Source organism: Alligator mississippiensis, chromosome 5 (assembly GCF_030867095.1).
Source record: "Alligator mississippiensis isolate rAllMis1 chromosome 5, rAllMis1, whole genome shotgun sequence".
NCBI classification, from domain to species: Eukaryota; Metazoa; Chordata; order Crocodylia; family Alligatoridae; genus Alligator; species Alligator mississippiensis.
Genome location: NC_081828.1, coordinates 29,570,160 through 29,625,502, shown reverse-complemented (window position 1 = coordinate 29,625,502; position 55,343 = coordinate 29,570,160). Strand labels below are relative to the sequence as shown.

Genomic DNA, 55,343 nt, shown 5'->3' with positions numbered 1-55,343 from the left:
CAAATGTTTTGTTGCAATGTGAATGGCAAGCTATTTAAATTTTATCTGATAATTTATTTTGTAAATTGGCTGTGACAACTCTTCAGTGAGTGCCTAGAATTTTCCAGTTTGAACTGCTCTGGCTTTAGATTATAATAATAATCTTTTTTTGAAAATACAAATTCTTGATTATACTTAGGCCAAACTGTCTCAGGACAACACTCCTCCATCTGTAATATCTAAAGAGGGAAGATTCTTCCTCACAAAGGTTAATCTGTAAGCTGCCTGGCTGACTGTCACTGGTTATGTATTCAGATGCTCCCAAGCCACCCTTTCCTACTCCAAGTCTCATTATGTTTAGTCAGATGTTCTCTCTGATGGTGCAGAGTTACCTCGATTGTAGATGGTTGGATCTTCCTACAACACCGTGGTGAATAAAAAAGGTAGCAGTACAAGGATTGTGGCCTTACAGAGCACAGCAGGAATGCAGTTGAAGTAAACAGTGCATGGAAATGTAGGATCCAATCACTCAAGAATGTGATTCCTTATCACTGAACTCTTAATGAGCACATTTTAGTAAATGCAAATACTAAGACATACACTCCCTATTTGTATAAAAAATTGCAAGAACCTATTTGAAACAAAACCTTAAATCATTAGTCTTGTGAATAGCCTTTAGTTTCTAAAGCTTCTCTTATGTAAAGCTGCGACAATTTGATAGAGAAACTTAAAGATGTACCATTTTGGTATGATGCCTCTTAACTTAGGAAGGTAATTCCCACCAACAAGGAAAATCAGAGAGCCCTGATGGCATTTCCAGCTGCTCTGCCCTGCTCCAGTCCAGGTTTAAACACCATCAGACAATCCCAAGAAGGGCTGGGCACCAAGGCTCCACCGAATTGCACCTACCTGCTGTTTATTATTCACAGTCATTTCCTATGTGCCTCAAACTGTTTGGACAACTGAAACAATGTAAGAGCTGGTCCTCATCATGTTACCATCATTTGAGGACTGAAAAATATAAGAAATTCTCCTTTCTGCTCTCTGCTCGAGTGGGGAGTGGAGCATTGCAGGGGAGGGGGGGCAATAGCCTGAGAGAGACTGTCCTGCTAGGCAAACCCTGGCTGGAGTCTAGGGCCAGGGAGAGTCCATCCCCATTTTCAACTTGGGTCCACTCTGCCCCTTCCTGGGCTTAAACCTTGCCCTGCAATAAGTTAGAGCAGGCAGGCAGCCAGGCAGCCAGGCAGGGAAGCACAGATGGACCAACCAATGCTAGAAGGCTTAAGTCTCCAAAAACACCCCAACCCACCCAGGCTTAAGTCTCTCTGGCTTCCATCACTTACCCATCCTTGCTGCTTTCTCCCCCTGCCAGGTCAGTGTGCTAGCCCTGGCCTGGGGCCTGGCCACCCCCTCAGCAGGGAGGGGGGAAACGCCTTGGAGCGTCAGTCCCTTCCCTTTGGCAGTGGCTGGCAGGCATGCTCTAGCACCCCCCAGCTTCTGGCCTGAGGCACTGCAGGCATGTGGCTGCATTTCCTGAAGCAAAAATGTATGTGTGTTCACTTGCTTCTCAGTTATACTAACCTGCAAAGACTGAACTGATTTAGCTTTAGGCTTTTTGACTGTCTGTACTTAGCCTAGAGAAACCACTGATCAAGCTGCAGGAGCTGCAATGCAGTGCCTGGCCAGCTGTTCACAGGAACCAAAGCAGAGCCAGAGCTTCCAGAGACAGGCTACACCAGAAAACTCAAATAATTCCCAGCTCAGATTCCTTTGTTTGAAAGTTGGATGCTTGTACAGCACCCCTAAATACAAACACAAGGTTCTGCATTTAAAGTCCCAGCTCAGTCAACTTTCTTATTTAGTATCTTAGACATTTCCAACCCAACTTAACTATACAGCCAAGACTTTCCACACAGAAATGTAGCAATCAACATTTGATCCCCCTTTATTTTTTTCTTTTGAGGACATAGAACAATTATTAGAAAGCAGAACATGCCTCCACCCATCCTGAACTTCCCTCCCTGAGCCTTTCAGTGCATTAGTAAACTCATGACAGACTGCAGGCCCAGACCAGAAGAGGAATGAGAGCCAAAGGCAAGCCTGGGGACTAAACACAGGAAGGCACAGATCCTTCTTTTTGTTTCCTGGCTGCTTCCTATGAAAATTCCCCTTTGTTCTCCTCGTGGCTGCTCTCCTTTCTCTGCCCTCCAAACTCTTACCTTGTCTCATGCTGCTGAAGGCTGGGCCTTATGTCTAAAGGAAGCTAGAAACAGAAGAGCCTTCCATGATGCAGTTTCCTATTAAATTGTAGTACAACTAAGACCGGAAAAACCACTCTATGGGAGGGAGGTGCAGGAAAGCAGTGCATCTTTAGAGAAAGAAAGAACCCATCCACTGGTTTTCTGTCTTTTACAGCATCAAATTCAAGTGTGGCCAGCTGGGTGAGTGGAGCCCCACACCATCTAGACTAGCCCGCTCAGCTTTCAAGACAGCCATGCTATCTTCATAGCATGCACTGAAGTCTTTATCTACATGGTCTCAAGTTAGCACTGCCTCTGCAGTGAGGAACTCAGTGGATTCCAGAAGTGCCTCTGTTAAAGTCTGCAGATGTAAAGAACTATATTGGCAAGATGTTAATTATATTTGCAGCTGAATTAATAAGAAATCCTTCTACATTTATAATAAACAGTCCTTATGTCACCATGCTCCCACACAGCCCCAGGCAGTTAAAGTTCAGCCTGCACAGGGCTTAAAACTAGGCTTAGGCACAGGTGAAACTTGGTTGAAATAAAATCTGTGCTTTAGCCTAGCTCCCTACCTAGTCTAAGCTAAAGCATGGTCATTCTAATACCATTTGGGTATCATTGTTTCTACATCAGGAGTAGCAGGCAAGACTACGATAGAGCTTTGAAAAGCTTGGAAAATTAGAAGCACTGTTCAAAATGTGCTTGTGTAGCCAGCATGGATGATTCTATAATGGGCCCTCCAGGACATACCACCAGAGACAGCAATGAGAAGATAGGAGGGGTGTAGTAAAGGATGGAAAAGGTCAACTCTTCCCTTTCTACAGCACCAAGTGAGTGAGTGCTTGGCCTGATCATCAGAGGGGAAAAAGGTTCCTGAAAGCACCGAAATAGCTCTTTTAGCCCCAGCCTCTAAAACAACACTTATATGGACAAATAATGAGGTCCAAGAGTCAGACCCAGGCTCTTCTTCCAATTGGTTCATCAAATCACTATGGCTAAGTGCAGACAGTCAGAAAGCCTGAGGTTGAATTGATTCAATCTTTGCAGGTAGTCTAAGCTGCAAAGATTGAACCAATAAGCAAATAAACAGACATTCACTTTTGTGCCCTTGTTGCCAAAAGGGCTAATGGCTTACTGGGCTGGAAGTTAGACAGCCCAGCCCAGCCCAGGGCTGCAAAATGCTGGGGAACTGTGATTTACCTTGAACCAGGAAGGGGTCTGGGACAGAAGTTTCATGAACTGGTTTGACCTCAGTCAGTTAAGTCTGATACTACATTCACCTAGGTTTATTTTAAACCATTTAAAAATGTGTCCCAGGGCAGCCAGGGTTACAGGAGGACCCCAGGCCAAAGCAAAAAGAAAGCCCCACTTACCTTTTGCAGGGTCCAAAAAGCAGAAAGAAATGCGCATGGCGAAACCACCAATGCAGTTCATCAGCTGTGCTTATATTCAGCTGGGGCCGGGCGGCGTCGGTTGGAGATGCCACCCAGCAGAGATAAAAAGCTGCCCCGAGGGTGCAGGAGGGTGGCAGATGAGCGGAGGCTTGAGGGGGAAACCCACACCCCAAGGGGCGCAACTGCTGCATCAGGCAGCACAGGAAGCCGGGGGCGGAGCCTGAGGAGGCTCTGACAGTGGAGCCGGCAGCGACGCCAACAGCAGAGCCTGCAGTGAAGCTGGCAGCGACGCTGGTGGAGGAGCCGACAGCAAAGCCGGCAGTGGAGCCTGCAGCGGAGTCGGCAGAGGTACCAGCAGCAACACCGGCAGAGAAGCCAACAGCTGCACTGGCAGAGGGGCCGGTTACAGAACCAGCAGAGGCAGCAACGGGCAAGCCAACGGAGGTGTCAACTGGCGAGCCGGCAGGGAAGTCCCAGAGAGGAGGTAACAGGGGCGTGGCCGACGGGAACCCCATCGAGTATCGCCGCAGGGTGTGTCAGAAGACCCCAAGCAGGGACGGAACAAGCGGCAGACGGGCCCCACTACAGCCCAAGGATAATCGACCGGGACGCCATACCCAAGTGGGGCAAGCAACTGGGGCTGGGCACCTAGGCACAGGGGATATACGTGGCCCATAGGTTAAGGGCACTCTTCATGGCCTCCTGGCCCAATGGCTGCATTGCTTCAGCTGTCACGGTGGTGGGAATTGCACGCTAAGTCACAGGGTGGTTGGGATAGGGCGCTAGGGATACGGGTTAGTGGGATCCAGGTCCGAGGGCCTCGAAGTCTGCACATCGAGTCGTGACCTGAAGACACTGACACGTGGCTGGAGGGCCATGGGGAGAAGCTGGGTGGAGCCAAGGATGCCAAAGGGCCAGAAGACCTGAAACCCAAGGTGGCAAGTGGCCGGGGTGTAGGGGAGGTTGGAGCCCTGTGAGTGCCCACCGGGAGGTGTGACGACCCTGGAGGCTGCCTCAAAGGGGAACCCCTCCACTGAGGTACCTTTCAAAGTCGTGGCAGGAGAGTTAAGGGGATCCCCTGACATCAGCCGAGGTAGTCTTTGGGGTCCGCTCGCAAGCCCAGGACAGGCTCGATCGATAGTCTGGGCTAAGGCCACATGACAGCGCCTAGTAGAGCAGAGGCGGACACAATGTGTAATTTCTGTCCCTAGCCTATATAACGTTCAATGAATTGCTTTACTATTCTGCACCTTGGTTTCCCCACCAGCAAATAAGGGTATTTCCTGCCTCTATAAAGTGCTGCAATGTCTGTAAGTGAAGTCTGTTCCACAACACTTATTATTTTGATTGGAGGCTGGAAATCACCTACAGGTAGTTTGTAAGAACACAGGAAGGAAATAAGAGCCTGTATTGGCCTGATAAAATTCCCAATAAATTCCCCTCCTACTACAATTCTTTCTTGGCATTCTGGGTTTGTTTAAATATCATATCATCCAAACTATCAGTGAGAATTAAGATGACTTTGTGGTCTCTTTGCAACAGCTGAGTTGCCATAAAGGCACCTCAGCAGAGCATGGAAGGAGGGCCAATGTGAGAAGGAAAAGATTTAGGATATTCTTACTTGCCATTTCCTTGCTTTTAAGCCCTTGGGTTTTATAAATTATGTGCATTCAACCTTGTCATTTAGCTGCCTCAGCCAACCTTTGAAGCAAAGGCTTTTGTTAGTGGAATGTTTTGTTTTTTGCTCACAACTAGGTTTTATTTGTTTCTCAGATAAACAAAAGAGAAACAAGAGGGATGGATTGGCCACCAGATCATTAAATCAAAGGAATGAGCAAAAAGGGGAGAGCTAAAGACCGATTCCATGGAGCCCAGCTTCAGTACAGACTTGACAAGCTGTACTTGTTCTCTCTGTAGCAAAGTTAGCTCTGCCTGTATACACATGCCAGCCTGCCTTCAGCTTAAGGCTAGTTCTCACAGCTCTTGGTTCCATTGGCAATATCTAAACCACTAGGCCACAGTCCCCCTAATTACAGCTCTGATTCATCACATCCTGTATTGTTCTGATTATAATTTTTCCTTTTTTTACCCCTCCAGAACACCCATAAACATTGCACTCTACTTATGTGCAGGGTCAACCTATAATCAGGCCCCAACTGTCTGAATGTTTGTTCAAGCAGTGTTTCTGTGGGTGCAAGAATAATACTAAGGCAGAATTCTTTTCCATGCGGTTTTTATTTTAGCAGTTTTAGTGCATTTAAGTCTATGAATCCTTTCCTTGTTTATGTGATTCTTCTATAGGATTTTGTAAGGGCAATGGCAACTAATAGCCTTTGGCTGTTATTATCAACTTAGATTTGGGGAGGAGAGACTTTTCTATGATTGAACCTAAAATATGGGGTTGACTTGCATTCAGGAGTAACTTATAAGCAAAACAATATGGTATTTAGGGCTTATGCACACAAATAGCTAACCATCTGGTAAGCTAGGGAGGAAGACTTGCAGCATGTGAGCTACCCACATTTGTAATCTTCTCCCAGTGTAAAAGTGAGGCAGCTTGCCAAGGAATTAATGTAGGGTAAGTTACTTCACCTTTCCTGCCAACATGCTGCAAGCTTACATACCATCTTATCGTACAGTAACATACTTATATGTCCACATCCTCAGATTAGACTTAAGTTTCACTCTGAAGTTTTGCTGAATGGAACTGAGTTGAATATGCGTCCAAGTGATTTCCTGTCCTGCGGACCAAGGCCAAGATCCCAAAGAAGAACATAGGTATCACCCATGAGACTAAAGTGAGAGTATGGGCACACTGGAACTGAGTAGCCTTCACCAGCATGCCTTGTCCACCCACTACCACTCTGTACACACCAAACCAGGAAGGAGTGGGTGTAGCTGCTCTTGGGAACCATGCACCACTGCTCTTGAGAACTCTCTAGCGGGCACGAGAGCAGCAGCTTAAAGTGCACAGACCCCAACGTCTTTGACGCTGAAGTTCACCATGTGCCAGTGTTCTGGTTCTGAGTTTGCTTGTTGTGGATGTGGGCAGAAGTTACTGAACCTGTGTCTCAAAATTATTCCATCTTTGTATTCACCCGATGCCTTTTAAGTGCAGACCAAGAAGTATGTTAGAAAAGTAAGCGTTAACAGCCCAGTTTCACAGTGCTCTGAACTGAGAAATTTGAAAACTCTGTATGAAAGGAATTGGATCTGGTGGCTTCCATTTCAGAAACCAGGGTTTGGTCCCAGTTCCACCACAAACTTAGCAATGCCTATGAAAGCGTTGGCAGGTCCTAGACCTCTCTCTTCTCCCACTGCCACCCTGGAAGTTTGCCTGAGAGAATGTAAAGGAGGTCCTTCTCCAGAGTGGGTGACTAAGGATTTTCATCTGTTTCAGTAGTTAATTATTTTCCTAGGCCCAAGGCTTGCTTTCATTAGGAAAGCCCCTATTAGGGGATTTCTATGTGCAGCATAGTTCAATGGTGGAAGAAAATGTTTTCTTTTGCCAGATTTCCATTCCCCTGGCTTCACTGCTAAAGAATTGTGCTTACATTTTAAAACAACATATTTTTTAGACTGTTGCCTTTTCCAGCTGTCTCCTGTATGGCCATTACTGAGACAAAGATACATAATTGCATTTGACAAAGACATACAAGAATTGAGGACACCACAAATATTTCAAAAGGCAGCCTTCACATTGGGACTAGAGTTATAATCATAACTTTGCTGCCCTTCCAGAACTGCAGGGGCTGAAACCAAAATAATGGCTTTGCAGGTCCAAAAAACACAAAACTAATGGGCTAATGGAACAGCTCTGCTAACTCTTGGACTAGTGGAACAGCTCTACTAATACTCAGTTGATGGAAAACCTTCAGCTCACATCCTACTTCTGATCCCACTAAAGTCAAGGGCAAAAGTCTATGCTTCAGTCCGAGAAGAAATGTCCACAATATATATTGTGAATAACTGTACTTAATTGCAGACTTTTTTCCTTCAAATATAGCCTGTGCATAAGTTTCCAGTAATACTAAGTTTACCAAAAGTTTGAGGAAAAAAAATTGCACAGCATTTTTTAACTGGATGGAGCCAAAGAAACAGCATTTTAAAACAGGGTAATATTTTTAGTAAACTGTAATTCCAGATACATTTTGATTGATTTTTTTCTTAATTTGCAGAAACATTTTTTCCTTTACTGTCAGAATAAATCTGACACTTTTCTAGGAAAATTGATTTCCCAAGCAAAGTTACACAGAAGCTAAAGTAGAGCATTTTAAGTGGTAGCTGTTCACAACCTTAATTATGCAGAAGCTCATACCGTTCCATAATAACATTCTGAGATCAGAGTACTCTTTAAGGTTAAAAAATCTTATTTACTTAGACTTCAAGAAGACTCCTACTTTACTGAATCTCAGCCTTGTTGTTTTCATTGAATAGCATGGATACTGTTTACACTGTGAGCTCTTGAAAAAAGTAATCAATTTGCCAAAAAGTGCTATTAAAAACCAAATGGGGACTAAGACCAAATTTTCTGTCTGTACATGCACATACACGGTTCTTAAACCTCAATGGGGGGGAATCCTCATTTCCAACAAAAATACATATAATTTCTAAAATACAAAACATCAGTTTGTATATTTGCCAGACTCCTGTTCCATTTCTATCTTCCTGTCGAGTGTCAAGAATTAAAATCAATTGCATTCATAGAACTAGAACTAGAAGGGGATTATTTCTGGAAAGGTAGTTTTCAGATGATTCTCCTTTTGAAGAAGCAATTTCCTAGCTTATTATTCCAATTTCAGTACTTTTGCTTCTGCCCATAACTGTGTAAAGACATTTTAAAGCTTTAATTCATTTTGCAATTCTAAATAGCTCTCCTTAATCGTTCATGTCAGACACCTATTTCACATTTTTTAAAAATGTATAAAACAATTCTGAGCCGTCAGGAAGAAAAACTCTTTAACATTCAGATTATTAACTTGATGCATGTTCCCCATGCTAATATGTTTTCCATCACTCACTGGTGTCAGGAAACTATTTGTAAAAGATTTAATATTCATAAAGTAATTCTGCATTTTCACTCACTGGAAATGTTCTCACCATGTCCACAGCTCAGACATACTATCCATCAAACTGTCTTGTTTGTTTGAGGTGGGGGGAGAATGTCTTCTTGCCAGTTGCCTTTGCTATTGCTCCACTTCATTGAACAGAAGCAAGACTAATAATACAGAAAGGGATACAAATTGAAGCATGTCACCATGACTGACATCCTTGTGGTTTCACCTGATGCAAATATTCATGGCTAAGTGGGATACTTTGCCATGTGCCCGAATTAATCAACTAGGTTACAGCTCCTATGTTAAATTGGATTAAGTATGAATTCAACATAAAATAGGAGGACTCTTAAATCCAGTTTAGGAAGAGATTTCAGCTCTGCACAAATTCCTAGGCAAATAAAATGGACCACAAACTCAAAATCAATTAAGTGCAAAGGGCACTGCAGTTAAGGCTTAGCAAGTGGGGTCTATTCTAGTCGCACTGGACACAAAAGATATTCTGGCTCTGAGTTCCTAAATATACTTCACAATCCATTAAGAACCAAGGATACTAATCCTTCAGCCTTTATCTGGCAAACTCCCAGGATAAAAATTCTAGCCCCACTGAAATCAGCTGTAATTTTTTTCCCTAATGCTTCACTGAGGTAAGATGTCACCGCTGTTGTCTCTAGGGGGAAGTCCAAAGCTATAGGATTGGTCCTTGTTTTATTTGTGACTGCAGGGATTTCAGCTTTAACGTCCCTACTCTTTCAAAGGCTTTTTCAGGCCTCCTCCCTTTAAAAGACTCAAGCTAACTGAGATAAGAAACCAGGATCCAAGTGATCAGTACCAACTTTCTTTTTTATTTGAATATTCCTGTTAAAGTAACTCCCCTGCTCAAAATGTAATGTTATTTTAACTGACTGGTTAGACGGAGCCATTGAAATGTGGATAAAGGCACTGCAGAATTTCAAATGACATCTTGTACTTTTCACTCAGGTACTGTCTCAAGCTTTATTCAAACATGTGTTGAAATACTGAGCTTTGAACAGGGAGGGGATACATGTAGGCTCAAGGTCCAGCATCTGTTTAAATGCATCAGTTACCCCTCCATAAATGCAATAGGAACCCTTGTTGTCACTCAGGAGCATGATTTTGAAGTCCTTTGATGCCCATCCAGGGCTTCCAGGTCTAGCCTGCAAGGATCAATACCACTGCCCCAAAACTTTGATTTCAAATTCCACATTGACGTAAACAGAGGGAAATAAAAATTTCCCCTCCATGCAGATTCCCACTTTGAACATCAGGTGGGAAAGTAGATTTCATCTAGCTCCAAAAAGAGTTTTCAGCTATTCCTCCTCTGATATGATCCTGCTGGCAAAAATGGGAAACTGGAAAAAGCAGTTCCCTATCTGATTAAGTACAGTCAGCTAGGTTACTTTCAGGAATGTACTCTCTATACATAGCCAGGAGTCGCACAATCAGAGCTGGTAGATCCAAAGGTTACTGAGCAATGTAGTCAATCACCCCATCTCAAGCCTTCTCACTGCATGATCCCTATTGCTGGTCAAAGACCAGGGGAATTTTGCACTTGGGTCATACTCCCCCATTTTAAAAAAATCTCTGGACAGGCTACTTTTAACAGTTTGTAAAGCCTTGACTTTCTTTCAGGTGAAAGACGGACTGACCTGATGCACATCTCACAGCTACCCTCCTTTCTCATAAGGATACTAGAGGTGAGACAAAGACACAATTCCCAAACAGCCCAGAAACTGTTAGAGCTCAGCCCGAGGTGATGCTCTGGTATACTACAGTGGACTAAACCAAACCCCTGCCTCAGAGTGCCCCAGCTGCTGCTGAGGTCCTTTGGGCTGGACAGTGGTTTGGGATCTTCCACAATCATCCTGGGCCAGACTGCAGTGAACGTGAAATCTATCAAGGTTTATTTCAGGTTGTTTTGTTACCTTCAATAAGTTACCAGTTTGGTCAGGTATTCAAAAAACAAACACACCAGCCAGTTTCAGCTGCCTGACAAAAGTTTATCAGCCCCCAGCTTCTCCCGTCTAGCACATAAAATAGCCTCAGCCTTGCAAAACGCTCTTTTAAAGTACCACACCTGCGCCTTCCCCCCTGTCCTTTCAGGTCAGTGGGATTAGCTTTTGCCCAAGTAAGGATTTCAATGACTTCAGGGAAGGTTGGTTTCATGCTGTGGATTCAATAAGTTTCCTCATTGACTTTAATGAGACTTTAGTGGGCCCTGCTAGACTGGTTACCTAATTCTGCTTTTCTGAGGCAAGCACATCTTTGCTGCTAGTGTAAAGTACAGGACAGTTCCCTACTTCTGGAAAGAAATTTTTGACTTGCTGATTGTGAAGGATGTGTGTTCCCATCCCTTGCTGCTCTGTTGTATATGCTCTGAAAGGCTTTGGTTGTTCCTTCACGTCTTAAAAATAAAAACAACTTGGATTTTAGCAAGGCCTTTGACACGGTATCTCATCCCATTGGCTCAGTGGTCGCACCCAGAGAGTGGTAGTAGACAGGTTGGTATGGACCTGGAAGGATGTGGGTAGTGGGGACCCTCAGGGTTCGGTCCTTGGACCTGTACTTCAATATCTTCATCAGCAACTTAGCTGTGGGTGTGAAGTGTACTCTGTCCAAGTTTGCAGATGAACTTATATTGTGGGGTAAAGTGTGCACTCCGGAGGGTAGGGAACGATTGCAGGCAGACCTGGACAGGTTAGAAAAGTGGGCAGTACAAAATAGGATGCAATACAACAAGGACAAGTACAGAGTGCTGTACCTAGGGCTCAAATATCCAGCACACCTACTAGCTGGGAAGTGACCCTCTCAGCAGCACAGAAGTGGAAAGGGATCTCGGAGTCATAGTGGACTCCAAGATGAATGCGAGTCAGTGTGAGAAAATTATCAGCAAAGCTAACTGCACTTCATTGTGCATCAGCAGATACATGACAAATAGAACCAAGGAGGTGATACTTCCCGTCTATGCGGCGCTGGGCAGATCGCAGTTGGAGTAGTGTCCAGTTTTAGGTGTTGTACTTCAAGAAGGATGTTGATAGACTAAAGAGGGTCCAGAGGAGGGCCACTCATATGGTTAGGGGCTTACAGGACAAGTCCTATAAGGAGAGACTGAGGAACCTGGACCTCTTCAGCCTCCACAAGAGCAGGCTGAGAGGTGATCTTGTGGCCACCTACAAATTCATTAGGGGGACGCAGCATGGGGTCGGAGATGCTCTGTTCACCAGGGTGCCTCTTGGGGTAACAAAAAACAAGGGTCACAAACTGAAAGAGAGCAGATTTAGGCTAGATAGCAGGAAAAACTTCTTCATGGTAGGAGTGGCCAAAATTTGGAATGGGCTCCCAAGGGAGGTGGTGCTCTCCCCTACCTTGGGGGTCTTTAAGAGAAGGTTAGATATGCATCTAGCTGGGGTCATCTGACCCCAGTGCTCTTTCCTGCCTAGGCAGGGGGGCAGACTCCATCCGTTGAGGTCTCTTCTGACCCTAGGATCTATGAATCTATTAACTACTCTGCTCAAGTTTCTTGCTTGCTACAGTTTTTTTAAAAGCCTGAGGCTGCTTGTACATGCCATGGGGGTTTATTTCAGTTTAATTCTCACTATGAAGCAGTTAGTTTTTAAAACCATTGTTTCAATTTAGGGTGAAGTAAACCCCTGTGGTGTGTACACAAGGATTGGGCCCGATCCCAGCAGCGGGGTGGGAGGGCGAGTTGCTGGGGGGCCACTGCAGGGAAGACAGACACGACCGATGCTTCTCTCCAGTGGCAGCAGCACATGACCTGGGTGTTCCCAGGGGGCACCACAGCCACAGAGGGAAGCACCGGGTCCCCACGTAGCTCAGGCAGGCAGGGTTTGGAGAAGGGGAAAACAAAGAACATCAGGCTTGCCCTTTTTTTTTTTCCCTTCAGTGGAGCCTATCTGCATGGGCTGCCACTGGGCTGCCTGCACAGCCCCTGAGCTGCACGGGGCCCAGTGCTTCCTTCCATGGCTGTAAGGTAGCAAACTAAAACACCTTGGACATGTTTTATTTTGCTGCATCCCATGTCCCAAAGTCATTTAATATGTAATACACCTCTGACAGTGTAAACAGCCATGCCATTAAATGCATTATGCCACTGACAGTGTAAACAGGTGCACCATTAAAGCAGTGCAAAAGTGGCATTTAAGCCACTTTAAAGGCCAATTTTGTGGCCTGTACAAAAGTCCTTATTGGACTAATCTTATGCCAAGAACTAGAGAGATTAAATCAATTAACAAGGGAAGGCAACACATTAATGCATTCAAGATAGTCTGAATATCATTTTATAAAAAGGAGGTTGAAGGAGCATAGAAAGCAACCAGAAACACAAGCAGACAGCCCTTTTCTGCTTCTGTAAGTTGGCCATTCACCTGCAAAAGCCCAGGGTCTCTTTACATTTTGATCACAATCAATGAGTTTTTTTATAACTTATCAATATGGGGGTTTCACAGTTTTAGTAAGAAAAGAGTTCTTGATCATCTGTAAAGGTTTATACAGTAAATGTATAAACTTTCATGCTCAAGTCCTGCAGGAAGCCTAAATAAAGAACCAAGGCTACAGGCATATGTGCCTGTGAATGTGTATGTCCAATTAACTTTTTCCAAAAGCTCAGCATTGGAAGCTTCCACATCTAAAGTATCTTGAGGCTGGGGAAATAGGAAGTCTCATGTACACCCTCCCCTCCCCCCGAAAATCACACCTTTTATTTTAAGCAAGCTTTGCTATGACTCCTAGAATTTAATCTGTACAGGAAGACATTGAGAAGCTGGTCCCAAAGCAGCACAGCCCTAGAGGCAATAGTTTCAGCTTTTTTAATAAAATAATTTTATCTCACACACACACACACACACGTTACATTCAGAGCTTTGAGAATCTTAGTTTTTTTCCATACTCCATATGCATTTTCACATGATCCTTAATTACATATTTGCAAGAGCATTATCTCATTAAGTACATAGCATGGGTAGCACTCCATTAATAAGCAGTTATTTTATGGTTTAAACTGTACTGTTTATCATGTTGTGCTAGGCCTTATTTACTGCATACTTTCCAAACTCTACCCTAAATATAGAATTATTTTCCTTGGGGGCTTATCTGTAATGCTGATCCCTAGAGTTGGTTCATAAGTAATTTATTTTATTTTTAATTTGCTTTAAAAAAATATGAAGCTTAACACCTGAAAGTGTACCGGTTAATTGACATTCTTGCAGTTCCAGGCCAACAAGGAACTGTTCCTCCCCTGCACAATCCCCATACACAAACTGGCTTAAAAACTGAAATATGGCATGGAAAGAGTCGTCATCGAGGAAAAAAACAATGGCCTAATTCTGGAGAAAGTTGGCTTGAACTTGATTTTTGGACTTTAACGTATATCTTTCAGAACCCAATTTTCAGTTCTTTTCTCTTGCTGCATTTAGACCCTAAATTGTCTATGTGACTAGAACTTCAGGAAAGTCAAAGGATTTGTGTGCAATGTGCAGTATTCACTGCAGCATCAAGACTTCTATGTGCATTTATGCAAGGAGCGTGCATGAATGTGCATGTGTGTAAGCGCGTGCGTGTGCGCACACGCACACACACACACAGATAAGCTGGCTGTGCAGTGAGCCAATTAGTCATTTAGCAAAAAGACAAATTTAGGTATGCCATGTTTAAAAGTTTAAAATAACATAAATAGAGTGCACACATCAGAAAATGCTATACGGCCTTCATTGTTACATGTGCATTAGGTTGTCATTGTATAATTCAAGACAGTAATCCATTTCTCAAGTAGACCACTGTCAAATCTTCAACCTTAGACACTAACAAAAATAGGACACAATACCGACGTTACCAATAGCCAGTGAAAATTGTCTGAAAATAACTGTAGTTGGAATACATGTGTGAATGGAGGAACATTAAAATATTGCTGCCACTCAAACATTTATTTTCACAGAAGACTTGAAGAATGAGTGATTGCAAGAGCATCCTGGTGCCAAGCTGTTTACTGTGCATAGAGGATTTCTTTTCCTATGATACACCTACCTATTTCTTAAGCAACAAGGCACTACATGCAAGTTGGCTACAGGAAACACCTTTTAAAAATTAATAAAGATAGTAGGAGTGAATTAATATGCACAGGTAAAAAAAATTGATATCTGGCCCTGTTACTACAGAGCCAGTAGCTCAAACTACATGCATAAAGCATCACTATCCCGATAGTGCTTTGGGTCCTGTTCTATTTCTGAGCTTTGTATCTAGTTGATCAGAAATCACTAAACTGCCATTTCCATCTTACATGATTCTGTTAGATCTCACCCTCCTACTGCACAGCAGCAACCGTCCTGACATACAAGTAGCCTCCTCAGCTTCATAAAAATTCAGCTAAGGGCCTCAGGTGAAAGCATTAATAAAAGCCTGCTAGAGCAAGCGTGCCCTATACTGCGCTCTGGAGCTTGCTGATTTGGCTGACATACAGCTAAGGAAAGGGAGTGCCAAAGGTGAGGGCCCTCTAGAGAATATACCCTGCTGCCAATTCTGAATGGTTCTGTCTTGGGAACTGACAGAAAAGCAAATTTTAACTGCTGTGGAGGAACATGGGCAGGAGTCAGCTCCTTATATAACTAGATGTCACAATTCAAGTCTTATATAATCAGGGGACTGAACTGTATGCAGAAGTCAGCAACTTACCACTCCCAAGTATAAGCATGTGTGTTAAATTGGTGTTCTTGGTGTCTCACCCTGTTTAGAAGCTGGTTCTGCACCACCTGCAGGTTGGAAATATTCTGCCTGGAGCACTGTGGGGAAGTGCGCGCTAGAAAGGGGGGGAAAAAAGTCACAACTTTTTGGCTTAGCTACTGAAGCCATATTGAAAATCAAGGGGGACTTATACTTCTAAATACTGAAGCCTGGCTTATACTTCTAAATACTGTCCTAGCTATTAAAGTCATACTGAAGTCAATAGGGACTTGTGCCCTAAAATACTTTTGGAGAAAGTTTTCTTTATCCAAGAACACAGGGGCAGCCAGCAATGCATTCAGTCTAGCCCTACTGCTCAACACTGTCTTGACAAGTAGATGACATCTCCCCACTAGAGGGGTGACTACATACTTTCTCCACTCCTCCAAATACTTTCTTGTACCAAACCTAATTAATGTGACCTGACCTGGAACAAGTCAAACCACATTCCTTGTCTATACTAAATAGTGGAAAAAAGACAATACCACAGATCCTTAATTCTGTGAAAGAGCCAAGTACGAGGGCTCTGCTAACACTTTAGCTCAGCCTGTATCTGCAAGGGCCCAAGGTGCCACTGAATAAAACAGGTGACAAGACAAGCCTGAGTAAGAATCCACATGTAGCCCTTAAGAATAGCAGGGACATTTATCATAGACTTCTGAGATCCAGGCAAGGAAAGAATAAAGAGGCTGCAGTATCACATCATTTTGCTAGATTCTGCAGAAAAATAAACAGAACATGAGCCAGAAATCTATTAAAAGCAGCATGAACGTTTTATTAGCATCTAGTCCTCAAGAGATAATAAATTTCACTGTACTGCTTGTGCCACTGTGAGTCTACAGCCCAGAGGGGAACAAAAGGAAGAGAGTCTAATTGTTGGAGCTGCCACCTTTTGTTAAAAGCAGTTATGTATATTGTTTCTGATGTGAATGAATAATCTATCCTGTGGCATTGCTGAGGAAAATAGCAGTGGAAAGTGCTTTCATGGGACACTAACAACAACAAAATATCAGCAATGGGTGTTTAATGGAGATGGCCTAACGAAGTAGTTGCAAAGCTATTAAGGAGGGAGATAAAAGATATTTGTCGGATTCATGTAACTGGCCCCCTACCAGACATCTTAATTAAGAGTTGTTATTTCCAAAAAGAGAGGGGATAGCCCTGGATTAAAGCATAACTATAGCTAAAATCCCCAGGGATTTACACAGGTGCATGTATTGTACATCTGCCCTTGTATTTGAAAATAATTCTCACACCACTATAAACTAAACCCCATTTTCCTTGCTTTCAGGTTTAGTCTTCTTTTATATACTTGGAGTCTCTGCCATGTGATCCTGAGAGAAGAACCAAGTTGAGGGCAGTGAGGTACATATTAAATATGGACAAACAGGCATATGTTGTAATGCATTTCCTCCCATCTCATCTTCCCCTAGCAATCAGCTTCTTTATTTGAGCCTCATAATTTCTTCTTTCAAATCAGCTAACAGGGAGCTTTAGGACTCACTAAATACATATTGTTCTCACTAAATTAAAGGAAAGGCAGCAATCAATCTTACTATTTAATATATACAGTGCTTTCTCCCCATTTCCCACCAACCCTTGCCAGCACTACTGCAAGTTTCCTTTCCTATAAAGGCTTCAGTCAACAAGGTAGCACAGTCTGGCACCTGTCCAGCCAAGTGATGGTACTGATGGTTGCTGTAACTTTAGGTCATGGTCCTAAGGAGATGGCAGCAGGTGGTAGTGCACACCAGATGTGTGCACTCAGTTCTGCTCATCTAGAATTAGGTACAAACACAAATTTCTTGCACACAATTTATGCCGGAGTTTTCTTAAGCTACAGTACACAGAAGTTTCCTCAGGTATTGCACGGTCTTGCATCTGTTAACCAGTTCAAAACACCAGCTGCAGACACCAAAAGCTGGAGACTTCATGTGGATTCTCTCTGAAGACTGTGTCCCAAAACCACTGTATGGATACACTCAAACATTCTGACAGCAGCTGCAGGTGCCACTGCCTACACTGTAGGCCCTACAGCTTTGGCATACTAGGAGAGGAAGCAGACATTTCTGCCATTTTATAAAGGAGATGGGATACAGGGTCCCACCTCTACATTATTTCCTGCTCTGCATAATAGCCCACAGTAGACTCTATATAATCGTGATTTTGTCTGTCGAGAACTTTCCATGTAATCTATTTCATAAGAAATTTGTGCTCCAGAACTTTAATTCTGCATTTTAATAATTGGGAGTGGAGAGAGAAAGTGGCCAGGCATGTTAACCATAAATGTTGTAAAAATTTGCCAACTTACAGAGACAAGGCAGCACTAGGGGTTAAGTCTGAAACCTAACTAGGCAGTAAAAAATAGTAACTATTTTTGTTAAATTATTACTGTTAGTTGTCTTAGAACTTTTCTTAAACATAAGGAAAAAAACCACACATATTCTATCTGCTTCAGCATGTTTTGATACTAGGTAACTTGAGTTTCATTTCCTGCAGAATATAGAGATGACTAAATTGCTTGATATAGTCCTAACTGATAGTATTCAAATCAGAGAGTAACTGTGCTATAGGCCAGTAAGTATTGCACTGCTCTGTAGTAGAAGAGTCAGAGGAGGAACTGTCTATGTTTACACAAGACAGCAGTATGCAAAAAGTACTTATCCCTAAAAGTACATGTCCCTATATTACAGGGAATTTGGAGCTACACTCTTAGCTTGCTATCAAAAGTAGGTATCTCTGAACTAAAATAAAAGGTACTCCAGCAAGCCTGAAATAATTCAGGTTTTTTCTGATACTGTTCAGGAACTCAATTATTAAGATTCAATACCAATAAGGAATACTAATAATTATTTTTTTCATCTTATCACCAGTATCTATGCCTGTATTCCTTCCAACTTTCCTCTCCGAATAGATTGCGACAATTTTCCTTTAGCGATATAGAACTTATTGCAGCTTGGTAGAGTACCAGCAAGAAGACTTGTCACCTAGCAAAACTAAATTTATCTCCCTTTCTACCTGCGTTCATAAAAAGATCGAGAACTGTTTGACTAAAGATTTATACTAGCTCATCACAATCTTGGCAGACAAGGAGAAGGTCTTTTTTGCCTCTTCAAACACATAGCAAATTCTGGGTCTCTTTGACATCTTAGAAATAGGTCCTGCTGCCTCTGGGCAGATTAGTATTGTCACATACTTGCAATATTTAATGAATGAGGTTTCAACTAAAACAATCACTGTTATCCTTCTTATGAGCAAGGCTGCTCTACAGCAATGAACCCCAGCAATAAGTAAAAGGCCTGTGTTATTGAAATATCAGTTAAACCCTTTGCTTAGTTTGGAGTCCATATTCTTGAGCATTTAATACTTGGATGAATGAGTGAACTGTCCAGCTTTGTTGTCTACACAGCCTTGAACTTAAGAACATTTCTGACACAAATGTCTCCTGGTTATGCTGAGACAAATGGAATTGGCCAGGGGAGGGGAAGAAAAGGTCAGCATTATTAGCAGAAGTTATTGGTCAAATCATTTTTTAGTACTATAGCTTTCTACTTAGGTGGGTGGGTGGGTGTGTGTGTGTAAATAATGCTCTTTGGCATTTCATTTCCTTACATAAGTCACAACAGTCCAGTCTGAAATCTTGGTTTGGTTCTTATGTTTGCTTTAATACATCATCAGCACTTGGGGGGGGGGGGGGGGGGGGGGGGAATTAATTCTACCAAACTTATTTTTAGACTAAGAAGTGTTTCCTTAACAAAAAAGGGACAGTTTTAATAGATAAGACCATATGTTATTCAACACTAATAGACACTTTTGCTGCCAAAATTTTACAGAAATAATCCAACTAAGCTGATAGAAGTCACTCAGCACCAATGTCAAGAACAAACACAGCTTGGAAACATCAATGGCTCTTGCAGGGGCAGAGAACACTTTTCATTTCAGTTTACTCAGTTCATTCAGTTAAATTGTTAGCAAAAAATGAAATACTAAATTCAAAGTTAAGAAATTGACTGATAGTAGAAAACAAAGAAAAGCTCCTCCCCATCATGGATTAGAAGAGCATGCATATGCAAACATATTCACTCTACAAGCAAGATTAGATCTATTAGCTCTAAAACCTTGAACAATATGGTAACTCTGAAACAATTCTGTTTGCTAACTACAGATACTTCCTTTGCCTAAATACAAGTATGCAATAGTGTTAATCCAATAAAAAGTTATTTTTAAACATAAAAAATATTTAGAATCTGAATAAATGTACGTTAAAACTACTTAAACTCTACTGAGGCTATGTATAGACATTCAGTTTCTATTGGGAGAATGGAGATTCTCCTGGTAGCACCCACAAGTGTGCAGATGTTCATGCACTGCTCCTCCTCCCCCTCCAAGAACATCTGCTGCTCCCTGCTTCTTCCCCAGGCCAGACAGCACCTGGCTTGGGGAAGGGGCTAGGGGTGGTGCTTTGCTGCTCTGTTCCCCTCTTGGACCAGACCAGCCACCCTCCCTGCCACTTCTCCAAACCATACACTGCCTGGGCTTGGGATAGGAGCTGAGAGCTTTTTCCCCAGTTCTCCTTTTGTTCCACTCCTAAATGGAGTGCTGCTCACCCCATTCTCCAGAGCCCAGTCTGTGGCGGATGTAGGAAGCCATCCCCACAGGGATCAGGATTAGTGGAGTAGGCACTGGTCCATTCATCTATCCCAGACCAGGATCACCCTCATTTTGAGAACGCAAGGACAGCAGGGGAGAGGGGGACGACTTCAGGCTAAACGTTTACTACTGCATCTGTTCATGGCCTTAATGTACTGTTATAGTATATATTCCCAGTTAGCAAACATAAGGTACTAAATTCAGCAAAGACTATGTATATTTGCAATTCAACCATCTTTGTTAGTTACCAGCCACTGAGAATAAAACTTCCCTTGTTAAAATAGCTAAAAAAGTACAAATTCAAAGCAAATTTAGTATTAATTAAGGTTTATCCTTGATGATTTAGGTCATGATGAAAACTCATGACTGAAAAAAAAAAAAAAGAATTCGATCCAACCATGCATTAAATAGAAGTACTAACATTTTAAACTATACCTTACACCTTAAGTCACAACTTTTTTCTTTTTTGAAGTTCTTCAATGCCTATACTGTTCCACTTCTAACCATGTAAATCAGTATGTTTGCATTCTACATACCATCTTGAACAACTAAAACCATTTTACAAAGTAGTTTTATATTTGACCTGGTTATGGCTATTGACTACTGAACAAATAACTGAAATCAAACTGCCATCAATTCACAATAAGTTTATTTTATGTGAAGAAAGAAGCTTGCCATTAATGAAAAATTCAGTAGAAAACAGTACCTCCTGCTTTCAATCTAGATTACTCAAAAGTAGAAGCTTGTATTAGTGAAAACTTCAGTAGAAACAATTCTGTAGGAAACACATTCTTGGCACATAAAGTAAAAGCTTTAAACACAAATTAAATCTGAACAGAGTATTTACCATGCAACAACACTGGCAGAAAAGCCAGTTTCTGATGGCTGGTATTTGTCCCTTAAGACAATAATATGGAAGACACTTAAACCTGCTTATATAAAGTTAATTGTACATAAATAGGATGTCACCATAACTGACAGTCTTTATATAGGCCAACCATTTAGTTTAGCAGTTCTAAATAAGTAATAGGCACTTTGCCCTTCTGATTTCCCCTTTCACCCATCAACCAGTCTGAATCCATGCCAGGGATACTGTAAACTGTTATCACCTAAAAAACAGAAACACATCGTTAACATATCATCTTGGAACAGATATTGTTGAAAGCAAAGCATAGCCTGTCTACCAGAGTAATTACCATTTATAGATACTATTTCTACTAATCTGTGGGGAAGGGGAAGAGAAGAGGGTTGAACTAGTTAAAGTACTTCAAGATCGGAAAACACCAAACTGGGCACTGACTCAAGGTAAACTTTGTCTTAATAATACCAACTTTTAAAAATGAGAGAGAGAGAGAGAAGCTACATGCAGCATTTTCTTCAAGACTCAGCACTAACTGGAGGAATTTTTATGGAGATAACTAGTGCTTCAAAACCTTTTATGAGAAACTCTTAGGAAAGTTAAAGCAAACAAAAACTAGAAGTAACTGCACACAAGTTAAAGCATCTTAAACCCTCACACATGGTACATGAGAATATCTATGAGAGAGCTCAATGTCATTTAACATGCACATAGTTAACTTTTCCAAGGGTTTTTTTGGTTTTTGGTTTTTTTCCCCCCCCCAAAAAAGCCCTTAGTATCAACTATTAAGAACCTGAATTGAAAGGCAAGGGAGCAAGGGTACAAGTTAGCCCTGTTGAAACCAAGCAAACATTTGTGCTTGCACGGTACTCTGGGAGCTCCTACAGACGTGCAAAGAGCCTGCTCGGACGTGCTGGAAACCGAGCATGTCGGGACAGACTTGACTGAGTCTGCTGGAGCAGGAAAACAGACACATTTCAGCAACCTTCCATGTCACATATACCAGTGTCCCTGTGCTGAAAAAATGGCAGCGGGGCATTTTGAAATAAAACATGTTTGATGAGCTTTAGTTCAAAGTGCCCCATCGCCATTTTTTCAGCGTGGGGATGCACAGGGATGCTGATATACATGACACACGGGCACTTCTAATTAGCGCAGCTCGCTAATTAAAGCACCTGGTCATATCCCAGAACATGTGCAAAAACGCCCTGGGATGAGTACATAAGCTTGCCCCTACATGGTACACTGGTGGTATTCAGGATGAAAACTGTTCTGTAGCATAAGAGAGGATAGCAGAACCAGGCCACAGCTGCTTAACCTGCAATAATGCTTATGCAGAAACAGCAAATATTATCTCCATTTTATGGAACTGGGGTATACAGGTACACAGGACACTTTAGGGATTTGTGTAACATGTTAGTGAAATTTCAGTACATCAGATTATGTGGTGAAGAGATTTTTAGCCTACAAATGAGAATGCCACTTAAGTCACTCTTTGTAAGCTAAACGTATACATTACCTAAATTACCAACAGACCACTTCAAGTTATTATGACATTTAGAATGAACTCTTACCTCATCTGCAAGTAGAGATAATTCACTGCTGTTTGCAGCATCATAATCATAGAGAACTCTGGCCTTCCTGTTGCCACTTGATGACTTCAGTTCACTGAAGCCTGAAGTAACTACTGAATTGCTTACTGAAGGCAATGAAGCAGAAGCAGAGGCCAAGACTGATGGAGCAGATACACTTGGCACGGGGGTTGAGGAAGACTGATTATTGTTAGAGAGGAAGGTAGATGGGAAGCTGTGGAAAAAGAATATGCCCACTGACAATTATTTCCATTCCTATGGAGGCATGACTCCACTTGATAAGAGGTTAAAATAAGTTCATTATACCCTTCCTACCAACTGTGGGACATGTGCTACAGATTGTGCAAGCAAATAGCAAGCTTTGCTGAAAATCTTAAGTATGGTTCCATCAAACTAGTTAATTCTCACTGGGGGTATTGCCAAATGCATCTTTGCTTCCCAGATTTTACAAGCAAAATCAGTACAGCTGGTAAAGCTATTATCAATCATTTTTAAGTTAAGCGGTTTGATAAGAAGGGTTAGTAGCAAAAAGAGAATTTCAAACACATGCCAAAAAGCCTCCAAAAATAGACTAGTCTAGAATGTTTTCTAGACGTTGTCTTAACTAAATTACTTAATACAACTTGTAAATGGCAAGTTACTACACAAACTCACCTGCTCACAAGGAGACATTTTATTAGTAAAAGCCTACCTATATTTGGAGAATTAACTATTCTAAAATACTTATATCAACATTATCTGCATGGGGACTTATCCCAAAAGTAACCAAAATAACTATTTCAGTAAAGTTTCCTTAAGCACAGACAAACCCAAGAAATTCCATTCCATTGAATATATGTTACGATACATTCAACATTTTGCTCAAGGCAGAATCACCCCTCAGTCAACCAAACTACCCCAAGTCAAGGATTTGTCTAACATGTGAAACTGTTTCAGAAAAAAGCCCCAACTCAGAAAGAATTTCTTTTAAAAGAAAGGGAGCAATTTTATCTGTGCAATTCTTTTAGGGCAGGGGTGTCAAACTCACTCCCCAATTTGCTGGTGCCTGTGGACCACACCTACTTTGGCCTCAGTGCTATTCTTGCTGAGGCCCTGGCAGCTGTAGCAAGAAGCCCCACCACTACAGCAGAACCGCTGCTGTGGGGGGAGATGCCAGGATGGCCTACAGGCCAGGGATGAATGAGGATTTGCATTCCCTTGTCACCCTAATGCTCTTGTGGGAAGAGGGGTCAGCACAGCCCCTATTGCAGCTGCTATTGCTCACCCCCATCAGTAAGTTCCACTAGTTTGCTGTCACTGACAATAGCTGTGGTAGGCACCCTGCTGACACCTGCCCCTGCAGCAGCATGAGGCAGATAAGGAGACACCATACTGAAATGTGGGATTGCTGCCCCAGGCATGCCAGAAGACCCACCTCCAAGGCCCACAACTAGCCTGCAGGCCAGATGTTTGACACCCCAGTTTTAGGGCATTTTGATCATCTAAGAAAGAATTCAGAACGCTTCAAGTTAAAGGGTCATTAAAGCATTAGATGTTTCATTCCAATGGCTTAAAAAAAAAAAAAAAAAAAAAAAGCTTAAGTCACAAGACATACCTTGCCTACTCTATTGATACTGTTCTGATTGATCAGCTTCCCCTAGAGTAGCTAGCTTTGCTGGCAGTCGGCTCCAGCTTGCGAGACTGCAGCTCTACTCTTAGGTTTACAAACTAGTTTTAAAAATGGCATACATTTGCAGATAGTAGACTGACCTCTAATGCATTTGACAACTGCTTGCTAACATGAAGCATCAAACAACTGGTTAACTAAGAGAAAAGCAAAAGGAATCCTTTTGTTTTGCACCAGGGATTTGTACCACAGCTAGCTATATTAGTAGTTATGCCAAAACAATTTCTCCTATTCTAAATAAGCCCTTACAGCCAAGCTTTAATTAGAAAGCTTTTGCAGTTTTACTACCTTCCAAGTTGTTTCTGGAGGTCCAACATATATTGGTAACATTGTGCATAATAAGTCATCTGAGCTTCAACAAAATCATTCAGACAGCGAAGATGATGTGCCTATAACACAGCAAAGAGTTCAAGTTTTTAGTCTTCAAAGAGCACCATACTGCATTAAACAGGCTGTCCCGATCATTGATTGGCAGTGGCAACATTACCGTAACAGGTATTCTATGAATCACATTCAGGACCCAGACTTGTCAAGTAACTGAAACGGAATCCAAAAGGTCAGGCCCAAGAGAAAGACACTGTAGAAGAATCATGCCATCCTTTACCCAAGAGAAGAGTTACTATAGAACAGAAGTTTTGCCATTTGTAGCCTCAACACTGGGTAGACTTTTGAGTGGTTCTGTGAAAACTGGGAAGCTCAGAGTAAAATGTGGGAAGAACCTCTGCATCAGGGGTTGGCAATGTTTTTGGGCAGAGTGCCAAAGCACCTGCCACTTCAACCTGTGAGATGTTGGCATGCCAGGGGCAGACTGGGGGAGCTGTGAGGGGTCTGATCCTTATTGTGGCAGTTCAGGCCCGACTTCTTCCCTGCTGTCTGCCTCAAGGCATGTGTGCGCACACAACTGGCAATGAACCAGGCCAGAACTCCATGGATCCCGGTGTAGCCACCTGCAGCCTCCTGGCTGCCGGCCACAGTTGGCCTGGGCTCTGGGCAACCCCTGCCGTCTGCCACAGAGCCCAGGCTGCTTGCAGCAGGTGGAAGGGAGGCTGCAAGCAGCTCCACTGGAGTTTGCAAATCCCCAGCCCAGCTCATTGCTAGCAGCAGGTATACACATCTCAGGACAGACAGCAGGGGAGGGACCAGAGCTGCACTGCCACAAGGATCCGGCCCCCTGCATCTCCCCCGCTGTCTACCCTGAGGTGCACATGCCAAGCAAAATGCTTTTGCTTGCTACACTCTGGCATGCATGCCAGGGGTTGCTGGCCCCTGTTCTAACCCCTACTTTAACCAAAATTAAGCTTGCTATACAGGAGCATGGCTCAGAAGTTTCCCTTCAAATATCTAAAGTTTGATAAACACATGAAGATGAACATTCGCATTTTAATGTGCCAGGTAAGTCGCCAGAACTCTTGCTTACACTTTCTTTAGTTTGGATACTTACATGTGTACTGCTGATTCCTTCCAGCAGAAGTCTTGTAATCTCTGCTTGACGGTCAAATTCACTCTGAGTTATTCTTACTTCCTGTTCAGACTGAAGCGGGTATACTTGTTAGAAGTACATTCAGTCAAAAGCAGCCATATCACACCACCATACTGCTTGCTAAATCTATTACAGCTTCCTAATGTAGGCCATGATCCTACACAGTACTCAACTTTAATGCATTGATCTCCCTGATTTCAACAGAACTATTCATGTGAATTCAGTTAAATGTGCTCTTATATGTTTGCAGAATTAGGGCCCCAATTTTTATTTAATTCTCTAAAACCTTTAAGCTATTATACCCCTCGTAGGCATTCATAATTTGGTACATAGCTATTTAATTTTGTAGGCAACTGCTTTCCAGTTAGCCATATGTAAAACTCTGCTCATTCTGGTATGACTTTCTGGCAAACAAAGCATGGAGACTAATGAGTATATGCTACCTATGCACTAACTCTAGACACCTCAAAATAGATTAATTTTTAAGAAGGTTCAGTCACCCCTATGTTAAGCTAAGAGCTCTCTGCTGCACCAGAAAGTGAAATTTACAGTTAAAAAGTAGAATTTATTTGAGACTATTACATTTTGTTATATTTAAGTCACTGAAGTCCATAGTTTATTTTGTTAATGTCATTTAGCCTGCAGGTACCAGGAAATTTAGGATGAATCTAAAAGTAATCCAGCTATATTAGATGATGTCATTTAGTACAATTAACTTTGCATTTAGTGCTCTAAAAAGGCTATGCTGCCTGAACTGCACTTCTGCATATAAACTGCACTATTTAAGATTCACTATTCTAAGATTTCTTTTGACTGAAAACTCTTAATCATAGAATGAAGATTGCTTTGATACTGTGCTTTTTAAGTCAATTAACATTTTAACATCTTGCTTCTGCATGCGACCCTTCTGGCAATAAGCATGATAAAGCAATAATTATTCTTAGAGTAGGAAGTTTTTGCAGGAAGCTCTGTTGAAGCACTAGTGACTCTATACCTAGATGTGCTGATTTGTTCCTGCACATCATTTTATTATATAACATTTCTACTTATTATTATTATTATTATGAAGAGTGCCACGGGAACATAGAAGCATCTCAGTTGCAGCAATCTGTCCAGAAGAAATTATGCAGTGATGTTTTAAAAATATTATTTTAAGTTACTACAGTAACTGAAGTTTTGAAATTGTCCAAGATAAAGACACTGAGAAAACTGCTGTTGAAAAGCATACATATATTTCATTTCATAACAAGACAGAAATGTACATGTCACAAAATAGGTCAGGACATCAACTCTAAGTTTGTGCATAGTCCCAACTGGGCAACATGGGGCTAATTTAGTCATTAATATGATTCTGGTTGGAAGTTATTGTCATCATTAAAGACCAACTAGCTTGCTTTTCCAACCACCCAAAATTCTGTTTGCAATAGTAAGTTCAGACAAATAAACGGTTAGTAAAAAAATTCTTACATACATTCCTTTAGAAAAAAAACAATGAGGATTTTAATAGTGTAGGAACATTAAGGAAAATAAGCAGCTTCAGAAGGAGGTAAGATTCAGAGTCAACCAGTATTATTTCCTGATTCCACATCATGCCAAGTTCCCAAGGGAGATTTGTGAAGTTTTCTGATACTTAAAATTGCAGTAGACTCTAGGTCTCCCTCTACAACCACAGAAAATACAGTACATAAAATAGGAAATTGTGATTGATCTGCATTCTACAGAAACCCTACAATGGCAAGTGTTTAGTTGGGCAAATGAAGCTCATTTCCTCCCTTCACCTGGGATGGCAAAATTAAGTCACACTACACACAGATTTAACTCGTTTACTAAGCAGAATGCTTTCAGAAAGTGTCACAAATTTAAGAAAAACCAAGGAAACAAGAATTTCATCTGCTTATTAAAGTGTGATTATATAATTTAAGTCTTCCAACTAGTTTCCTCACCCCTTTTTCACTGCTGGCAACTGAAGACTGGTATTATGGCATGCTCATTTATAGCCCCTGGTAAAAGCCATATGCAGACAGCTGACCTTCTGAACTCATAAAACCTCCAGGCTCACCACTTCAGTTTTCAAAGCAGCCAAGAGAGAACATCAGAATTTTAGGTTTAAACTATCCTCTCTACCAGTGCAGTATTAACTGTAATAGCAGCCTAAAAAAAACCCTACATCAAGTCGCACACAAGTTGGTGGCCCGTAACTGTTTTCCACTGAGGTCTGTTAAACTGGTGCCTCTTCCAATTCAGTTCAGAACAAGGAGCTGTAAGCTTATGGGCATGCTGCAAAGCTTACTGGTTAACCACTTATTAAGTATGAGCTCTCAGTGTAATTGTAAACCCAAGAGAATATGTACAAAAAAAGCAGAGAACAAGACAAAACAGAGTAAGACTAGAGAGTTATTATCTCTCTACTGCTATTTAGTATGAACACATGAACGCTGCAGCAGTTTCAAAAGGGCAGAGGATGTTCCATGGAACAAGCAGGATATGATACAGATGTAGCAAAACTGCTTCAAATGTAAGACTGCTTCCTAGTTCCCACCTTGTACACTAGCAGTTAGAAAAGTAACATCTGCTGCCATTTTGAAATGGCTCCAAATATACACATATCTATACTTAGAGAACATTGCTGAAATACAATGTCCAATTCTTATGTCCACCCTGCAACAAAAGAAACAGAACTGAAAAGGTTGCAGTAGAACTACAAGAAGCGCTTCATGCTTGGAAGAACATGTCTTGCAGCAAGAGACTAATGAAGCTCAATATTTAGTATTTTAGAGAGAGAGAGAGAGAGAGAGAGAGAGTACCTTCATGGGGAAGAGGTTTGATAACTAAATTTTAAAACAAGTAGAAAATGCATAATGAAATCAAACAGAAGCTAAAGCAGACAATTTCAAACCAGAAATAGTTCAGCATTTTAGTAGTAAGGACAATTAACATTAAAAACCTTACTTAGGAATAAGGGATTCTCTCTTATTTAAAGCTTTGTTCTGGCTTAAAGAAATAAGAATTAGTCTGCCGTTGAAAGGAGACATTAGTTGTAGCTTTGAATATCCTGACTGGATGGCTTCTAGGTTTATTATTTCTTATACATTTTACTCTACAACACTAAGAACAAGCAAAAACTTTGTAACAGAGAGATAAAGTGGTTGGAAACTCAAAGTCGGCATTAAGGCTTGAAAACAAATCTGTCAATATCTAGGGCTCAAAGCTTGCCAATGATTTTTCTTTAAAAAATGTTAGTTGTCAGTCTCCACCAACTTGAAGTTGTCTAGTGCAGCTGTTGGGGGAAGTGCAGTTTCTGCATTTCTGTGGATAGGGTGCTCTGCAGGCTGTTGTCAGCAGCATTCAGCCTGACCCCAGCATCTCTCACCCAGCTTTTTGTAGCAGACCAGCTCATTTAACTTCACACACTGTCAGCTCAATAGTAATAAAACAGCATGACTCAAAAGAATGTCTACATTTTAGTCCCAGCTCTCAGATTTGAGACCCTGACCGTTTCACAACTTATTGTCTTACTTTTATCATAGGGGAAGGAGGAGAAAATAGCTTTGTAACAAGTGATAGGACACAATGCCCAGTCATGAAGGCTGAAGTTGAGGAGTATCTCAAAATATTCTCTTTCCAGCCTACACTTAGTCTTATGTATCACCATTGTACAGCATGAGTTTGCATTCAGGTTGTCTTCCACCTAAACCTGAAAAAGCTAGCATTGATTCTCCATTTTCCAGTGGAGTTTGCTGCTTCAGCTGCTCTCAGTTCAGCACTTGCACACCAGGAGGCAAATAGCTGCATGTGGTGGCTTTGAATTGCCATGCAAGAGAAAAATATACAATCCTTTAGAACATCTGAACTTATTACTAGGAGTTTGGCTTCAAAGAAGACATTGTCTCAAGCAGTTAAGTTTTGTAAGAGAAGCCCTGTAGTCTTTTCCTACTGTAGTGTCACAAGAAGATCACATGTTTTCTTGTGGTGAAGCACACTGTTTATCTTCAAGTGCCTCACACATCACCATTAGGATTTTGAAATTCTCTGCAAGGGGCCAGATGGTATTTTGATGCATCAGACTAATAGTATTTTATGTTTCTGCTCTTCATACAAGATCTTAATTATACTGCACTAGCATACACATTTTGTTTCATAATTCTTCTGTTTCTGAACTTTTTTTTTTTTTTTTTTTACTTACTTTTGTCACTTCTTCTGCCCAAATCTAGTCAGCATTAAAAAGTTAGAGAAAAAAATACACACTTAGAACAGCATGGTGTTGTTTTAACACAGTATAGCCATACTTCTTTTTTTTTTAAATGCTTCCCCCACTCTCGCAAGTTTAAAGTCTCTAAAAGATTGGGCAACCTACTCACTGCAGCCATATGAAAGTCTTTGCTATGAACTATGTTTTGTCAAAAATGTGGCATGCATGGTTTTAAATACAGTAGAAAAATTGCAGTATTCAAACTGCAATTGTATAGTACTATATAATTTAATTTTATAAATCGCTCTCAATGGAGAGAGAACAGAGTTAAACTGGTTTACTATATAACATGGAAGTATTGTAACCACTTAATTATTTAGAAAATGGATAGATCAAAGAGCCTAAATTATAAAACTTAGAATAAATGAGTGATTGTTAGTTTAGCAATGAATATTTTTAAAATGTAGTAAATGTAATTAAGGTCAAAACACTAAATAACCAATTAAAATAGCCTCACGTTTGACTGAAAGTCTACTAGAAGCAATGTGTTAAATAGAGACAACAAAAAGGAGTGATTTCTCTTGCTATATCAGTTCCATTATTGGTTGCCTGCCTCCACAAGAATAACCATTAAACTGAACAAATGGACTCCACAGCATTTATAGATCTCCATAACAACTTTAAATATTAGTAGCAAAAAGAGCTGTTTTACAATACTGTTTTTCTTTAGCTAAGGATGTTGCAATCAGAAAACCTGAAAACCAAAGTATTACTGTCAGAGATAATGGTTAAGACATACACAAGCAACACCTGAGGCATCATTTGTTTTTAAACTAGAGATAAGATTCTTAGCTTTCTGATTTATCTCAGTAACAGATCCCTGAACATTGGTTTAAGCTACAGACCACAATCAATGCCCAAATGAAGGACCTTCATAGCATCTTGTGTGTATTTTGTAATGAGCATCTCAACTGTCTGTGGTAAGTAATATTAATTTTTAGGATTAGGAAATGCACTTGATCTGAGCCAAAAGGCCAAGAAGTGATGGACTTGCAACAAATACAGATGTCTTATCTTGGTTTCAAATTAGCCCACCCATACTAGAATACTTAATTTTTGTATTAAACAAATATGTATAGAAGTTATCCATAATATTCTTAGATATGTTGCATAATTCATACCAGTCTATACAGAGCACAGTGGGAAATTTTTTCCCTACTCAACTGAACTCAAATTCAATAGCGAAAATATTTCAAATGAGTATGTTAAGCTTTTCTGACACCAATGAGGTGAAAAAATTGAGAGTATTTGTCTAATAAAACAATATTTAACAACACAGTCATAAGTTTGTTTTTGATAGAGACAAAAATAATGGAATATTCAAATATCCAAATATCTTATTTTACAATTAAGGCCAAGTGATTCGGATAGCAAGAGGAAACACTTTGTAAGAGAATGAATGAACACAGGAGGCCAACAAACCTTTAGCCACTTTACATGCAGCAAGTTGAGCATGTAAGAGACATTTACCATAATGTTATTTTCTTCAGGCTGAGACGTGTTTAGTTGCTTAGGTGCATAGATAACAAAGACAAAACCATGTTATGCTGTGAATATAGTTGGTAAATAAGTTTACTGAACACTACAAGATTAAACTAAACCGACTGTGAACAGAACACAAAAAGATCTAGACAATTTCGTGTTTAATTCAAACTGTTTTGTTTAGCCACTTTAAATACTGCTCTCAGCTATGTAATCTGGCTATCAGACATATATCACTGCTAGTCTGGAAAAAGATTAAAATAATAATATTTTACGTACATTGGTTTCATTTCCTTTTATGGTGCAGAAAATATGAAGAGATTTTGAAGTCATTAAAGAAGGCAAATATTATAAACCCTAAATGAAAGAGTAATTTACTTAGGCCAGTGGTTTTCAACCTTTTTTTTAATTTATTTTTTATTTGCAGTGCCCTAAAAAATGTCAAATGCTTACAGACATGGAACCCCTCCCCCAGCCAGTGCTTTACTGGAAGAGGAATCACATCAGTTTGGCCTGGATCCCCAGCATCCGTATAGCTCACATGCTTCAGCAGGGCTTTTTGGCACTTTTACCTAATAGCTGATTGTAAAAGCACCACAAGCCCCACTGAAGCACCTGAGCTATACAGATGCTAGGCAAGCTGGGTCAAAACAATGTGATTCCTCTTCTGGGCATGTGCTGTGCTTGGTGCCGGGGTGCACGGAGCTGAAAGTAAAGCTCTGTCGTTTTGTTTTTTCCATGTCTGTAAGCACCCCTTGGGCGTGTCCAGACGAGCCTGCATGTGCCTCTTGCCACATCTTAAAGCCATTTGAGATGTGTCAAGAGGCATGCTGGGAACAAAAAAGCATTCCCCATACTGCATATTTGCAGCAGGGGCTCAAAATTTGATACCTGGAAATCCAGGTATCAAAAAAATTCAGAAAAAAGCAGGGCAGGACATGGTCCAGGTGCATGCCCTGAGGCAACCGGAGGCTTGGGTCCTCCAAAGAGACACTCTGGTAGCCGGAGAGAGCATCTCTATGGCTGCCCTTTGCCCCAGTGCCAAAGCACGCTGCCTACACGTGCAGGGCAGCCTGGATCAGTGCAGCCTGCATGGACCCCAGCTCTGTCCAAGGGACTTGGGGTGGAGGGGAGTGAAGCAAGGGGGGGCTTGTGGGGGGCTGTAGGTGTGGGGGGAGCTGCTCTGGAGGAATGGGTACCCTGCCTACTTCCCCCTGCATGGACCACAGTCCCCTTCCCCCTGTTTCCCCCCCCCAGCAGTAGCCCATCGAGGCGCTCAGGGCCCTCCTGGCAAAGCCCGCCTAAAGCACAGAGCAGCAGAGCTTGGCTCCAGCTGCCTGGAACCCGGTGCTGCTTGTGGCAAATTGCAAAAGCCCAGCCTGGTGCAGTTGGCACCATGCACCTTAGGGCGGCTCCGGGCCACTCAAGCTGTCATCTGGGGCCCCATGCCGCTTGCAGAGACCATCTGTCACGCCATCCTGGGTCCTGCACACACAGGGCCCTGCGTGCTTTTGGGCCGGGCCGCTTCCATGCATGCAGGACCCAACCTGGTGCAACAGGCAGCCCCCGCAAGCGGTGTGGGGCCCCAGGTGACAGCCCAAGAGGCCCAAAGCGCCATACCAAGCTGGGCCACACTCATGCGATGTGGCAGAGGCAACACAGAGGCAGCGCCAGGTGCCAAGCAGCCAGGGCCAAGCCATACTGCCCTGTACTGCGCGGAGGGGCTGTGCCAGGAGGCCCTGAGCACCCCAATGGCTGCTACGGGTGAGCTGTGGGCCCTGCTGGGGGGGGCGGGTCTGGGACCTGCAGTCCCTGTGCAGTGGGCTGTCGTCTGGGGGGGGCTCTACGTCCTGCGGAGATGGGGCTCTGGGCCCTGCTGCAGGGAGCTGTGGCCCCTGTTGGGGAGGCAGTCCATGAGTTGGGGGGGGGAGGGGGCTGCACCCTGTGGGGGCCAGGGAACCCACCCCTCCTGAGTAGCACCGCCATACATCTCCTCACACCGACAGTCACCCCACAATCCACCCACAAACCCCATACCTCCAAGCCACTCCCACAAACCCTTCACCAGATACCTGGCCCTGTGAATCAGGAGTGAGGAGACTGGGGCAGGGGACACACTGTGAGTAAGGAGCAAGGCACTGGCATATCAGTGCTGCTCACCACTTCACATCCTGGTGAGCGAAGGGGATAGGGGCAGCTCTGATTTTTCTATGACAAAAAACCAAAAGTAAATGCCAAAGTGTACAGATATTTAGAGTTTATTTTATTCTGATGACTGAGGCAACTGGTAGGCTTTCAAATTGCTTTAAACTTGTAAATGTATCAATAAAACTTTGCCCAACTGATCTCTCTATATATAGTGACATTTCATTTTAATAGTGGAAGAACACCGTTTTGGGTATTTTAATGAGAGAATTTGGATTTCTTATCAGAGAATTTGCAATTTTTAAAGAGGGAACACCTGGATCTCTGCTGGTTAGACAAGTAGCAAGACCCGGGCAGAGGAGCCTGGCCAGGGCCAGCACTGGAGACCTAGTTGGAGGGCAGACGAGGTGGCTGACCTGTTGGCCATTTGGGGCCAAGAGGACACACTTTGACTCTTCAGAGCAGGCCACCGGAAGGAGCACATCTTCTGGGCGATAGCTGCCCAGATGGCAGAAAGGGGGTATCTCATCCAGGTCTGGTAGGCGTGCAGCCATAGGGCCGCAGGTCAAAGGGGGTGGATGCTGTTGCAGGTGTCACAGACAGGCAGCAACCTCCACTGCTAGACTGCTGCAGTGGGTAGAGGGGGCAGGAGCCACTCTAGGTCAGGGCTGCTTTAGTAGTCCAGCTGGCACAAGGGGTAGTACCTCCAGACACCAACTGGCCAGGCCTCAGAAGTTCCTAAGGGTAAGTACTGCTGAGCTGCTCGCCAGGGCAGCTTTTTCTACTGCTGGGGACAGCACAGGTGCTGACCCCAGGCTCTAGCTCCCCCTGGCTGCAGATCTGGGAGGAGCTGGGCAGGGTCATTTTGCCCCAAGTGGCACAACTTGCTCCACACCAAGTGCACATGCCTGGACGTGCATTTGAGGCAAAAATTCCCAGCTCAATTTTGTGCCACTCCTATTTAAACTGCTGCAAGTGCACGTGCCTGCATGTGTGGACGTGCCCCTTGTGTCTATACCAGTGAGTTTCACCCAGGGTTATATAGTAGCATCCTGGGGTGCACAATTCTAACATTGCTAGATGTGCAAACACCTACATGGTTCGTAAGAAAAACCCAGGAATTTCAAATCAGAATCCAGAGCATCAAAAACATTTTAACTCAGCGTGGTCTTTCCAAGTGCTTTGCAATCTAAGAACTTCTCTTTATTTTTCCATAGTCAAAAAACCCACTGAAAACAAAGAGCTGGCATTTTTGAGGGGTGCCTTGAATCCGATGAGGTTGAGAACCTCTGGTCTCAGCTTAAAACCCAAACCCTTTCTTCATTTTGAGCACTAATATTGAGTGGTTTGATACAGCTGCTAGACACAGGGTTAGAATTGAAGTAAAGGTAGAAATGATAACACAGTTAAGATGTTAAGTGGCATGATCCACCAGCACTAAACACAGCTTGGCAGAGAAATGTTTAAAGTAGATTTTTGTAAGAGTGCTTGTAAAGTAGCAACTGGAAAGTAACTCGATCCCCTACGTGAACTCAGCTAATGACTAGTTTTTTCTGATGGGGAGAAAACTAGTAAGTGTAATCCCAGTATAACTCAAAGTAATAATATGCCCTTAACTACACTAAAGTTTTCGAGAGCAACTGTTCTAAAAGTGGCCAGTCCTTGAGCTATGTAGGGTGAAGAATATACTGCCAGACTTAAAGTAGCAAGCTGTTCATATTTTCAAAAAAGAAGGTACAAAAACGATTTTCATACTTTTCCTGAAGTTATGCAGGATTCTAACAAAACACAGCAAAGAACAAGACAATATGGAAATGTGGCACTGCAGGTAGTTGAACATGCATCACAGTTTTATCTACTAACAGTGTACTCCCACTTGCAACTGATCTGTTTATACTCCCACAAAAAGCAACCACAATACAAGCTGTCCTTGATGTTTGGAACTCCAATACCACCACCACCACCACCACCACCTCACTTAATATTACTATGTGAAGAAGTTCATTCACAATTCTTTATATTCAAAAGGTGTTACAATAAAATGCTTATTTAAGATAGAAGAGATGCTACATAAATATTTGCCAAGTTGCATTGTGAAAAAAAATTAGGGAATAAATTTAAACACCAGTTAGCAGTGTTCCATTTTCCTCTATCACGTGCGACTTCGGCATTTCTGGCCAAGTGAAAACCAAAACAAAACTACATATTGGGTGCATCTACACAGGCAATTAATACAAAGCAATAAACTCTGGAGTTTATTACTGTTTGAGCATGTGCCCAGGAGCAAGCCTGGGGGCTCAGCCTGCCAGGCTGTACTTTGTATTTACAAGTAATATCTTGCTGCAGAGTAAATTAGTTTACCCCCGCCTAACAGGGGCATGTGTACATGCCAAGATATTTACTGAACAGCTAATTAGTCTATTATGTAGTAAACATCTTGTGTAGACATGCCCAATCAGTTTATACAGGATCAGAAAGGTCTATTTTTGGAGAGTTAAGGCAAGCCTGTGTGTACTTTTAAAAAACATATTAACAGTAGTCTACTTACTACAGCTCTAGCTTCTGCAACCTTTGCCTTCTTCAGTCTGGTTTTCGCTGCATCCAAATCTAGTCTCTTGTTTTGCAGTAGCTTTCTTTCTTTCTATAAGTTTAGGAAAATCAGTTAGGTTACATAATCAGGGTAATTATGGGTCTGCAATACCTAAACATTGCTCATCCACTTACTTGAGACTGTATTCCTAACATGCCATATAAAACTGAACTTTTAAACTTAGTGAATGTGGCAAGTGTTTACAACATAAGTGCTTTTATAAAACAGTGTTTTGCTAGCTTTTTTAAGTCTGCTTTAAAAAATAGTCATGTTTTTAAAAGCTTCAAGAAGTGCCCAAAGCAGAAATTTGACTGTCCCCCCTTCCACTTAAGTATTTATATTGAAAAATATTGAGATATATAAAAGGAAGTACATTTCCCAACTTACAGCAATTGTTTTGTAGTCCCCTTCAATAAAATTTCTTAGTGGAGTGAGAAAGTTTATAGCAGATGTTTGAATTAGTTCTCTGTCTGCTGTTCCAATTCGCTTTTGTGTTTCCCCACATTTGATGAGTGCATTTCCTGAAAAATAAAAAGAGATATCTGTTGTCCAGTTGTTCCTGTATGTGGTTAACAAACAGGCTGCTAAGTACAGGAACTTAAGCCAGAAGTTTGAAAACTAACCAATAACCAAAAGGAACAGTGTTTTATGAAGTATGAACAGTTATGTTCCAGTTACACTTACTTTAAAGTAAGCAGAGAACATATTCATTGTTAGGTCCTAAATGGGACTAGTTCATCAGCAGCAGTCATTTGACACAAGGGTGACAGTTTTCCAGTAAATAGGGAAGTTTGATCAGTGAGTCTGTAGATGACTGAGGAGGTGGATCCAAGAGCTGCATATTCAACTGCAGACGTGGCAGATGCGATCCTTCTTTCCTGAACTATCCTGGTGACGTCAGGTAGCAGCTCTTTTCCTTTGAGACGCTTTCATTTATCTGCCTGCACAGCAAAGAGGGTCTAAACAAAATGACTGATACTTTGTCATATATCATGGTGCCACCAGGAACAATTCAGTGCTCGAGTCTCCCAGGTTGATATCACATTTCTTTAGATTGTCTTTCAAGGTGTCCTTGAATCTCTTCTTTTGCCTGCCTCTTGAGCAATGACCATCTGTGAGTTGGGAGTATAGGGCCCGTTTCAGAAGCATATTGTTAGGTTTCCTTATGATATGTCCTGTCCAGTGGAGCTGCTGCCATACAAACACGGCTCCAATGCTGGTGTTGTTTGCATGAGCCAGAGCTGGCATTCATTCTCCTGTCCTTCCAGTTATTATGGAAGATTTCCCAAAGACATTACTGATGGTAATGTTCCAAAGCTTGTAGGTGTTTCTGATAGGTCATCCAAGCATCATACCCATACACAAGTTAGGGATGACAACAGCCTGGTACACAAGAAGTTTGGTTTAGGTCTTGATGTCATTATCATCCAAGACAGGATTCTGGAGACTTCTAAAGGCATCCAATGTTGAACATTGTCTACATTTACATTTTAGTCAAAGTGTCTGCCCAGGTAATGGAAATGGTCAAAGTTCCTGAAGGATTGCCCTACAATTGTAATATGAGGAGCAGCTGGCTGGTTCAGGGTGGGTTGGTAAAAGTCTCTTGGCTTTCATGACACTGACAGTGAGCCCAACATTTCATATGCTTCACAGAAGCAATCAAGAGTGACCTGGAGCCCTTCAGTTGAGTAGGCACACGCTGCACAATCATCAGCATACTGAAGATCAGTAGTGGAGGTGTTGGTTATCTTGGATTTGGAATGTAACCCATCAATGTTAAAGACATCCCCATCTATATGACACTGGATGTTGACTCCAGATGGAAGTCCATCAGCAAAGAGACCTGGAATAGCTGCAATACAGATGGAGAAGAGTGTTTTTTGTTGTACTAGTGAAGAGGTCTGTTTCTGAGCCAGTGCTTAGGACAGTTGCTGTCATGTTGTCATGAAGAAGTTGAGTGATATTAACAAATCTTGGCAGGCATACAAATCTCATCAGGATATTTCACGAACCTCTGTGTTGATTGAATCAGAGGCCTCAGTCAGGCCAATGAAGGCCATGTAAAGATCTCAGTGGTTCTTGCAACACTTCTTCTGCAGCTATCTAGGAACAAAGACCTATTGTACCTCCGAGTGGTCTGAAACCACACTGGGACTTCAGTAAAACCTCCTCTGGAAGCAAAGTGAGTCTATTGAGGAGAATACCGGTAAGGATCCTCCCAGCTACGGACAGAAATACAATACTACAATAGACTGGATTGCAGCAAGTATCTTTTTCGAATATGGTAGTGATTCTGGCATCTCAAGTCACTGGGAATCTCTTTATGTTCCAGTTTTTCAGAATAATGGTGTACAGTTGGCGAGAGAGAGGTTTTTTCCAAAACACACAAATTTCAGCTGGTATTTCATCAGGACCCCATGCTTTGTCGTTCTTTACCTGTTTAATAGCTTTCAAGGCCTCTTGAAAGACTAAGGACAACCTTGCAGATTCAATGTTATGGAATGGCTTTGATGGGATTGTATTCAACATAAGAACCTCTCTTGAGGAGCTCTTGAAAGTAATCCTTCCACTGTGTGTTGATGGTAAAGCTGTCTTTTAAGTGTATTCTTCCATCCTTGGACCTCAGAGGAGTGGCTCCTTGTGTGCTTGGCACATAGATGGCTTTGGTTGTGCTGAAGAAACTACCTAGGTTATTGCTGTCAGCAAATTTGAAAAGTATTTTTTGCTTTGTCCTTCCACTTTTTTTTTTGTGCTCTTGAATTTTCTTCTGGGTCTCAATTTTAAATGCATCAATAAATATCTTGCTTCTGTTTGAAATTGATGTCATTCTAAAAAGCTTTGAAGGCTCTCCTTTTTCTGTCAATGATGATTTGAATTTTCCTATCATTCTCATCTAACCACTCTTGATGTTTCTTTGTGGGGAAGCCTGGAGATTCTTCAGATGCCTCACAGACGTCTTTCATGAGGCTATTCCACTGATCATTACTGTCAAGATCATGAGGGAGGTCAGGGAGTTTTTCACTGAGGCACTGTTGGAGATTATCACCATTAGTAGGCTCTTTCAAGTACCGGTATTTGATATTTGAGCCTCTTACTTGGTTGCTTCTTTTATGTCATTTTGGGGTAATACGAATAGACATGACAGAACTTATCAAACAATGATCCATCCAGCAGTTGTGCTGGTCATATTTCTGGTTATATAGATGTTGCAATGGTCCTGGGCGCACTGTATATAGTAGTCAGTCAGCTGTAAGTGTTTTGAGAGGGGTAGGCATCCATGATGTCTTTCATTTGTTGCTTTGGCAGAGTTAGTGATGATGAACCATAAAAACCATATTCGTTGTTAGATCTTAAATGTGAATAGTTAGCAACATTGTGGTGATAGTACCTAGCTATCTATGGCAGTCCTATTTTAAGTATCCGTTTTATTCGCTTCTCAGCGTTATAGTTTAATCCAGAAGTAGTCCCCTGCAAAGTTTGATGGAGTGCTCAGGCACTTTAAGTTTTTACTTACTGGCCAAGTCAACTGTTGGAAAGCTTTTAAATTCTAAACGCAATCTAGTTTAGAAGACAATTTAGAATTGCACTTTAATTGAAGATTATTATTAAGCCTGACAACAACTGTTACAGAAGCTTAATTTAGACCAACAACATAATTAAATTAGATTTTTGTTAAAATATACTGTAATAAAGTCTTCATTCCTCTTCCCTTCTTACCATTCCCAATTTGTTTTATATACTCTTATTGTACATGAAACTTTCCCATATGAGTGCTGCTTAACACCTGTTTCCCACCTTCATTAACTTTTCAGCATATTCACCACTCATACAGTAGCACTTGCTTAAGAGCAGATAACAGAATGTTATAGTAATATGCCATTTATACTTTCCCCTGACTTAAAAGCATTACAGCAAGCTGTAAAGAGGGCAACATCTGCCTGTAAAGAATTAGATACATTGGTTTGAATGACTTCTTTTTAAAAAGGATGAAGACCAGCAAACTTTGGACCTTATTAATATGGGAAAAGATGATCAGGCATTTGCAGCTGGTTTGTCACTTCCCTAATGTAAAAAAATCAGTAATGGTTGTCTTATTTTTTGCCAAGAAACTTGTATCCTGGAGGCTTCTAACAACAGGTGTTGTTCTTCCCTTTCTGAGGAAATTAATATTTTGAGACAAAGAATTAATTCCTCACAAAACAGGTTTCCCCTCCCCCTGCCATGTACTTGCTTCATCACCTTCTGTTCTGAAATGACAACTACCAGGCTCTGTAATTTGTGCATCTTGGCAACCATACATTTATGCATTTTTGATTGGTTAAATGTAACCATTACGCCAGTTTAAAGAGCTGTTTTAGAGTTGCAGGTAACGCAAAACCTGCACTTTAAATATTTTCAGTCATCCAACTTTAATAACAAATGTAGCAATGCTGCACAGGTAAGCACTTGCAGAGTGGGAGAAAGTTGTTCATTATAAAAGAAACACATTAGAGATCTAACCTTTTGCAGAATGGCTCAATTTGATTATAGGAAAGTTACTGTGAAATTCCAGTGAGATTTTAATCAAGGTTGTCTTTTTTTTTTTTATAACAACTCCTACTTTGCATAACATGTGAAAGGCTGTAAAATAAATATTTTTATTAAATAACCACACATTAGAAAGAAACTACACTTTACCCTTCCAGCTAAAGATTCATAGAGAAACCAACTTCTAGAGCTAACAGTTCAGACAGCAAAAAGTGATACATCCACAAAAAGGTGGAACTGTGGCTCCAACAGCTGCTGTAATGGAATTTACCCGCAGTCTGGGTTAAGAATTCAGATATATTTGAAAAATGTCAAACTGTTAAAAGATTGACAACTTTTGCACATGTTTATTAGAAGGAAAAGAAAATGTCTCTCACTCTACATTGGGTATTTTCTTGCAAAAGACTGTGCATTTGTTTTTGAAACAAAAGCCATCTTCTTGGCTCTCACTTACCATATGCTGTCCCTGGGCCAAATTCATTCCCAGCATCTATCATATACTGGCCCAGTAATTCTGGATTATTCATACGACTTGGTGCTTTGCGGTCCAACTTTTCATAGACAAATTCTTCTATTCTAGCATCTAAAAGAAGTTTCAGAAATACATTACTGTAGATCAAGAGCAGTATTAGGATGAATTTAGAAACAGGATCATAATTTACCAAATCATTCACAGGACATTAAAGTGTTAGGTATTTGGATAAAGTGATAAATCACCAAGACAGATGTATTCATGTTTTTCTTCATCTACATACTCCGTTTATAAATATTTCTAAATTGCTACTTATGAAAATGCAAAATAGGATTTTTTAAAATCATGAAGTTAAATCAATCATTGCATTTCCTCATATACCACATGCCCCCAACTAAAGACATACAAGTTGTCCTAGGAAGGCACAATGAAAAAAAATTCTTCTAGAGTCATGGCCAAAAGATAATTTCATGGAGCAGGGATAGAGACTAGTTTTCAGCTCACTTCCCTGTCCCCTAACTGCTCAGGCAAAAGCTAGAGTTTTTGGTCTTTCGGTTGCTCAGTCAAAAGCTACCATCAATTTAGCAGAGGCTGTAAGAGGGTTCAAACTCCAGCTCAGATGCTAAAGAGTGGACTCTGCCCCTGCTGCATGCTGGCTGAGAGAGCAGCACAGTCCCTGGTAGCCATTCCAGTGTCTCCATGCTTCCATTCCTGTGCAGAAGTCAGCTTCTCCACTTAAGACACGTGCCCCAGTTTTAGGGGGCTAATTTTTGGGGGGAGGTATATCAGTAAATACAATAAAATGTATGAAACAGAGTTGATACTGCAGACTAAGTTGTCCCTTGAGCAAAACTTGAGCTACCTCCTCCACCTTTAATGCATTTGCACAGCCTCATCTGATTTCATCCAAAGAAAATGATTCTGTTAACACACAGGGAACAATCGCAGCATTCTTCTCTGCAGGCAAAAATGACTTCTATCATTCTCCATAGTAAGAGAAGCAAAGATTTTACAATCTAGCAAGAGAGAGAACCACCTCCAGGGAGAAGGCCTGCTAACTCCGGAGAGTTGTTTCTTTTTTAGATCTGTGGTTTCAAAAATTCCAGGGTAAGTAGTACACTTTTCCGCTTTTCATTAAAGATGGATCTGAAACAGCTCCCCCTGTCCTGACTTGCTCAGAGTAAAGAATCTAACATTTTGCAGTTTTAACCCATAAGTCAAGTCACCTTTCTACAGAACTAGAGATGTAAATGTCATGAGCTTCTTTAATACAGTCTGTCTCATGTTTATGAGGAAATTAAGCACACTTTCCCTGAACAAAAGTGATTTTTAATACTAATTTCTATTTTCCTTGTTTATATACATATTCATAATTACTTCAAAATTGAGCACATGTCTACAGGAAGCTTTTACTTCTATTATAAAAAGTAAATCAAATGCACTCTGAGTTTAGAAAATGGGCCTAAAAATCTTATGGGTACCAAGTAAAGTATTTATGTAGGAAGTGCTGAAGAGTCTGATTTACTGTGGATGAAGAATAGTTAACTTGAACACTGAGTATCTGCAGATTAGATTTCAACTGAACATTAGACTCTTCGAAATTACTGTATTCTCTTGAATATAAACATACACCATTTCCTGCAAAATCAGAAACCCAAAATAAGGGTTGCTTTAATGGATCATTGTCCTTGACTCCAAAAGTGTTAACTAACATCTTTCCTTTTTAGTGGTCTTTATGTTACACTAATAAAGTTAACCTTTCTTAGGGCTATTTTGTCTGCTAGCTGATCCCGGTCTCCCTCCTCCTCTTTCACAGACCTGGAGACTCTTTAGCTTGTTTCAGAATCCTAGATCCAACCAAGGAGGACTATATCTCAATACAGCTAGAATTTCAGCTTTCAGCTAAGGAGAAAAGGGAGGGTGAGACCACTGAAGATTAGGCTCTGTCCCTGCTCTAAGTAGCCATAACTCAGGAAAAATATTTTCTTCTTCATTCTGCCTTTCAAAAAAACAAGATGTATATTATATTCTGGGCTGTATTGTATATGAGAAAACATGGGTAACTTTTCCCTAGAAAAGCTGTAAGATTGCCATCCATTCATTATCCTTTTTACTCCATTTATCTACTGCTCCCATTTCACCAGCCTGCAATTACAACTCAAGAGTCTCTTTAAACATTTCTCTAATACAGACCACAGTATACAAGAAGCCCACAGACCAACACACATATCTGCACAGAACCAGCAATCACCCGAAACACACCAAAAAAGCTGTGATGTACAGCCAAGCCCTCAGATACCACCGCATCTGTACTGAAGAGAACACCCGGGATTGCCACCTCACCAATCTTAAAACGGCTTTCACCCAGCAAGGACACTCCTCCAGAGAGGTAGATCGCATGTTTGAAAGAGCCACCTGGATACCACGTGAAGAACTGCTGCAGTACAGAAGAAAAACACCCACGAATCGCACACCGCTGGTTATGACCTATCACCCATCCCTTGAACCTGTACGGAAAATCCTCAAAAAATTGCAACCCATATTAGAAAAAGACCCTATTCTTAAAAAAATCTTCCCAGAGCCACCTATCCTAGCCTTCAGACAAGCACCAAACCTCACCAACCTCATCACCAGAAGCAAACTTCCTCAACCCCAGAACACACCAAAAGGATCCAGACCGTGCCATGACAAGAAATGCAAAACCTGCCAACACATCTCCACCACCCCCACTATTACTACACCCCACAACAGAGCCATCAGCATCCCAGGATCTTACAGCTGCACCTCCAGAAATGTAGTATACCTCATCCAATGCACCAAATGCCCTGATGGAAGATACGCAGGAGAGACCAGACAACAACTGCACACTAGAATGAACGCACACCGGAAATCCATCAAAGACAGAAACACCCAATTACCAGTGGGGGCACATTTCTCACAGGAGGGCCACTCTCTCTCCAATCTCTCAGTCCTGATCCTCAAGGGAAATTTACACAACACATCCCAGAGACGAGCCTATGAGCTCCATTTCATCAACCTGCTGGATACTAGAGATCAGGGACTAAACATAGACGTTGGATTTTTGATACATTACAATCTGCCTGGCAACTGACTCCCCAGCCCAGCCCCTGGCTTCTTTACTTTTCATTCCATCCAGGAAGAGCACACACCAACTGCTGCAGCTTCCTTAGCCTGACGAAGGGTTTTTGAACCCGAAAGCTTGCTTAATAACTATTCTCCAACCATTTGGGTTGGTCTAATAAAAGATATCAAATTCACCCAAGGAACCTTGTCTGTCTAAAAATCAAGGCATAATACAAACTTGAACTTCAGAATCAAATTTAATGTCCATTTTCCACTCACTTGATGTGTTTTTAAGTAACCAAGAATATGTTAAAGAATAAAGTTTAATTCTCTTTCCTCTGTCCTGCAAGACTGCTGGCACTCTTGGTGGGCTCAACCAGAATAAGTTCTTAGTTGGTTAGGTTTTCCAAAAACTGGCCAAGTGACTAAATAATCCAGACCGATATTAAACTTTAAGACAGGGGTTGTCAACAAAGGGTACACGTTCCTCTGGGGGTACTTCGGAAAGCCCCAGGGGGTAAAGGGAAGTGGTGCGGGGGTCGGGGCTGCCAGCACTTTGTGCCACCATGCGCTGCCAATGCCTTTGTTTTTGTTGGTGCTGTGCGCTGCTGGCATTTCCACTGCCGACACTTCCAGTTTTGCCATCACAGGCATACGGGGGACCCTCTGCTCATCGACTGGCTGCTGGGGGACAGCCCCCACCAATTTGGCTGCCGTCAACCAGCTGCCGGGGGACACAGACCAAGAAAGGTTGAAAACCCCTGTTTTAGAGTGATTGCTAACTTCTATAGTTAGTGTTTCAGAATTTAGTGCTATTACAAATCATTTAATTAGCCAAATGGCACTTGGCCTACTGATTAAAATTAAAATTTATATGCATTACTGAAGTCCCATATGAATGTTATGATGAGCTTGTGATGCATTTTTCTTTTTAATATTCTTTCAAGTTGTTGATGTTCAAACACTTAATTTTGTGATTTATTACTAGAATGAGGCCAAAGGAAATGATTTGAACAGGTCACAAGACATGTATTTCTTGCCTCACAAGTTTGCAGAACAGAGCTAAATCTTAGACTTGGTAACAAATATGAGTAACCACTTAGTTCTAGCTTCCCCTGGTATATTTGCAAAAACAATGGCCTGACTGAGCTCAGAAGGGGTTGCAGAAGCTGCTGCAGTGTTACTTCCTAAAACACCAGCTCCATAAAAAGCAAAAAAGGAAAGAACTATCAGGAACATCTCTGGGGGTTAAGTTGGGCCTGACAGCCAAGAAGCTTGGCCACAAGTGTTCTACGCTCAGTTTGCAGACAAGGTGCTTTGGATAAATGTTATATCTTTTATTAAACCAGCTAAATAGTTGGAAAAATTGTTCTTTGCAAACTTTTGGGCCCAAACACCCTTCTTCAGGCATAGGGAGAGCCTGCCATTGTTTTGTAAATAACAACAGCTGACTTTCCCTATACCTGAAAAAGGACGTTAGTCCCCGAAAGGTTGCAAAGAACATTTTTTTCTGACTATTTAGTTGGTCTAATAAAAGATATCCCATTTACCTAAAGAACCTTGTCTGCCTATGTCCTTAGACCAACACAGCTACAACCAACACCCCTATGCTCAGTTTGGAAGTTGTTAATCCTTGATACTTAATAGCCGGCAGCTAAAATAACCAGCAACATGCATGGGCTCCTCCAACTGTAATCTCCAGTTGGTACCTTTTCCTATTAAGCCCCTTAGTCTTACAGTCATTTCTTTTGGGTGATGTTACTTCAGTTTCACAGGCCTATTGTTATATATTTCTGTCTCTGGTGTACGACAACTAGAAGCAGGACTTACAGAGCTGCTGCTTTGCTTATTCTTTAAGTCTGTCCTATTAAGCAGTGTTTTTACTGGAAAGGCGGCAGAGGAAGAGAGGGACCAGGTGGTGGTACAGACTTAGGATAATTACTGTTTCTCTGGTACATTCTTGTTTCTCAAATGTGATTGCTTACTTCTTCCCAACATTGTTATTCCAACTGTAAGCAAGACAGATGGATGGACAGAGACAGACATGCCACATGGGCTCTTGATTTAGAGTCCCTTCTCATATATTCTTATATCAGTAACAAGGCTCTTTGTAACCCTGGCTACAGACAGAGAAGTGAAAGCAGACCCAATAACCCTGAGCTTTTTGGTCCATCTAAGGAAGCATTACACTACAAATTAGTCAAATCACTACACTTGAAAAGTGGACCCAGGGAGCAGTGCTACAGCTTTAGATATTAAAGCTTCCCCAACATGAACGTAGATGCACCCAAACAATATACGGAAGAGGGCCTTTCAACAAACCATATGCACAATTTTGAATGTCTCTCTCGTATCTGACTATCAACTGCTTCAGATTTACTGCAGGAGTTTATTCTATCCTTAAAAATAGATTCCTAATTTTATATCTCCTTAACCTCTGCTCTTCACACATTCCAGGGGAAATAAGTTATGTTTTTAGGTTTAGTGTTTTGAAGACATTGAACATCATTATTATTTGGAAAGAGTGTTTCTCAAAGTCAGCTTTTGGTATAGCAAAAGGGTATCCTTTTTCTAACCAAAACATTCAGCTCCTTTTGTAAAGGAAGTGTTAGGAGCACGTATGTCAAAAGTCACATCTTTTAGCTCAATATGATCTGGTCTCCCAAGTCTAGATTCTTAAGTCTAAGATTCTTAACTGAAGCTTCCTGAAACCCAGAAGCTCGCACCTTTTCTTATTCTTTAAGAACTCCTCGCTGGTTTGAGAACAATACACTCCTAAACAATCAAATAATCAAAGCTGGTTTTACAAGCCCCAAAAGATCAAAGAAATCCTCTTGCATTAGTTGTACTTGTGGCACTGCATACTCACAGGGAGAGGTGCTTTAGAAGCAAGACCATGATTAGACAGTACCCCCTTCCACCCACATTCTAACAAATCTAGAAGAGGAAGTAAAACAAATGGTATGTATACAGAGTTTAGAAAAGCGGACCAATTCAGAAGTCATTCAAGCTTGAAACTGACTAGGATAGGAGGGTTACAATTTTGAGCCAATCCAATAATTTTCCCTGAGTAGCTTAATTTATTTTAGTCTCATTCTGTTCACAGAATATTCTAAGTTGTTTAATTTTAAGGAAGTATTGAATATTTGATGCTAGGGTTTTACTACTCAAGCATGACTTGTCAGCCTTGTTGCTCTCTCGGTTGAGACAGCACACAGATCTTAGGTTTCCCATAGCCTTTGTTACCTCTCAGCTCTGTGTTCTTAAGGACCCCTGCCACAGTACACAGCCAGTCTGACTCACAAAGGACTCTCACCCCCTCCCCACCTCTGCCTGAACAAGAACTGATTAGAGGAAAGACTTACAAAAGACAAGGATGATGCAGTGGGAAACCATCTAAACCCCTCCAGACAAGGGTGACAGGAAGGAGTGAAGCAACTCCCCTGGTCTCACTTACATGGGAGATGGGACAGGAAAGCACCTTCATTAGCATTCAGGATGGAGAACAGAGATTCCAAGGCAAGGACGGTACTGAAATGTGGGACCAGTGAAGCAGGGGAGCACTGCATGATGGGGGAATCCCTGCTCCAAATGCTAATTGACCCATGTCTACACACACCCAGCTCAGCATTTATCAGACCAATTCTCATAATGACTCCTTTACTGGTACCCAAAACACTGAATCTGCCTGTCTGTATTGTGAGCTCCCCCAGAGTAATGCCACCCATAGCCAGGAGTGATCAGTTCCTATTATCCACCACAGGAGCCATTGTTTACCCATGAACAAACCTAGTGTTCTCCCTTGAACCACTGTTAGTTCTCTACAAAAACCCCTACCCAAGCTCAAGTTTCTGTCCTGGTGCTTGGATCCAAAAGCTACACCAGTTCCACTCCTTTTCTGCCTGGAATCCCTCCACTAATTGTGCTGAGGGCTCTGCCTGTCTGCAAGCTCCAACAAACACCTGGGAACCTCAACTGGTTCAAGCTTTGCTGAGTGGCGAGCCCCCAACACTTTCTCTCTCTCTTTCTCTCTCTGACTCCAGGAACTTGACTTTTGCTTTCTTACTCCAGGCACAGCTTTCTAAACCTGACTTTTGTTGAGCAAACTTGAGCTAGACTTCCCCAAATACCTAACTGAAACTATGAAATATTGTAACTGTTTTATTTGTCTCTCTTGTATGGCTATTACTATTGGTATCGTCGTAAGTTCATATACCTGGCAATAAACAACTTTTATGGTCAAGCTGGTTGCTATAGTCTCTCTCTCTGAACCTCACTTACTCTTCCCTCCCCTTGACCTCCCCATTTGCTCCACAGCAACGCTTCTGTTACCTAAGCCGAAGATCCCTGTAATGCCCAAAACTATGGTGGAGTCTGCTTATCAAGGGAGTTACTAGTAGGACCATTGTGACAAGAAATTGGAACAGACCGAGTTTTGAAGCCCATGAGGGTATCAGCTGAAAGTGCTGATCAGACAGACCCAGCCTGCTCAGACGTACTCTGCTAGCATGTATGTGTGTCTAACTGCATTTATTATTGTCCTGCTGGAATAAGGAATGAACTGAGTTCAAGGCACATGAAGGTGTCAGCCTGTCAGTGCTGAATAACCCAGCCTGGCTCAGGCGTGCCCTGTTAATCTGTGCGTATGTGCATATATGTGTTTGACTGATTGAGTGGTTGGAGGAACCCAGCCCCATTGAAACTGAATCCTGCAGGAAAGCTCCATTAGGGGTGAGGACTTGCAGAATGGAGAGATACAGCTCCATATAGAAACACAAGTGACACAAGCAGCACACTGACAGAATTAGAGACCCCAGAAATGTCCCCCCAAAAATGAATGCACCCCAAAGTGACAGGCAAATCTGGTAACACCTTATATATGTAGATATTTACCCCAGAATACTTCAAACTCATAACTAAAGTCTTTTCTCGTATTTGTGGAAAATAAACAAGGACCGAACAAAATTCACTACAAAATACAGAACTGTGATGGAATTTTCCACCCTGTTCTAGTCTAGTCTTTCCTACAGAGGCACTAAAAGAACAGAGATAAATGTGGTAGAAAAACCCAAGATGCAGGAATTGTTCTGTAAAACACAGTTGCCATTTTCTTTACTGAAATCTTTGCTTTGGAACTAAAAGCTAACTTGTTGCATTACATCATAAGGAGAACTGAACTCTGGTAGATGGAAAAAGAAAATACAGAGGAGACACCAAACAACAACTGCACACCAGAATGAACACACAGTGGAAATCTATTAAAGACAAGAATACCCAATTACTGGTGGGGGCACATTTCTCACAAGAAAACCACTCTCTCTCCAATCTTTCAGTTTGAATCCTCAAAGGGAGCTTACAAAACACTTCTCAGAGACAAGCCTATGAACTTCACTTCATCAACCTCCTGGATAACAAAAATCATGCACTAAATGCGTCATAAAACCAATGTCTGTATTATAGCCTGCCTGACATTTGACTCCCCAGGTACCTCTCCACTATTTAACTGTTACATTCATCCTCCTTTTCTCTTCCCCCTTATCCACCCTGTCTCTCACCCACTGACACCTCAGTTTACATCTTCACTGACATACCAGCCCAGCCTCTGGCTTCTTTACTATTCATTCCATCCAGAAAGAGCATGCACCAACTGCAGAGACTTCCTCAGCCTCAGAAGGGTTTTTAAACCTGAAAGCTTGCTAAAAAATTTTCTCCAGCTATTTAAGTTGGTCTAATAAAAGATATCAGATTCTCCAAAAGAACCTTGTCTGCCAGAGATAGAATAATGAACTCTAATTGACTTATCTTAACACATATCAGCAATTCAAACTGCTTTCTAAATACACTTGTTAATGCTATAATAACAATATAAAATCTAAAGTCCTACTTACTCGGATTTGGCTGCAGTAACACCTCTGTCTGTTTCAGAATTTTTTCTGTCCACAATTTTGTACATTCTGCTTTACTGAGAAGGTTCTCCAAGTGAGCGTCTAGCTCTGTCTTCTCTGCTTGACCAAATTTTTCTTCTGTAAACTAGTGTGATTAAAAAGCTATATTAGCATAAAATACATAAATTAGCATAAATAACATCAGCATATATGGCTCATACTACAAGTTTACAATAATGAAATGCTAACACTTATATTTGCTAAAATTATATTTTAGTACATTTCCAAGAAGTTACACTTACTTACTGAGTTTCAAGACAAGACTTACTAACATTCTTGAAAAGAAAATTACATTTAAAATGCAGGTAAATCAGAAGATGGCAAACTCAGTGTGCTACTGTAAAATACTACTTAATGAAACTCATGTATTATTCATTTCAAATGGAATGTAAAAAAACTAGATATCTTACAACGAAACTGATTTTGGTGTATGGAAATTTTGTGTACTCCATTTTCAGAAAGGGGTATAAATCACTTTTTGCATCCTGAGAGAAAGGGCATAAGATCACCCTGCTACTCCTCAGTCCGGAGGTACTGATCTCATCCCTATCCCAAAGGGCTTTCAATTCTAGCCTTCTAAACCCTAAGTGCTAGTCTGAAATTTAGTTTGGTCTTGGTTACAACGTTTCAGAGCTGGGGACCAAACAAGAGCAACTACGCTAATGTAATGTTTTTGCTTGCCCTTTTAAAAAGAATATTGGATTGTTCAAGGTCACATGTTCATCATTTGACAGTTTCTTTCAGGTTGGGCATTTTCAGACAGAGGAGTCTAGCTAGGGAATCAGATCCCTAAGAAGCTTATAAGTTAGGAAAGTAGTACAAGGACTACAATTTAACTGCATCATTTACTGGGGGAAAAAGTAATTTAACATCTCTTGGAGTATAGCTGTTATGATGCAGGGGGAAAAAGTAGGACTAGAAACAGCTTATACTATAAACCCTTTACCAGAAAACCTGCCAGTATGATGATGAGACCTGCAATCTATACAGCTGTATCATCAAAAGCCTCCTTTGCTGACATACTATAAATGCACTCTTGCTATTTTTGTTCATTTCATTCAGGGAGGAACTGGAACTAAGCTAGGCTGGGAAAAGCAGTGTTGCTGGTGAAAGCTGTGTCATATGTAGGAGGACTTTGCCTGCATCAATATACACTACTAGTAAGTCACTCCTAGTGTTGGTCTAACCCTAATTTCAACTGACCTTTATTACTGAATACAAACTTTTTACATACAAATTTAATTATGAACAAAGGAACTCTCGAGCAAACTGATTGTTCAAGGCAAACATGCTAAATAACCTTCAATATCTAAATGAGATTGGGGTGAGAATTAACTTATCATGTGTATTAAATTTTAGTCGGGGCTGAATTGACAGTGCCTAGCAGCAAGAAGAGATGGTGAGAATATTAGCTCATTTAACAAAGAATGTATGTTATCATTTTTATCGACCAGATATTAAACATTTGGGTCTGGCTAGATTCAACTGAAGACCAGGTAACAAGATGTACTTTGGTCAATTTTTCAACATTTTCATAAGCTAGGAGGCTTTAAACATTAATTCTGGATGGGGACTTTACAGACATCATCCTTGTCTTTGTTACTTCACGTTAAACTAATCTAATATACTCTGCAGGGCAGCCGTGTACACCCCTTGCTACACGTTACATGCATCACATGAGTAACTGGTTAATCACACAATAAATTTAGATCAGCCACAAGTACAAAGAAATTATCAAACAATAAAAATCACTAACCAACTATAAAAAGAGCCAACCAGCTATAAAGGTAGTGCTTGACAATGTGTGACAACTCTACAGCTGGTTTCAATCCAGCTTTAATATGAATGTGCAGCAGGCTCAGAAACTACTGTACAACACAGCTACCTGCCTGGTAGCTGCAATATCTTTCTCATGTCTTCCCTGGTAACCTCTACGCTTCCAAATGTACCTTTTAAAATTTGCTAAACACTCTGACCTGTTGCTTTTCTCTTGCTGCTGTACTACAGAATATCAAACTCCACTGGCATATAAGAGAAGTGGATAGGCAATCTCTCTGAAGGACCACCAAACTTCAAAGTCCCTCACTCCTGGATTGTAAAACCTCACATCAGGGGACATGAAGAGCATTCTGCAAAGCTCTTTATATCATGCCCCCCTCCCACTCCTCAAAATGAAAAAAAGGAAATATAAAGAATGAAGAACTGCTGGAAACAGGATATTCTGAGTTGCTGCTGGTAGGTTACACTGTGTTGTGTTACTGGAAGTTACATGCAGGGATCCATTCTATTACACTGTTCAGCCAATATCAAGGATAATTGGCACTTTACCATTTTACACAAATCCTAATAATGAATAAAGTAATGTAAAACAATTTGTCATTTAATTCTTCATTCTAGTCAGCTTGGGAAGTAGAACAAGATAGGCTTGCTTTCACTTTCTCTAGCTGATTCTGCTTCTCATGTATAATTTACTGGAGTGTTTAGGGTACAAAAAAATTAGATTAAGTCATGAAAACATTTCCAGTTCCATTATGTTCTTGGAAGTCTTACAGGGATAAATTTTACCCTCTGATGTAGCTACTCTGATGCAAGTCAACAAGGTAGATTAGAGGAAGTTCATGGGTGTGAGTCATCGCTCACATGGTTTACCTGAGTAGAGAGGTAGTTAAGTCACGTTAGTCTGAAGTCAAGCAAAAGGCAGAGCAGGGCAGCATTTTAAGTGTTAACCAGTTCAGAGAGAACTTTCATAGGCAATGATCCACTCTGTCACGTGCTATGGAGCGTACTGTCTATGAAACCATATACCTCTGAACCAGTTAGCCTTTAAAGTGCTACCTTGTGGTAACATAACTAGGGCAGGGTCAGCAGGGCCCCCAACCCTGAGTGCTGACTAAAAGGAAGTACCAGTAATCATCCTCCAGTCCACAAAAGGCAGGCTTTGCCATGGTAGGAACAGCCCTGCCTGGCTACAGCAGCTGGGCAGCACTCTGTTGGCCTTGAACAAAGTATCTGGAGGGCAGGGGGGGTGAGTGGAGAGAGCAGAAAGTGGCTTCCCTCCCACCAGTGTGGAGTCTGTGTCACGGCAAGCACAGCCACGTGCCCAACACTCAAGGACTGGGGAAAAGGAGTGAGCAGGGCACCAGGGGAGGCTCTCAGGGAGCCCAGCCACAGGGCTGCTGCTGCTGGAGCAGAGCTGACTGCCCAAACAAGTAAGCTTTCCCTTCCTCTCATCCCTGCACTCCCCACTGATGGTGGTCAGCAAACACTGCCCCCGCCCCATGCTCAATGAGCTTCCTATGATCTCTGCTGCCTGCCCTGCCTTCTCAAGCTGTTTTACCAGAGCAGTAGGCTGCACCAAATCTGTACTAGGTTTGAGTGATACACAAAATAAACCATAAAGATGACAAGATTCACATCAAAGACTCTTAGAATAAAGGGCAAACTGTATCTGCTGTACTCCCCTTTCAATGAGGAGAAAGAGAAATAACTCGAGGTAACTAAGTGGGGAAAGGAGGATTCAAGGAGTCAGCAAAGCATAAAGCCAGCACCTAGACCTGAAAGGGAAGAGGAAAGAAAACAAAGTGTGCCAGAAGGAGAGATCCAACCAAGAAAGTTACCATTACAAGGATCTTACGGCAAGTAACTGTTTCTGTACGTTAGCAATACGCATCCGATGGCGCTGGCCCTTCTGCTCCATTCCTCTCACCTCTGCGAGCCATCCCGCTGGCTCACGTGTTCCCTTGAACGCAAAGATGTAGGAGTGCTGCATTGTCGCCAGGCTTGTAGCCGGGCTCGGACTAAACCCTCGTTTTGTTTTGTCTTGCATTAAAAACTATAAACAGCCCACAAGCCTGACTGGGACCGCGACCCATCAAGAACATTTTGGCAACCCCCAGGCAAGCTCCAGCTCACTTCTTGACACTCAGGGCCCGCAGCGAGTCTTTTCCACGCCCGGCTCTGTAATGCAAGAGGATGATTGCCCAAGGCAGCAGCTACAGAACCGGGATACGGTTGCCGCAGCCTTCGTGTTAAGAAAGAGAAAATGTTTTAGAAACTCTGAAGCGCCCAGACAAGTTTTCCTTTCCAAGTTGCATCCACAATTACCAGCCTGATGCTCATTAAAGAGAACAGGATTGCTGGGGTGGGGGGCGGGGGGCATGCGTGTGTCTGTGCGGGCACTTCCTGGTGTGCCCTGGCAGCAGCTGGAAATTTTCACCCCAGGGAGCAGGATCTAGATCCATGTCAGGGGCTGCCGGACTGCTCCTTCCTCTCTCCGGGAAGGGCCAAGCAGACAGCCCGGGCCTTTCTGCTGAGGCTGCAACGAGATCCGCCCATTTCCTGACGCCCGAGGACGAGCCCCAGACGGCTGCCCCTTGCTGCCGCCCGTCCCCGGGCCGAAGCCCCCCGTGGTGCTGAGGACAGCGCTGGGCGCGGTCCCCGCCCCTGCCGCCCCTCCGCGCCGGGCGGACCCGCGGGGCCTGGAGCTGCCGCCGGGCCCCGGGCGCAGCACAGCGGAGGCCGCAGGCGCCGGGCGCGGACGGGGAGGGGAGCGGCACGGCCCGCCGTACCTGCACGGCGCGGCTGAGGAAGGTGCCCGCGTCGGCCGCCAGCTTCTTCACGTTGAAGTCCATGATGCTCATGCCCGGGGGGGCCGCGTCACCCGCACACCCGCTGCCCCGGCCCCGGCCGGCGCCCCCGAGCCCCGCGCTGATTGGGCCGCGGCCGTGACGTCACGCGCGGGGCCGGGCCCAACCGTCTCCCTGCGCCGCAATGGCAGCCGGGCCCCGCCCCGCCCCGCCCCGCCGCGCAGTGAAAGCCGCTGCGTCCCGGCGCACGTGGGTCCCTGCCCTCTGGAGCTCGCTGCTGACGGGCGGGGACCCTGCACTGTCGCCTGCGCCGCTCCCGCGCCCTTTCCGTAGTGTCCGAGGGGCGGGTTTGCTCGGGGACGTTGCGGCAGCCACCGCGCGTTTGCGTGTCGCGCTTCAGGCCTGGCTCCGGCTGCCCCGCAGACAGAAACACCCGCCTTTGCACAGGAAGAGGAAGCGGCCAGCAACCAGCTCGGCCCGCGGATGCCTTGTTGACATCCTTTTGTGTAGCGGGATTCCTGGAAGAATGGAAAAGGAAAACGTAGTGGGAGGTGGCCATTGTGCACATAATACTAAGAAGGAGAACATGG

At 42.2% G+C, this 55,343-nt stretch overlaps 1 protein-coding gene across 4 annotated transcripts; it reads right to left on the bottom strand.

Annotated features, from left to right (window-relative positions):
- Positions 1–20,708: 20,708 nt before the first annotated feature.
- SH3GLB1 (SH3 domain containing GRB2 like, endophilin B1) lies at positions 20,709–54,878 on the bottom strand. Of its 4 annotated transcripts, none has more exons than XM_059728026.1 (11): positions 54,736–54,878; positions 50,111–50,252; positions 41,121–41,249; positions 36,527–36,660; positions 36,098–36,190; positions 31,345–31,431; positions 29,857–29,880; positions 25,635–25,724; positions 24,482–24,582; positions 22,510–22,741; positions 20,709–21,185 (listed from the first exon to the last, which is right to left on the bottom strand). In XM_059728026.1, the coding sequence occupies exons 1-11, from the start codon at positions 54,805–54,807 to the stop codon at positions 21,078–21,080; spliced, it is 1,212 nt and encodes a 403-aa protein (XP_059584009.1). In that variant the 5' UTR covers positions 54,808–54,878; the 3' UTR covers positions 20,709–21,077. The 4 variants fall into 4 exon arrangements, with proteins under 4 accessions (XP_059584009.1, XP_059584010.1, XP_059584011.1 ...); XM_059728027.1 differs by having other exon boundaries at positions 31,393–31,431; positions 54,736–54,877; XM_059728028.1 differs by lacking the exon at positions 31,345–31,431 and having other exon boundaries at positions 54,736–54,876.
- Between the last annotated feature and the right edge of the window lie 465 nt (positions 54,879–55,343).

Excerpts from the sequence above, each read along its gene's own strand:
- SH3GLB1 (XM_059728026.1), bottom strand. The coding sequence starts at position 54,807 with ATGAGCATCATGGACTTCAACGTGAAGAAGCTGGCGGCCGACGCGGGC. Across the intron at positions 29,881-31,344 it reads TGCATGTAAAGTGGCTAAAG|ATTTGGGCAGAAGAAGTGAC; the intron begins GTTTGTTGGCCT and ends AATGCTGACTAG. Across the intron at positions 21,186-22,509 it reads TATCTCTACTTGCAGATGAG|GTGATAACAGTTTACAGTAT; the intron begins GTAAGAGTTCAT and ends TCTGTTTTTTAG.